General features: G+C 44.1%; 1 protein-coding gene across 1 annotated transcript; it reads left to right on the top strand.

Moving 5' to 3' along the window:
• Positions 1-54,467: 54,467 nt before the first annotated feature.
• Positions 54,468-56,817, top strand: TMEM271 (transmembrane protein 271). The gene has a single exon (XM_064438398.1). It carries the CDS (start codon positions 54,644-54,646, stop codon positions 55,730-55,732), a length of 1,089 nt encoding a protein of 362 aa, XP_064294468.1. The 5' UTR covers positions 54,468-54,643; the 3' UTR covers positions 55,733-56,817.
• Positions 56,818-72,089: the final 15,272 nt, after the last annotated feature.

The raw sequence follows: 72,089 nt of genomic DNA, 5'->3' as shown, positions 1-72,089 counted from the left end.
CCCATTGAGAGGCTGGTACATAAGGGGCCCGTATACAGTGTGCAGTCACCCGAGACTTCAGAAGGCAGCTCTCTGGAAGGCAGGGGCTTGTGTCCACAGTGCCAACAGGGGCCTGGCAGCACATCCAGAGCCTGGTCCACCCTCCCTCTGCACAGAGGCATCCGCACCATCCCCCCCTCATCTGCCCCATCCCACAAGGAAGAGACACCAGCCCCTTCCCTCTCCTGCATCCCTCCTTCCATCCACCAGCCCTCTGGAATGTCTCACAGCTGAAGAGCTCAGGCAGGGCTGTTAATAAAGCTAGCTGAAAATTACCTTTGGGTGGCAATCTCTAAAGCTTGGGGTTTAATAGTTCTCATGATTTACTTTTTTTTATATGAAAACTCCAAATCTTAAATAAATTAGTAAAATGTCAGTGGAAACCATTCCTGTAAAGGGCTTTGGCCCTTGGTTGACTTTTTTAGTATCTAAAACTGGAGTATTTTTTAAATATTTTATCTCTTTTTTGAATCAAAACTGCTTACCCAACGTTGGAAGGGACTTCTGTTTCATAAGAAATGAAGGTACCATGGCAACCATAACAGTTGTTTGCATTTTGGCTAAGAAACTAATTTTCTACTGAACAGAGCAAGTCCTGGTGGAGGGTTTTCATCTCATTTTGAACAGGAAAAGCCTTCCTACCTAGGGCCATGTGAAGCACATTGCACATTTAATTATATGTCCCAGCCAAATAGATGGACAGATAACCATCATAACTAGAGAACAGTAAAACTTAAACAAAAACAAGTGTGGGATTTCTTTGCCCCCTGGATGTTGGAGGATGAAAGAGCAAGGTGCCCACTAAACCATAGCTGTTACTCAGCCTCTTCTCTAAACAGTAGTCATTTCTTATGGTTTGTATTATGAATGGAAAATAATAAAATAGGGCTTGTTGTATGCAGCTGCTGGGTGGTATTTATTTATAGCTCTACTGGGGATAGTGTGACTGGCTGGGCAATGCAATATTAATAATCTTTCCAGTGAGGAGCTGAAAAGTATTCTCAGAATAAGAATTAGGCATTAAGAACCATATTGTATCTATTTGGGAAAATTGTACAGGGTGGAGCAGAGGGACAAGTGTGCCTAGCACATCCTAGAGGGAGCATGTGCTGCAGAGGAGGATATGCATTCCTCTCAGCTAGCTAGCTCTGTAGGGTGCTGCAGAGGGCACAGCAGCACAGGAAGAACTGAGCATTGCTTTCTTCCCATGCCCTGCCTTCCTCTGATGGAAACGGCCACAGACTAAAGGCAAAGCAGCATCCCTGCCTTCCAGGAAACAGAGGAGACCACCACTCCACTGAAAGGCCAGGTGTGGTGTTGGCTGAGCCGCTGGGGTTGTATGGTCACCTGGGGCTAGAAGGTATTACAGCTATGAAATGGGAGCTAAAGCACTGAACAAACCCATAAAAGGGTCTTGAAGCACTAGTAACTCTGCAGCATGAAAATAAAAATCCAAAGTCATCACATAAACAGAAAAACGAGCAGCCTAGACTCAGCTAAAATCGACAAAAGCTGGCCAGGGAAACGCAGCAGGTCAAATTGCAGCCTGGGGAGTCCAGTACTCTGCAACCACAAAGCCCAGAGCCAGGAAAGAACAGAGCAATGCAGCAGTGATGCCTGAAACCAGGTGTGAGAAGCAGTGGCAGCCAGAAGGTGAGGCGCAGCCATAGCAGGGAGAGGAAAATGCTGCAGCTCCCACCAGGAAACCCTGCCCCTCCTGAAAGCAGGGATGCTGGCGGGAGCTGGTGGCTCTACACAGTTCTTTGGGGATGGAGACCTAGGGATACTAGCAACTTTGAAAACCATGGGGACTGGTATTCCAGCAGCACCTGGCTGTGCTACAAGACGTCCACTAATGTTGCAAAAATGCCTTTATTACCACTATAGGCTGATCAAACCAGTAAGACCAAAGAGAGATGGTGGAAATGAGGGTCGGGCACATACAACAGATCAGAACCACAGTGGTTGATATCCTATTCCCTAGCCATTGTCCCTGTAAATAGAAGTGCTAGTATTTAGCTGCCAAAATGTTAATTAAGCTGACTAACTTTCAAACTCTGCAACAGCACGTTTTGGGCTGGTATTTCTTTGAAGTGACTATATTTCCAGGCTAGCTTTTCATCACGGTATCTTAGCACCACTGAAAGAAAAACCAATTGTGCATGTCTCATTTTTCTTTAGGAACTACAAAGCAAATAGGGTGCCGGCTGAGTGCACCTCCACAAAGTAAACCAGTGTTACATCTCAGCTCTTCCTTGCATCAAGCCAGCCCCAGTGCCAGATTTCCAAAAACAGATACTGCTCACTCTCCCACAAGACATTCCCCTGTGCGAAAACAGAATTATGATTTAACTAATATTACATACTCACGGTGGAGTGAGACGTGCCTGGAATACAAAGAGGTGGGAGATGCCACCTCCATAGAAGCCAAAAGGGACAACACATATGGCTTACATGTCAAAACTGCACACAGGCATGGCTCCATTAAACATCCTAAGAGAAATACTGCACGTGGAAATGCAGAGCAGCCACTGTACCTCCTAGTCGCTCTTTTGTACCACTATGGCTATATCAACTCACGTGCTGATGTGCAAACAGCTGCTGGGCAGACTCTCCAAGTGTGACGGTCTGCAAACTACCATCCCAAAATTTTGTAAGTGAACGGTATCTGTTATAGAAACAGGTCGGTCTTCTTAATTGGTTAAATGGGCTTATAGTGTGGATACCTAGGCCATCAACTTGAAATAAAATCTGAAGAAAAGAGAGCTCAAAGAACAGAGATGGGTTACAACACACTCACAGACAGGCTGAGGCAGTAATGAAAGCACTGAGAAACAGGAGAGGTCACCAGTAAGGTGTGACTGCAACTTTTACTCCACATAAAACAGATTATAATTGTACTCCGCAGGCTGTATAGAGCTGTGTGTTTCAGCTTGGCATCTGGGAGGTTTAAAGGAAGACACGGGAACAGCACCCAGCCGCTCTAGGCTCCTGACGTGCTTGGCGTCCCTCTGAGCTTCAACCCAAGAAACTCACTGGCAGAGAAGGAAGCTGAGGACCAAGTCTACCCGGTCAGGCCTACGACTCCATGAGGGTCCAGCCTGGTTTCTTAATTTGTTATTTAATCTTGATCAGCAGATCTTAAGGAATACTTGTGTCAAGCCTTCAAAGACTTCAGCTCTGCCCTGCTCCCCACGCTACGCACATGGCTGTCCTCTTGTGGTGCACCACAAGAGCCAGCTCCCACCCCAGCAACCACAGCAGCATGTCTGCAGAAAATGCAGTGTAAGCCTGAAGCCTACCTTGGCTGCCTCCCTGGCCTCACCCCATTACAGGAGACTGCAGTATAACCACAGCCCTGCAATCCACTATTGCGCTTGAAAGTCAGTGCCACCCTGGCTCGTGCCTCCCTGTGCACAGCTGAAACAGACAGACAAACTCTTCTCTTGCCTCAGACACCAGCTCAAAACCACAACGTGGCCAGGAGCCTAAAGCAGGGTTCAATTTTTTTAAGGTAAATTACAGGACAGCGTATTTGCAAAGCTGTGCTAAGTCTACCCTCTAGGACTGTGACATGGGCTGCAGGCCCTCAGGTGTCCCCTAGACTGCTGCTGAAGGTCTTCCCTGGGGTTGATGAACCCCAGCAAAGGACCAGGCCCCAAATGTTAGACTTGATTGATAAGTGAGCATGAAAGAAGCTGAAAGGGTGAGCCAACAGAGGATATATGCAATAGGAATATGATTATGCAGTGATTTGTCTTGGGCATGCTTGCACATTGGGAGGAGTGGGGCAGAAAAATGAGATGAATTGAGCCTTTTTTTTTTTAGACAGGAGTGGAATACTGCAGAAGAAAATTTGAAGGAGTGATTCTAAGGAGACATAGGTGGATATACTGCAATGATCAAGGAAAGTGAAACAACCCTTTGATTCTGCATAAGCGATACAGAGCTGTGCTTCTATAGAGTGCAGTGAAAGCATCACTGAGATCACAGATTAAGGGGGTTAGCAGGCATTTACAATCCTATCCTGAGCAGCTGCTTTTCTCTCTTTGTAGCATTAACCTTCATGAAACACAGAAGCACTCACCAACCTGAAGGAAAAACTGTGGGATGAGAATTTTCATAGGCAACCCACCAGTAGCCTATAAATACATTTGAGTAGTGGCAGAGGCAGATTTTAAGCACATACAAAAGATTGCATTTGGGAGATCTTTAAAGAATTGCAGAGCAGGTGAGCTGCTTTGAAACCTTAAATTGTCATTTTGAATTAAATGCTCATACCTACTGTATTTATCAAGGCAAATTACAGGCAGTTGTTACTGGCAGCTGGGGAAAGCGATACAGAGAACACTCCCTGTGACCTCTGTGTGATCAGCCCAGTGAAGCATGAGTTATCAGGGCTCAGGAGCAGTGTGGTTTTTCTACAAGTCCATCACTCAGCTCCAGCAACAGGACTGCCAATGGGCAAAGCAGCAGGTTTGCCTTCTCTCCAAAAGCCCCACGCTCACTTCTCTGGCCATCCTTCTCTCATGACCTCCTGCTCCACCCAGTACAGATCACACTCAGTAGCTTGCAGGGGATGCAGAGATGTCCTCAAAACAACAGCCTTCCCCATTCAGTTCCAACCAGTAGGGCCATACGACACACTGGGGGAAGTCACACCGGCCAACACTTCAGCAGCCCTGCACAGGCACTCACCAGGATGGCTGGTGGTCCTCACATCTGTACAGGTGGCCTAAGAGTACAGCCCCTTTTTGGAAAATGCAGATAAAATTTGCAGCCAGATCTGATGGCAACATGTCTGGAACCCTGCGCATGTCAGTCAGTTGCCTAGTGTATGGCTCTTCTATTTTTAAGCTTTCTAAAAAACAGTCACATTGAATAGATGGCAGATGAATAAAGGTTGATTTTTTATGCCTGTGCCAAATTAATTATAAATGAGCGGTAAAATAAATCCAAAGGGCTATCATCCCATCTACCAATCAATAAGTTGAAAATATAAATATACTAGAATGATATAAAGTGCCTGTGGCACACACACAAACCTAGTGAGCTAAAAAAAGAGGGAAAACATTTCCAGTCTTCATCTGGAGAGGTGCCACAGATTTCATCAGGCTAAGCTGAAGGGGAGGAGGTTTTTCTAACTACATGATTTTTACAGACAGTGCCCCTCCATCTTGTGTTTTGTCAGCAATCTACCTAGGGGGAAGTATTTTTCTTATAGCCACTAAGCAACATTCCTAGTCATGTGTATGCATACATATATCAAAACTAATGACCCAAGCAGTCTGAAAGACTTCAGCAAGGGCAGGAGGCTTATCTTCAAATACAAAGTAAAATTTTTGCTTAGATAAGAGCCTAACTTAACAGAGACAGGCAAGCCCAAAGATGAGACATTGTATACATCAGTTTACAGCAAAATCCTAATGTAAGGTGGTTAAAACAGGTTGTGCAGAAAGACACAACCAGGTAAACATGTTTTGCACAGCAATACAGCAAGAGCTGCAGTCTGCAAACAAATTTTTTTGTCTCATAACCCAGTCCAAGAAACATTTGAGAGATGTGAAAGAAATGGTATCAAGACAGCAACACGATTCCTGCTCAGTGCCAAACTACCACATTTCTTTCTTGGTAGAAAAGAATGCCAGATCAGGAACAATCTCCAGCTGTTGCAGAATGAATTCCTGTGGCACTCACCTCCCTCTGAAATGTCTGGGCAGCTTTCAAATGCACTCCCACATGCACTCCCCACAGAGTCCGTGCTGCTCAGGCCAGTCTCCTTGAGACCCAGTGGCTGGCAGCTCCTTATAAAATCTTCTGACAATTTACCACCATGCTTGTTTCGTAGATGGAAACAGCCAGCAGAGATTTCATACTGTGCCTGCATTGGCTAATGAGCTGTACAGATTAAGCAGACAGACATACCATATCATCCACTGCAGTCCCTTGCAAAATACAAGGCTTGAGGATATTTTCAATAGTCCCAGAAGACTTAGCTTTGCTTTGCTTTAAATTTTTGTCTCTTTATTCTATACTTCACCTCTAAGGTTTATTCTATACTCCACCTCTTTATTTATGGATCAGTTTTTCCTTCTGAAAGTCCAGCAGGGCTTTAGCAGACCAAGTGTGAACATACATTTTACGGTTCTCCATAATAAATGCAGAAAACTCATGAGCTGAGAGGTGTCTGTGTTAGACCTGAAGTCTGTAACTCAGCCACAGGCTCCTCCACCTCTGCCTTGAAGACAGGCAAGCTATAATCCCATCCCTGTATTTAGCCAGGTTCTCAGCCTTTACAATTTCATAGGTTCCACATCAGCCAGTCCCCACAGACCTTCATCACGTGGCTGTTACCTCCAGCCTTTTAATAGCTTTTTACAAGTTCGTGGTCAAGCCCTGAATGCAACTGCTGAACTGCAGTAGGTACAGACAGTGTCTACTTTCTCATCTTTCCAAGACACAGTGCTTTTGCTCAGGTATTGCAGGGAATACAGCATAGTCTCTTCTAATTCAGCATTAACAATAGTGCCTTGCTCACTCCTCCAGCTCCATGCATCCCACATTGTTCTCACTCACAGAGAATGTGTGTGTGCCCCATTTTGGATTACTTTATATTACCCCTATTTCAATGTCACTCTGTAACTTTTTGCTCCTTTTTTTTTTCCAGATTTTACAATTATCCACATGATGTTATTTCCATGTCCTCATTACTCTTCACATCTTTGCTCTAGACTGGACCAGCCATAGAGACCATCCACATAAAGATTTGTGCTCCCTTTCCAGGTCACCAGTAAGGACAGCAGCATCAACTATTGAACACATGAGGTAGCCCCATCATATAGGTGCACTTGAACTGCTCATTTAATAGCCAGAGTTTGGTCAATGCTGCATTAAACAGAAAGGCATTTGTGCAAGGGAACCCAAAGCCACCTTCCTCCCTCCCTCACTTTCTCCTCTCCTCTCTTCCTTCCTCTTTCTTACTCCTTCCTCCCCTCTCTCCATATCCATGCCATATTTTTAAGTCTTCATACATCATTGCATTGCTGCAATGGGATCACATTTGTACTTCCCTTCCTACACACAGCGTTGACCTCATTTGTTACGCTTATTTCATCTGCGTCAGTCTACTGGTGTTTCCCAGAACGGGGCTTTCATCTCAGTGGTGCCAAACGAGTAAACAAATAAATAAATAACAGGACAGATCTTCATCTGCTGCAACTCAGCCAGAAGTCCTTTAACCTCACTGGAGCTGTGCTGATTTATGGCAGCTGAGAGTCTGACTTACTGCTACTCATTTCATGGAGGCATTTTCTGTCACTCCACAGTGACCCCCTGGATCAATCTCCCTGATAGACTGCTATCACCACACAACTAGTTGATCATACCAATCAACCTGCATTCATTTTAGTGGGTCAGAAATCCCAAATAGACATGCTGTCCTTCGGATTCTTTAAGGGCTGTAGTCCAGCCATTTCCAGCCGTCATCTTCAGCACCTCTGTGAAGGCAGGAAACTGGAGTCGGCTGGGGACTTTAAATCCATGTGAAGGGGCAATAGGACCATTATATAACCATAACACTAAAAAGCAAAAGCAGAAATAATATGCTTGTTGGGGAAAACATTCTTATATATAAAATTCTATGCTGCAAGAGGAAAAAAAAAGTAATTCTTATGTGTGTTTGTGCTGGCTGGTATGTACATGTATATTCACATAAACATTTTTGCACACTCCCCGGAGCTTAATACTCACAAATTTTGCTCAAGAAAGGCACCCAGCAAGAACAGTTGCATACAAATTTCTCTTTCATATGAAACAGTGATTTATGAAGTTAGCCATCTAATAGGACGCATAAGAAATAAGTGATAATACAGAAAAGAAAGCATTTATCCGTTGTCCTTGGCTGGACACTGGGGTAAATCAGCTGTCACCCCATCTCCCAGAGGACACTGAAAGAATAAAAAGAAAGATTCAAGACACTGACAAGACTAGATTCCCTTGGTAAGGTGGGAGCGGGGAAAAATGTGTTAAAAAATGAGCAGGGAAAATAAGTCAGCAGTATGCCATTCTGCTGCTCTCAGGGCAGAAGATCAAAAGGACATTCAATGAAATTCTTTTAAATTCAAAACCAAAAAGGATAAAATATTTGTTCACTCCCTGTGCAACTGTGGGGCAGAACTCAGGATGAAAGAGCACTTCTCAGGCTAGCTAGGCTAGTCTGGTTTAGCACAATTAAGGTAGCGTCTTAATTGAGGGGAGGCAGAGAAAAACATCTTTATTAGTGAGCTGGAGAAGGTGATGGAGCAGACTTTTGTCAAGTTTTCAGGTGACATGAAATTGCAGGGAGCAGTTAGTACACCAAAGCCTAACAGCACCCCAGTACCTATGGGGAAGGCATCAAAGAGAAGACAAGGCGCTTCTCATCTTGGGGCATGAGGAACAATGGTCGAAAGCTGAAAAAGGGCACTTCAGACTAGGTATAAGCAGAAGCTTTTCCCTATGTGGACAGCCCAGCAGTGGAGCTAGGACCCAAAGAGGATGTGCAGTCTCCATCACTGGAGTTTTTCAAGACCTCACTGGACAAAGGGTGGGTATCTTCCAAACTGAAGTGTCTTTCTGTCCTATTATTCTTAAGGATTTTAAGTCATGTGTGTAAAGACAATTCAGCCTGGTTACAGGGAGGCTTAAGACCTGGATATCTGCAGGGCCAGTGGCATCCTCGCCCCTCTGCTGCTGAGGGCACACTCCAAAAGGCAAGCACCCTGACAGACCTCACTTGGCTACACCTTTTCTCCTATTATAATGTTGGGTACCCACCACTGGACCCTGAGGGTGGGAAGGCATTGCCAATGCCCCTTCTGTGTCCTGAGACCTTAAGCACCATTAGTGCCATGCGACATCCTGGAGCAAGACATACACAAAGCCTTCTGAACACAGCAGTCACATTCCTGAATTCAGGAAGAAAGTGCTATGTTTCTTCATTCCGTAATTAAGCCACAGTCATATGCTCTATTGCCTGGTAGTTGCCAGAAATTGTGGTTGCTGGGCTGAAAACCACAAAGAATAATGGGTGACAAGGTCAATTTCCAGGTAAGAGACCTCATCACATACATGAACAAAAAATGTCACCCTTGCTTTTACAGCCTGTTTGTTCACTGCGCATGAGAGTAGGTGATTTAAAATAATAGCTGTGTTCCAAAGCGCATTCAGTGTTCCAAGAGAAGGAATGCACCTGAAATGGGAAAATAGCAGTCAAGAGACAAAGAGGAATAGACCAAGCATCTGCAAACACAAAGGAACGCTGTTTGAGTATGGACCTGATGGGTTCCAGGAGTAGAAATGTTTTCTCACATCATAATCCTGCAAGTCCATCCCCAGCATTCTTTGCCATTGCCACAAAACATTAGAATTTTTTATTTTTTTTTCGTTTTAACATATCTAGCATGTTGTAAGGGAAGTGTTTTTGCATAGAGAGTATAGTGTTTTAAAGAAGCTGCTTTAGTAAAGCCTTGCTGTCCCCTTGCACTGGGGCTTGTCTCAAGTTCAGGGATCACTCACATAGATCTAAAACATTAAAATAGTATCGGGTACTTTTGTTCGACATGGGAAGGCTTCAAAAGGCTCTCTGCAAGGCCTTTGCCACGAAACAAACATTGCCCTGAGGTTCAGGTGAACTTGCGTTCCCAAACCACAGAGCAGCCTTGGCCAAACTCCTTGGGATTACAGTGCCTAGCTGGATGCTTTGGTCTGTCTTCCATTACACATGTCACAGGCTGGATCTGGGCCTCCTGTTCTCATCAAGTTTATTCCACCCATATTTGTCTTTTGGAGAACAGAAATGCTATCTTATTGGGAAATCAAACCTATGAAAACTAAGTGTAGTCACAATGTTAATCATGGTTTTTACTAATTCCTGGTCCTGCAGAGCTGAAGCAACTATGGAAGACTTATCCAGGTTCTGTTCAGCTCAGCATAAAGTATAATGTTTCTCCTTCCTGGAAACAGTCTCCTTCCCTGGAAACATTCAAAACCTGCCTGGATGCGTTCCTGTGCCCCCTGCTCTAGGTGTCCCTGCTCAAGCAGGGGGGTTGGACAAGATGATTTTCAGAGGTCCCTTCCAACCCCTGCCATTCTGTGATTCTGTAATGAAGTACAAGCTGCAGGGCTAATCCCAGCAGAAGTAACTGCAAAAACACAAGAAAACTGTGCATGGTGTTTAACACACAGAGCCTTTTACTGCAAAATGAAATACAAAACTGAATTGTGGTTTGACTTACAGATCCACCTTGCATTTGACTGGCTCAGGGGAGCACTTTCTCTTTGCTAGCTAAACTCATTTGCTCTGACAGTCACGGAGTAAAGTCAGGGCATTGCTTACCATTCTCCCCAAATGTTTCTGTAGTTTCAATATTACTTACACTTTAGACAACCCTTTGTGCTCTAATAGAATCTGTCACAGTGTTTCCTTGTTATCTGAATTAGTATGAACCATATTAAGAAGAATGAGAGGTTGACAAGCAAAGTTTAGGCAGCAAATGAGCTGGATCTGCGTACAGTTAAGGTGAGTTAAAGACCATGGCAGTTCTGTACCCATTTTGCATCTGGCTGTAACACTGAACCTTTCTTCAATGACAAAAACCCCAAATGGTTGAGGTTGGAAGGGGCCTTTGGACTTATCTTGTCCAAAACACCTGCTCAGAGCAGGCTTACCTACAGAAGTTGCTCCAGTCAAATTTTGAATATGTGCAAGGATGGAGACTCCACAACCTCTCTGGCCACCCTGTGCCAGTGTTCAACCACCGTAACAGTAAAACAAACAACAACAAACCCACCAACAGAAAAAACCCTTTGTGCCCATTACCACTTGTCCTTTCATTGGGCAGAGCTATAAAGATTTTGGCTCCATCTTCTTTATTCCTTCCCAGCAGGTATTCATATACAGCGATGAGATTCCCCCTGATCCTTCTCTTTTGCAGGCTAAGGAGTCCCAGCTGCCTCAGCCTCTTCCTGTCAGATGCTCCAACTTCTCCAGCCTCTTTGTGGTCCTTTGCTAGATTCTATCCAGTATGCTCATGTCTCTCTTGTACAGGGGAACCCAGAGTTGGAGCTAGGACTGTAGATATGACTCACCAGTGTTGAGCTGAGTGGAAGGACCACCTGCCTTGATCTGCTGGCAACATTCTTCCTAATTCAGCCCAGGATGCTGTTGACCTACTTTGTCACAAGACCACATTGCAGACTGGTAACAGAGGATTAGAGCTCCACTTGGCACTTATTTCAACTTCATGCCAGTGTTAACTCCAGTGTTTTCAAAGAAACTAGGCCAGCCTAATCCTGGAGATATGCACTGGTAAACTGCAGTCTTTAAGCCCAACTATCTAGTTCATTAAGTTCAGCTTTCCAACGCAAGCAGTCACTACTCTTCAAACTTGTGCCAGACTGCTGGAAAAGGAGCATTCCAGATGGGAATATATCCTGGCATTTCTTGTGGATGGCTACATCAGTGCTCAAGAAGCTAAAAAACAGGACAGGCCAACTGGTGTTTGTGCATGCTTATGCCCATCACAGAGCTGGCCTTCAACCTTCTCCAGCACCAACACCTGAGGGGTAGACTCACCTTAGGTCTCTTTCTCATCTTCCTAGATTGTGGCAGGGTAGCATGGCAAAGTGATGGGTGCTTAATACTTCTATTAAGCAGACCTGTTAGGTCTGACGTTTTTTGTAGGAGAAAGCTTCAACAATTTGTACTGGTCGTTTAGCTCCTGGGTGGATATTTCTATTTCACTGTAAGATCTTTTTCCATTCAGATAATCAATTCACCAAAACTAAATCAGTTTAAATTCACTCCACCTGTTGAAAACAGAGCACTTATACCTAACAGATGACTCCTTCATTAGTGATATAAATTATCCCATGTAAGAAGGAAAAAGTGCCTTCTCAGTGCCAGTTGATTGAGGGATGCCTAACATTTATGTGCTGAGATAGAGTATGAGGCTTCTGAAGTGTAACAGTCACAGAACTGATGGCTCTCCAGCCACAGCAGAGTCACCCTGAGGAGTGGTGGTGTGGGAGAAGCTCCCTTCTTTTGAAAGCTTTCCACTGCAGCAAGAGATGCACCTGCATTTCTCTCTTCAAACAAGTGTAAATCAGAGCTGTACCAGATGCTTTTGTTGAATAGGTTGCAAGAGCTGCACTGAGTCAGTAGTCCCAGCACACCCCACCCAAATGTCCCTGAAAGTTTTAGCTGGATGCTCAGAAATAAAACACATGTAACCACTTAGCAAGAAGAAGAATAGGTCATTGGGGATTTGGCTTGGCTTCTATTCCTTTTGTTGAACATGCTTTTCCACTTTCTTCTGCAAATAAGTACAATGAAGTTCTGCCAGACTGCCCCCCTATGGCACACCTATGACTATTCCAGTAACAAGACAACCATTATAATTGTCTTGTGGCTAAGGCTACCTTTAGCACTTCTCTTGTGCCTGGCTGTGGTCAAGAATGAGACCTACCTACTCATGGGGTTCTGGCACTATCTAGTGTGACGGCAGACCCCTCCATAGCAAGCAGGTGAGCAGCCGCATCCAGCAAGCAGAGAGGAGCCACTGTCTCCTCAACACTGCAAAACTACATCAGTCCTGAAATAATGGATGGGGAGGTGTCTTGCAGAACACACTGAAAGTCACCCCCTGCCCTGAAGTTCCAGCCTAAATAAACAGGAGAAAGAATGCATATCTGGCTTCCATCTCGATATTAAAGGAACCAAACTCCGTCCAAGGTCATACAATCTACAGCAAAGCCAGGAAGGAAAGCCAGACCTATTGAGTTCCACTCTAGTTCCTCAGCCACTGAAGTTTTACTAATTTACTTTATATGCAAGCATTCAGAACAGCAGGGCACTGTCTGCCAGTGCGCCGGCTCTACATGGTGTACTACCAATGCTAACCATGGTGTGAGGCCCACGGTAGTGTAGCAGTCTGCCTCATAATAGCACAGAAAGGATGAGACCTGTCCTCCTCAAGGCCTTATGAACAGGAATAAAGGGACATAGGGACATAAAAGTCATTAAAGTTTTTTTGGCTTTTACATCCAGCACATCTTACCCAGCTGTTAATTATCAGCAACTTGCACAGTTTAAACTGGTCTACTTCAAGAATTCAGATTGACAGTATTCCTTTTAGGACAGCAAAGGAGAAAACATCCTGCAGATTATTGGTCTTATACCCATGAGAAAAGAGCTTCTGCATGACTGCTCAGCAGCTCCAGGAATGCTCCCTGATCTATTGCTTAGTCTATCTGATTTTGCCAACACCTAAATGGACACAGATGGATTCTGTTGGCTCTTAGAACTATATCCTTTAGGTCTGGCTTCTGCAAAGGCTTTGCCATGGAGCAAGAAAGCAAAAGGAGAGCAAGTATTACATCACAGTTGAAAATATTTAGGCAAGAACAAGTGCCCTGAAAAAGATAAGAAAAAATCATCTTTCACAATTCCTACCGCTACATCTGGGACACATCTCTCACACTGCTAGTATTAAACATCAATCAATCAAGATGTGTATGTTGCCTCAATTGTCTGAAAAGCCCTTTACCTATAGAAACAGAATGCCTCAGATTTTGCAAACCTGAATGTCTTCCAAATAAATTCCTTTTCCTAGTATCAAGTTACATATTCTCATTGTAGGAAGTTTTTAATTTAAGAGCTTTAATTTACTGCCTTTAATAACTTTTGTATCACTAAAAATCTCCTGCTTCCTAATAAGCATATTTATTTCTAGATAATGCAAATTCAGGAAAAAATTATTTTAGTTAGTGAAAGAAAAGTTGATAATTAAAATGACATTCTGCAAAACACAGTTCTAATATTTCACTGCCAAGATATTCAACCTGTCCTTTAAAACATGGGAAAGTGTTGATATTGCCAGTTGCCAGTGCAGGATATGTGCTATGGAGACAGCTGGGTTTTTAGTAAGTAAAGTAGCTTTGTGATTTGCCAAGGCTAAACTCAAAGCGATTATTCCTTTTTTTCACTAACAAAAAAACCCCAAACGAACCAACCCCAAATAAACCCAAAACAACAAAAACTCCTTACATTTACTGAATAAAAAATACTTCTCCCATTTCCTTGTAATGAAATTGTTGTCAAAGTGACTCTTAAAAGACTGCCAGATCCTGAGAGATTAGAAAATGTAATGAACATTCTGTGTTTTTAAACCCAGCTGCATTTCTAATGATATCTTAAAATCCAGCATACATGATCACATTTCCCTTGTGTGCTGACATCCTCCTTCTGCACCTGAAAAAAATTCTGCTCTCAACCAATTTCAACAACACTTGACAGTAGGCAAAAGATGGCACAAATTATAATTTTTTGAGAAGTTTCAGAAATATCAGACAGACAGAAGAGAGAGATCCTATCAGTACCTCACTAAACAGGAAAATAAAATATAAGCTTGGTGCTTGCTAGACATTGAAGAATCCAGGCAGAAAAGACAGCCCATGCCCCACCAGACACTACAAAGTACCACCCTCTCTCCACCTCCTTTGTAATGCAGATTCTGTGATGGCAAATAAGGCAGAAAGGAAACCTAACCTTTTCAATATGTGGGGCAGCCGAAATCACCCACTTAAATCTGGCTTCCTCCCTCTGCAGTAAGGAGTGTCCCTGCTCAAGCAGGGGGGTTAGACAAGATGATCTCCAGAGGTCCCTTCCAACCCCTGTTATTCTGTGAGTCTGTGAGTGAGCCTGACCTTATACCTAGTATGATTTAGATTTTTTTTAAAAAGTCAACTGATCACTCAACTGTGGTGAACCACATGAACCACTTATCATTCACTTCACCACTCTTTTGTTTTTTCTTTTCTTTTTTTCTCACAGTATCATAAAATGATTTGGCTTGGAAGGGACCTTTAGAGGTCATCTAGTCCAACCCCTCTGCAGTGAGCAGGGACATCTTCAACTAGATCAGGTTGCTCAGAGCCCCGTCCAGCCTGACCTTGAATGTTTCCAGGGATGGGGCATCTACCACCTCTCTGGGCAACCTGTGCCAGCCTTTCACCACCTTCCTTGTAAAAAATGTCTCCCTTATATCTAGTCTGTTTCTACCCTCTTTTAGTATAAAACTATGACCCCTTGTCATGTCACTACAGGCCCTGTTAGAAAGTCTGGCCCCATCTTTCTTATAAGTCCTCTTTAAATACTGAAAGGCCAGAAGAAAGTCTCCCTGGAGCCTTCTCTTCTCTGGGCTAAACAACCCCAAATCTCAGCCTTTCTTCATAGAAGAACTGTTCCATCCCTCTGATCATTTTTGTGGCCCTCCTCTGGACCTGCTCCAGCAGGTCTGTGTCTTTCTTCTACTGAGGACTCCAGACTTAGGTGGGGTCTCACTAGAGCAGAGTAGAGAGACAGAATCACCTCCTTTGACCTGGTGGCCATGCTTCTTTTTATGCAGCCCAGGATATATATGGTTGGCTTTCTGGGCTGCAAATGCACATTGCCAGCCCATGTCCAGCTTTTCACCCACCAGTATCCCCAAGTCCTCCTCCCTTGTACCCCTTGGAGCCAGCTGCAACAAACTATACTATAGGAAAAGTTATAAAATTATTCTACTAATTGCTTAGATTTTGAGATATCTTTTTTTTTTTTTTTTTTGACTATAGGCAAAGCCTTTTGCAAGCCAGTGGCTTGTGCATGCTAAGCACTTAGCCATAGGTATGCATCTGTAGTGACTGCAGTCTCACCTACTTCTTCCCTGGCTACAAATTTTCCCTCTAAGATTTCAACACATTGCTCCTGTACTTTTATCAGCCCCTGGCTGACAGTGCTCCCTACCACAGTGAATTTACATCCCCCAGTGTTTCTGAGGAAGAGATGGAAAACTGCCACCTTCCTGATTAGACTCAAGGCTTCAGCAGCAAAATGGTCACTTCCACAGAGGACTGAAACAATTATGGACCATGCTGCCCCGGGCAACACTGCTTCATTTCAGTTGTCAGTGACTATCTGTGTGGGTGGTGTGCTGCTGGGACAAGCATCTAGACCCTCACATCCACATGGATTGGCTAAGGTGATGTGACACTATGCGGCACCAGCCTTTAATAGGAATATAAGTTATGCTGGTCAAATAGGTGGTGTGCGTCACATAGCAGCTGCTTAGCAGTGTTATATAACTTAAACAATATCCAAGTTGTTGTTTCTAAGTTTAGGTTTTAGTCTTCTCCCCTGGCTTCTGGAAATGCAGGGTATGGCAAAGAGATGTCTTAATGCATGGAGATGTGGCTTTTTTGCAAGACACACTACAGCCACACTGTTGAAGTGACACTGCACAGCAAGCACTGGACAGCTTAGCATCCCTGCTACCATTACACACCGCATCCTCTGAGTCACAGTGGCACAGCTACTGCCTGACTCATGGACCCACAACCACCTTCACGCAGCAGCTGGGGGAAGAAAAGGGGAGAGAGGGGCATATGTTTCCTTCCATCCTGAAAGAACACCCAGGGACAAGGGGATGCTCCTGCTGCATGAATGAAGAACTCCAGGAGTAAAACAGCTGGTGGTGTGAGCGGGCAGAGAGCCTCTTTGGGCCTTCCCAGATACAACTGAGCACACACAATAGGAAGATGAAGGCTTTTAACCCTGAAGCATTCACACACAGGTTGCAGTGGCTGAGGTGTCTTTTAAATGTAAGAAAACTCCCAAGGGGTAGGTGCTGGGCAGGGAATAGTGGGAAGGGAGCTGAATGTGTCTCTGGCAGGCCAGCCTCATTGGTTTTGGGGAGCTGGCTCTGAAGTTCTTTGACTACAGATTTGAGGGTACACAGAGGTCAATAAATCCAGACAGAAAGCAGGTTCAGTGACCTTGACCCCTTCAGGGAGGTGGTTTCTTCTGACCAACAGACATCAAACAGAAAGAAGAACAGTTTAAAGGAACTATGCACCCCCAAACAAGAAGCTTCCTGGTTAAAAAACCCAGGATTATGGAAAGGCTAAGAAAAGGCAGGATGAGTTTTTGAGTCTTAGAGGGTATTTCAGTGAAATTTTTGTTACCTTCTGAACCTAATGAAGTTTTACCACCTTCTGACATTCTTGTGCTGATGTGTCTTGGGTTGTGAAAAGCCCCTTCCCACCCCACAGGCATGCAAAATGGCATGAGCCAATGATCTTGGCTCTTCAGAGAACAGATCGGCAAGATAGACATGCTCTAGCAATGGGAAGAGGGGACCAGATCCCTGCAGAAATCAGCAGAGTGCCTGACACCACCAGTGGTTGGAACCCCATGGTAAGTGTCCTGAGCTCACCTGGGAAACATTCTCAGCCCAGAAGATAGCAGCCATTTTTAAATAGGCAGTCTTGTGCAGACCACCTTCATGGATCCTAGTCTCCAAGCCCAAAAAACATATGCATCTTGACAGCGTCACTGAGTGGCCATGGGGAGGCAAGACAATTTAAGGGAGGGTGCTGGAAGATGAGGCTTTGTATTTTGGATGAGCTGACTGAAACTCCCCACACACCTGCACATCCAGAAATGATGTGCAGTCATGAGGAGAGCTTGGCCAAGTGTTCTCTGACGCTGTGTCCTTCCCTGTGGTGTGACAGGCCCATTTTTCCAAAGGGTGAACTCAGCTGACACCAATTTTCTGGCGTTAAAACAGCTTCTTTTTGGATGGCTATGCTTTTACTGCAGTCAAAGGGCAAAAAATGGACACAACAGCCTAAATTTTAGTTAAGATATTTTAGGACACAGAGTGGCATTACAGAAGATAAGTAAGAAGTGACTAATCAAGGACTTTGCAATAGTCCCTCAAGTTTTCAGCCTGTGATAGACCTTTAAAACCTGAGTTTTGGAAAAAACAGACAATGAAGCAATCTTTCTTCATCAAAAATCATTTCTTGTTCCCAAAAAGCCTGCAGTGGAGTAGTAAACGAAAAGTTTTTTTCAAAGTAGAAAAATAAAACTGTTCAGTCAGTCTTTTATTGAAAATGCTTATAAAAACTGATTAAAAAAACAGATGAAAGAGAAATGAAGAGTCTTTTGGGTACTAGTTTTTGGATTACACCAGTGACTCCTAATACAAGCTGGGCAAATTTTTTAAGTTTTAGGATAAACTCCTTCCAAAATAGTCCACCCTGATGAATCCTGTACTTAAAGGATAATGGTTAGAGCACGTAAAAAAAAAAGATTCCATTATTATCCACTTGGAAAAATGCAGCTAAATAATAAAAAAAAAATCTGCCACCTCTATAGTTTGGATTTACAACATGAGCTAGTTCCCTAAAATTGCTCCCTAAAATGCAAGTTTATGCATGAAAAGGTGGTTTTCAAAATCTTTAACCATATGTCAATACATGCATAAAATACCTAAGTATGAGTTAGTGCATCCAAAAGAACTACCTAAGAATTAGCACTTAAAATTGAGGCAGTGGTCTGAGTAAGACTGCCAAGTAACTGACAGAGGGGATTTTTAATTAAACCAATTACTAGTATATAACAGAATGATGTTAAATACAGGGCTTAAATCCAGGAAAATATCTGGATGCTGAAATGACAAGACACATTTCAGGGATGGACCATTCAGGTTCCAAGTTGTGAAGATTCACACTCATGCACTGAATTTTAAGTAATTTAGTTAAAAGAACTCTTGTTCAAGTTGTACAGATTAGAGACACAATTCATGCTAGAATTTTCTGAGAAAAATAGAAGACAAACAGAAATACATTTGAAGGAATCAAAGGGTAATAAAATTAACCCAAATCACTAAAGACCACTTCTTTACCTCTGCAAATAGGCAGAGCTATATGCATTTCCAAAACTCATGGTTATCCTGCAGAAGATTTCTGCTAGCTTAGCTTTTCTCAAAGTCACTTCCTAGGGAGGGTAAGGAGCTAATTTATGGGCATAGTATGGAAAAGTTTATTTGAAGTGAAATCTCACACATTAAATTAGTCACTGTAAAAAAGTCACACTAAAAAAGGAAGAAATGGGGAACTATTTATCAATAAGTAAACACAGCAAATGCTTTTCTTTTTCATTACTTTTGTGGTTCAGATTCAAAATTCCATTGCTTTCAGGAAGTAGAGATTAAAATTGACCTTTGTGCCCCTTCCTCCTCCTGCTGTGCCTAAAGTAGCTGGATATTTCATGAAAGGCCACCACGCACAACCTCTCTCCATTGTTGCTCCAGCTCTCAGATGCCAGTTGTTAGTCAGATTACTTGATTGCCAAAGCAGAAGAAAGATCATTGTCGTTTTTCCAACAGTAGTTATACAAAATTCTTTTTCAGATCTAATATGCACAAGGGAACTGTAGTTATATGTATATACTTAGCAGGTGCAAATCAGGCACATTCATAACTTCTGTTACCATAGGCCAAATCCCACTGGATGAACGGGAACCTTTCCACCAAACACAGTGGAAGTGGGCTGAGCTCATAGATCATTGAACCATATATATAGGATATGTTGAATTGTATTCCAGAAATTAGCTTTGCAGAAATCACTCAAAAATCTCTTATCCCTTCTGTTCTGAACTATATTTTATATTAAACCCATTTTTGGTAAATATAAATCTTTACCTTGTAAAGGTCCATTTGTAGATTGCATCTATAGTAGCAACATTTGGTATGGAAGAACAGTTCTTTAATGTCAATATCAATCTCCATAAGAACCTGAGCTTTCAAGTCTGGTAAAAGAGGTAGTTCTTCAAGAAAATATTTCTTCAGAGAAGTGTCTTATGTCCCTTTTTCATCAGAAATATATTAAAACAAAATAAAACAAAACAAAAAAACCCCATAACTTATTAGACAAGTAGAATGCAGCTCCAGAGGCAATCTCATTCAGCCTCCATGCAGTACCCAGAAGTAAAAATTTCTTACACTTTGCTTATGTTCACTCCCTCCTCTACAGGGAATAAGGGAGACATTTAATTTCATCCCAGAGAAAACACACACTTCTTGACTACAGCAGCTACACTTTATAATAGTCTCTAGTTCTCAACACTATAATTTTTCCTAATAGAAGACAGCAACAAAAAAAAAAAAAAAAAGAGAAAAATCCATCAATTCATCTAGAGGCATGCAAATTGTGAACATATCCTCAAGACAAATAAAAGCGGGACAATACATTGGGCATTAATAATTTATTTCTTTCTGAATAATTCTAGTTATTTATTTCAGTCTATAGATAAAAACAAGAGCTAGAATATTTTTCTCCTCTAGGAGAACACAAAATAATATTACAGACAGATGACAGAAGAGCATTGCCTAAATCACTTACATAAAATATTATGTACAAATATTCATTGCTATTAAGGTGACATTGAACTACCAGCCCCATGTCAGTCCAAATAATATAACGGGAAATGGCACTAAACAATTATGCAGAAATCTGATTGGAAGTGCATCATGAAAGACCAAGCTCCTTTCCATATCATGCAGGTGATTACTTACAAGCACAAAGCAAATAGGAAAAGTAAATCTTTACATCGTTTTTTCATCCTTTTGCACAGATTTAAATAATATCACAATGAGAAAAGCAGGGAAGAATGAGCTCCTATCCATGCGTATAGACTAGTGGCTCTTTTGGGCTAATCAGCTAAGGACAGTAAGAAACACAGGAAAGTATTTTAAGGCTTCTGTTTAGCAAACTCAGCACACCTTATTTGTCAAGCTGTATCATGCTGTCACACAACATGCAACACTGCCTAGTAAGATCACACCTCTGAATTTCTCCATTGTCAAGTCATTTCCTAAAACAAGTGCACTCTTCTGAAATCAAATAATTTAGCTTGGTCATCTTTAATAACTGTGCATATTTTATTAAACCCTTTAAAACTCCCCTATTCTGCAGGTTAGATAACAATAACGATCTCCTGAGGTTCATTTCAGGTGGCTGTGATCTTGTACATCAAGCACGCTGCAGATAGACAGCCTGCATAACACAGTCATTTAGCCACTCAAGTGTGCAAAACACAGATTTTTGAAATTTGGAAACTTTGGCTATAGAGTTCTGCATTCATTTCAACACCTAAGTGGCAGAAGAACCTAATTTGTTTTCATAAATGTATTTACATGCTTTACTAATGTTCTTTATAAGGTTTGAGAAAGTGCTTAATAAGGCAGCAGAATCCCATTTCTTTCTCTTTTTGTGTGTGTGTGAAAAAATAATTTTGTACCTATATCATCTTTTCCTCCACACTGACACCAGCAGCAACATAATCCTTAAGCCTTTCTGTGAGCACTGAGAAGGCAGGACTGTAGAACTTCGCTACACTGCCGGACTTTGCAGCCCATGCTGTAGTTAGGTAACACAAGAACTACAAAGGCAGAGAAAAGTTGGTCAGAACCCTCTGTAAAACATCAAAGAGAGAGGTGAGCTTTGGTGTGCAGGTAAAACCTGAGTGCTCCCCTCAGTATCCCTGAAAAGAACTGTTCCTGTCTTTAATATTTTGCAGACTGTTCTTCAAAGTATTAGCCTTAACTAGCTCACGTGAATTACAAACTTCTTACAGATCTCTTGAGAAAAGAGAAGTCTTCCATGTAAACTTTGTCTTCTTATCTACAAACTCTTGCTTAACTTTAAGGACTATATTACATTTCTTTTCTCAAATCTTGTCTCATAAACTCCCTTTTTTTTTTTTTGACATGGTAAGATTTCTTAATATACTGAGATCTCATATTTTATCTGCTTATCCCTCCAGTAAATGCTCCACTTTGCAGTTGATAATGCAGTGACCCACTCAGTCAGTCACTATTTACCTAACCAACTAAATTATTTTGTTTAAATTATTATACTTTCTGGCCCAGCTGATTCTCATGATCTTCCAGGAGATCTTGTGAGCCACCATAAGCCCCGCTCCCCAAAGCTCCAGTGTTCTCTGGTGAATCATTTCACATGCTTCTGCCAAGCCACTGTGACCACAAACTGTGACTTCTTCAACCACAGTTGTTTAAAAAACAACCTTCTGCCTTCTCACTGACACTACAACAGATCTACAAAAAAGTCCCAAGACCTTCCTGAGAGAGAAGGTATGTTGCAGGCTTTTTATCACTTGCAACCTAATGAAGGTGGTGGTATCACTTTTGGTTACTGTTTTGAGGGAGTTTAAGAGATGTGACTAGAAAAGTCCACAGTTCATGCAAATAATTAATGATGCAAATGCAAATGCTGTGTCATGGAGTTGCCAGGCTTCAGAAAACCAATGGTGCAGCATTGTCCAAGGGTCTCTGTGCATGCCTATGCACATGTTATTTCTCTAAGCACCCATTCCTGATGCCCGTTGGAGTCAAGATACCAAGTTAGAAAGACCCCAGATGGACCTTTGTGCTTAAAAGTCAGCAGCTAACTAAAAACAATTCTGCCTTTCAGGATTTGTGACTACAATCCACAGAGCTCTAAGTCCTTGACACGTAACTGCAATTACTACAGCTTCCTAATAGCCACCAGTTTTTGAAACATTTGTGCAGGGTATCCCCCTCCTTCTGCCTCATTATAACACAACCTGTCCCTTAGCCTGTCTGGCACAACAGTTGCAGGTTATAACTGGGACGTGTATGATGCCTTCAGAAGAAGACTGGACAAGAAGCAACAGCTTTCCTTCTTTTGCATGCTCAAGAAAATATGAAAAGATCTTCTTGAGGCTGGATCTACAAGTTTCTTTGTCATATAAGGCTGCAGAAGAAAAACTAACTCCCAAAAATGAGAGCAGAGTGGTCAGCCTCCCGTAACTGTACGGCACCCAGGAAGCACACTGAAGAGACAACACTCCTCTCCAAAACATGGGGGGAGAAAGCATTGCCTGAAAGAGTAGGAGGGATCCTTCTGCCCTTATGCTTGGAAGGCACGGGCTATGCTACCGATACACACAGCACACCCTCAGCAGGGAACCTGTTTGTTTCTAAGTGAGACTGCCATTCCCCTGGAGTCCCACACAGCTGGCACTGTCCCTGAAATATTTGCTTTTGCTAGACAATTCTTTGGAGGAACTTCATTCAAGGATGTTTCTCCTCATTGATTTCCATAGTGAGGAGACCAGTGCCATGGACAAGGCAGTGGATGCTGTGTACCAGCTTGTACATTAGTCTCTCTAACAGAGGATACAAAACAAAGCAGACCAAAACTTTCACACCAATTAGGGGTTCATATTAGAAGTATAAATGGTCTCTCAGATTGTCAGGGGAACTCACATTAGACTGAAGAAGTGCAAATACATTTCTGGATAACAATTTAAGGAGGTATTACTACCCACATGCAGTTTCTAATGCATTCAAAATGACAAATTAAAGCATGTCCTAGAGAGCACGGCTCCTGGGTACAAAGTAAACACATACAAACACTACAGCATCGTACCAGTCCATCCACCCAGACCAGGACTCATCTGTCTGCACCTGCCCATATGCACCCCTGGGAAGGAACAGGTTTTGATGAGAATGGTATTAACAGAAAGCTTTTGACCTTCAGGATCAATCACTTAAGAGTCCTCCCAGAGTCTTACTTTGGCTCCACCAAGGTAAGGAACATGTGGATTAGTTCTGCATACTAAAGGCAATCCTGGCCAAATGAAGTACTAAGGCGGTCCAACTTATCTGACTGAGAATCCCCTTTCTGCAGAATTCTGCGCACAGGATCTGACATGAGATAACCAGTATTTGAAACTATATGCTACTTGGCAGTACTTTTAGCATGGAGCCTCAAAATGGCAATTGGTTCAGGAGACTTTCTGCTGCCCTTGCAAAGGTCACCTTCCAGGTGACCAGGCAGCTCCGGTGTTAACTTACATGACACCACAGTAACACTCCTCTGTCTGAGAGAAGAAATAGTTCAACAGATGATCGTGACACTGTTTTCCCTGGGCTACAACCATGAGTCCACTGCTTTGAGTGTCCAGGACCCAGTACCTCCTGAGCCTTTCTGTGGATCTGTGGGGCACAGGTCTGACACTATTTGTAACCACACAGAGTATGCTGCCTGCCAACCCTTCCCACCTAACATCCCCTTGATCATCTGAAGCCATAATATAGTGCTGGGCAATGGGTCTCAAGCTTTATTTCCAGGTGTTCACTTCTGAGAGCGGTCATCTTCATTAAAAGCCAAGATGCAATTCGTTGACCAGCCCTGCGCTGACCAGGCTTTGCTGCGACCTAACTCAGTTCTCTCATGAACTGCAACGGTTCTTCCTGAATAGACATTTAAGATTTATATGATTCTGTCTGCTTGTGTGACCTTCTTAATAAACAGGGAGGTCCCCCTTTTCCACTCATAAATTATCCATCAGATGTTTTAACTATTCAGTAACCCTAATATGTGAATGATAAAATAATAATGCTTTGAATAATAATGATAAATATGCATGTATGATAACAATATTTTTAAAATATTTTGGAGAACATTCTCCTCCACAAATACAAACTTTTTCATATTGTGATTTTCAATAACCAATCTTATGAATAAAATAATCTTTTACTTAGGTGTCAGGCAATACAGAGGTGGAAGCAGTGATGGAGATAAAAGAGACTGATTCCATCAACCACATCCACTTTTTCCAGTTTTGCTCTATTCTGTTTTAGAACTGAGGAAGAGCTATTGCACACATGTAATACAGAAGAATTACATGGAATGCCGTTACTATTAATAGAAAGCTACAGTCTATATCAATAGAAACTGTATTGCTTAAGTCTTGCATCTGGTGTCTAATTCAGCCCACAGTTACAGCTCTATCTTCAATGAAGTTCAGGTGCTGTGTCCTGAGCAGAGATCGGCTCAAATCTTTCAGTTGTCTTTTATTTCCACTTCATGACTCAATAATAAATTATAACGTGTTGTCTCATGTCGTGACTTCCATTCATGTAAGAAATTATTTGAAGGTTACTGGGTTTTTTGTTTTCTCACCAGAAATAAAATTATATTTCACCTTTGGTTTTATACACTAAAGATTTTGTGATTTGATTCCAATAATTTAGGGGTGGGGCTTGGATACACTTATTTCTGTGTATATAATGACATTTTTAATACTCCACCCATCTTTTTAAAGTGTCTGACAGCCTTCCTTTTTCTCTTTACATAGTTCAGATTCAAAATTTCCCCCTGTACTGTTCTTAAAAGATTTTTCGACTTCAAGAGAATGCATCAGACAGGAAAGTTGAAAGAAAATCTGCAATGCATTTGTTATTTGCCCTCTCCTTAAAAACTATTCACAGGCTTCTGATTTTTGACCTTGTTTCTTTTGTTCTCAAATGGAATAATTTATTAACAGAGTTGTCGTCATTGTAACATATGCATACTCACTCTGAAAAAAGATGTTGTAGTTTCTGTTGAGAAAAATTAGGTGTTAGAAACCTTTCAGATTTTCATATCTATAGGCAGCTATGTCCACATCATTTCCAAGGGGTCTTTTTTGAATCTTTGTAAGGAAGAATTTGGGAGAAAATAATTCTGTTAAGGCTAATTCCATAGTGGCATAGCAGAACTGACAATTTAAGACAGACGGCACAATGTGGACCTTTGCATTAAATTTATCCCAGCAATGCAGGGGAAAATTTATTAATGGACAAAAAATAGGCAGTTTGCAGCAGGCTCAAGCAGTGTTAGCTATTCTTGTAGAATTGTGTGAGCAGACGGCAGGAAAAATGCTTAGCCTTCTCTGGAAACAATTTCAGACCTTTTCCAGTGTAGTAGCCTTACTCTGATCTCCTGTGATATAGTGACCCTCTGAGAAAAATCTCTTGAGTGCCACTTGGCAAATAGTTCTTGCTGTTCATCCATAGACAGTTCTTACTGGATCCTGTTTCACAGAGCACAATCTTATTTTACTGTTTTCTTCTGAGGGTTTAGGGGTGTTATTTGTCTGGTTTTGTCTGACCACTGTTAAGACTCTCAACTCGGTTTTTCAGCACAGATATGTATGCATGATATTTCATTCATACCTGGGCTACATACATGATGCTATTCAAGACATCCACAAGAACACCAAAAGGGTGAGCCTCACCAGGGTGCCCACCCTAACATGGTTCAAAGCAAGGGCACACTCGTCCCACTGAGGCATGCTTTAGGATGGGAAGCTCGAGGATGCTTCGCTGCCCCACCACCAAGTAACCACGAAGGAGCCAGCGCTTCTTGCAGGCATAGTGGGACAAACAGACAGGAACACACGTTACTAAATAAACACAGGAAGAAGCACTGGGAAGTGCTGTGGAGCTGAGCAGTGCCCCAGTCTTTCTCTCAGCTGGCCTGTGCCGGGGACAAACTCAAAGTGTAACATCAGTTTGGACTAGCAAGAAGGCACGTCTAGGCAAATCAGGCAAATCCATCGAATAAAATGCAGCTTCTAACTTCAGGGATTCCCCAGGCTCAGGAAGACCCTGTGCTGGCAGCTGGAGACTATGCTAAGAACGTTCACTGTATATTTGCCTTTCCCCTAGGTGTTCACCAGTGGCCCACTGATGGGTTGGAGGCATTTTTAGTACCTTTCAGTGTTGTGTTCCTCTGAGTATATGTTTTAGGTTTTAGGCAGTAAAACCTCCCATTTCCATCCTAATATGAGCAGTGTGGGACAGAGAACAGAAGTTGGTTGCACTGGGGCAAGGAGTCTGAAATGTTTCCTTCCCAACACACAGCACGGTCCCAGAACACCAGCACAAGGCTCTTCCCCATGACATGTATTTCAGTGCAGTGAATATTTTGGGGCATGATTTGTACTTGTAATGTGAGTGAAAACACCAGGAGGATTGACCTGTTTTGAAAGGAAGAATGGACAATAGTGCCTTTTGACCACAGTTCTCATTTTGTCAGCACTCTCCTTTGGCAGACAAGCTGACATGATTGCATGAAATATTTTGGTTTTCACTGAAGTGGACAAACTGCAAATATGAGACACCTCTTCACTTGTATTCTTCTCAGAGCTTTTGATGCTTATCTTGCATCAGGTCCTCACAAAAGCTAGCCTGAGAGGTCCACGAGGGACAGAAACAGCTGGAGCAGTACAGAGCACAAAGACACAAGACTTTTAGGGTTCCAATGGAGCTCCAAGAAGATCAACACTTGGTTGTATCTGGAGATGCAAAAGCAGCCAGAAAGGAACATTTTCTCAGTCAGGGAAAAGGGAAAAACAATGCAACCACTCATTTATTTATTCAGTATGAAAATTATTTCTAACTCAAGAATAAACCTGCGGACCATAACAAAGGTCCTGAGTACCCTGCCATGAGCTGTGACCACAAGCATATGAAGACAACAAGCATGTTGTGATATTCTCATAGTAGCTTCTCAAGCCAGAGATGGTGAGCCGTTGTACAGTCAGTGGACATTTCTTCCATTACTTTATCCAGCTGTTTTATGAGACTGTATAAAACTTACAGTATGCACAACACCCTGTGACAAAGACTTCCATAGGTGTGAGCTCCTTGGAGAGATATATTTTCCTGTTTGTTCTGAGCCACTACTAGTTAGTATGCAAGTGTAAGCCCTCTAGTCTTTGGATCAGAAGAAAGAGTGAGTTTCCTTTTCTCTCTCCTGTATGCCATTTATTGTTTTGTAGATGTTTGTATACTTTCCACGTTTTCAACTCTGAAGAAGGCAAGCCAGTAGAAGCTATTCCTTATTTCCTCCATACCACCACCTTCTGTACCTTTTCTTCTTTGGCCATAAACCCTGTATGATTTGGGCAACCATCAATGGCATGAAATTTAACAAAAATAAATGCTGGATTCTGCACCTGGGACAGAGTAATGCTGAACACAATCACAAATTAGGAGAGGAGTGGCTGGAGAGCTGAGTTGCACAAAGGGATCTGGGGGTGCTGGTGAACAGCAGGCTGAATATGAGTCAGCCGTGCATCCTGGCAGCCAAGACAGCAAACCACATCCTGGAGTGTATCAAATAGAGCATAACCAGCCGGTCAGAAGAGGTGATTATCCCACTGTATTTAGTGTTGGTGCAGCCTCACCTTGAGCGTAGTGTGTGCTTCCGGTCCCCACAGCGTAAGAAGGAAGTTAAGGCACCTGAGTGTGTCCACAGGAGGGCAACAAAGCTGGTGAAAAGGCTGAAAGGCATGTCCTGTGAGGAGCAGCTGAGGACATGGGGTTTGTCTAATTTGGAGAAAAGGAGGCTGAGGGGCGACCTCATTGCTCTCTACAGCTTCCCAAGGAGGGGAAGTAGAGAGGGAGGTGCTGATCTCTTCTTCCTGGGGATCCAGCGACAGGGTGCATGGGAGTGGTTCAAAGTTGCATCAGGGGACATTCACACTTTACATTAGGAAACACTTCTTTACCAAGAGGATCATCCATCACTGGAACAGGCTTTCTAGAGAGGTGGTTGATGTCCCAAGCCTGTCAGGGTTTAAGAGGCATTTAGACAATGCCCTTAATAGCATGCTTTAATTTCTGGTCAACCCTGAAGTGGTCAGGCAGTTGGACTTGATGGTTGTTGTAGGTCTCTTCCACTGAACTATTCTATCACTAATCAGGACTGTGCATGTTAGGGACTACCCAGGGAGCGTCACAGTATTCTGCAGTGGAATAACAATGTTCATTTAGTTTCCTGCTCCCTTCCTAGTATTACCCAGAGCTATGTTGTTCTCTGACCCTGCTTATTTGCTTACTGCTACTGTGCATTGAGCTCACATTTCCATAGCTCCACTGTAACCCCAAGATCCCACACCTCTGTAGAAACAGTCAGCTCAGAGCCCTTTATGTGTAAAGCTAGGGTTGTCTTTCCTATGTGTATTCCTTTACATTTGCCTACACAGAATTTCAGCTGCCTGTTTATTCTCCACTCAGTTTCATGAAATCCTTCTTTGATACAGTCCTTATCTTTAAAACTTTGAATAAGGTTAGTATTATCAGCAAACTTTTCTCCTCACTATTCATTCCCTTTGCCATAACAGTTATAAATATGTTTAACAGCACAGGCCCTTGTCTGACTCCACTGGTGACCTCTTTCTGCACTGAAATCCCAAAATCAACCATTTATTTTTCTCCTCCATTACCCTGTGCAGTTGCTGACAGATCCATAGAGCACATTAGAAAAAAAGTAAAAGTGCTACACTCTTATCACTTACGCTATGAAATTTACCACTCCCCTGCTGACTTACAATCCCATTTTGCTTCTTACTACAAATTATATTAAAGCAAAGAGATGCCTAAATGTAGTCACTAGCGAAGATGGTGGTTGGGTTAGGAGGCATTGACTCAGGTTAAAACGTGACCAACTTCACAACTTCAGCTCTGGCAGCTGAAGTAAATGTTGTCACTTTATGTTGTCCTCTGGAAAATATTCAGTATTACTAAAGGCTTCTTAATGCCTGAGCTGGCAGAATTGCTGCAGTCACTTAAATGAACAACATGCATTTTTCTATATAAAAATAACCTTGGTGGTTTTTTTTTCAAAATGAAATGCCAGAGTTGAATACAAATACCTAAATAAAAACCATCAGACTTCATCCCATGTGCCTCCCACTGTAAAACAGAAAACTCATTTAAATAAAATTGCAGAGGCCTGCTCAAGAAAGCAGAGCAATCACATAAGTACATTTTAAAGTAGAGTTTGAAAAATGATTCAGGCACCGAGAAGAATGACTGTCCATGACACTTAGTGACACTTCTGTCACTCATATCTTGTGTGCATACGTTCACACAGAGTACAACTTGCCTGTCATGAACTTACTCTCTTGTCTAGGACTAAGACTTCTAGCAAAGATAAACTCAGAAGGGAAACTAGCAAAAAAAAAAAAAAATCCCCAGCCCCCAGGAAAGGCACAGAAGCCAAACAAAACAAAAAATTGCAGAAAAGAGGTGGAACAGTTTCTAGCCATTAGCAATCAAGTCTGGAAAACATAGACTAATATCTAGAGCGGACCTGAAGAAAAATCCTGTGTCTGAAGGCTTGCATGGTACCCAGATATGTACATTGCTTTATCCATTACACTGGCTAATTGAGTAAAACTTAGTATTCATGCACAAAATCTTGCCCTGTGTTCTCATACCATCACAGCTACAAGAACACTAGGAAGACAGAAACTGCCCATCCGGTGTTTTTAGCCCAGTGAAACAGGATGTTGCAAGGCAGCCTCCTTTCCTGAGAAGCAGGACCAGATGAGTCTGTGGCAAGTCCAAAGAATTAAAATTGCACTGCTAGAAATTGAGAGCTTACTGCATTAAACTTTTTCTTAAACCAATGAAGATCACCTTGATTACCAGATAGGCAAATACAGTTTCCAGTAAGCAAGGGAAAACATCCCTCTAGCTAATCTGTGTCACAAGCTGTGCTGAACTCTGGCCAGACTTGCTTTAACTAACAAGGCTTTTTAGAGCATTAGTTTATCATCCTCTTAGTGTACGTCTGAACCAATTCCCCCAACTACTGGCATCAAGAACTTTGCACACCACCTAGTCCTACTAAGAAAACTTCCAAAATGGAAGAAGGTGAACTTTTCGTCTCATAGGACACCACAACACAGCCTCCACCAGCAACACCAGTTGTCACCAGTCTGCACCTAACCTCTTCCTGTCTCACCCCTCCTGGACAACCCTCATTAGCAATCTAGCACTCTAGCAAGGACCGTCACCACCCACATAGTCTTCTGACACTGGTGACCTAGCTTTGCAGAACTAGGGTTGGGTCCTCAGCAGTTTTAAAGAGACAACTTAAGGAAAAACAGCAGAATTGCCAGAGGCTCACATCTCTCCTGAATCCTATGCACCACCTGAGAAATCCTGTTTGCAAACATCTTCCACAGTGACCCAGTCATTCCCTGGAGCATGTTCCTCCCCAGCCTTGCACCAGCACAGACTATCTGGCACTTTCCATTTTAATTACTTTAATTGGCAAGGGACTACTTGGGCAGTAAGACACCAGAGGGATGCCACCACAGAGCAGCAGCCCTTCTGCCATACACTCTGTCCTCTGGTGTGCTTGTTAGCTGGCAAGTGATTTTTCATACCAATGAGTCCACAGGAATTAACATAGTGTGGACACCAGCATCCCACACAAACAGTGACTATAGGCTGGAGTCCTGGCCTTTCATCTCCAGCCTGTGTTCCCTTGCACAGGGCAGTATTTCAGCCAGGGTGGCCAGACTCAGAACAGTTATTCCCAAGAACTGCATTCAGCATCCAAACATGATCTTCACTTCATCTCTACCTCCCTTAAATTCACTGCAGATCTAGAAGTGGCAGGATTTTTCTCACATCTTAAAAAACCTGAGGTCTACAGGCTCAAAATCTACTATGCAGCACAAGTGAAAATGACTGATGTGATACAAGGTCTTATATATGGCTAAACTAAAACAAACAGGGTAAGGGCCTTACCTAGGAGAAATCTAATTGATTATATGGTGACTTAGTAATTCAAAGACCAGCACAGATTTATTCTCCTCCTGTCACTTATTTCCCATGGGTCTTTGGACAAATAACCTTTCTAGCTGTCACACTGGTGAAATGGATGGTGTTTACAAGCCCAAGTACTCAGGTTGCTCTAGTGTAGAAAGACAAGTTTCTGGTGGTGCTTCATAAAAATGGCAGTGTCACAAGCTGTGAAACCAAAGAGCATGATATTACAGAAACGACCACAATCCACTGGGAAAGGAACCCCAGGTAGAGACAAACCAATATGTTCCTTAACCTCTCCTTCCAGTAAAATAAATGAATAAATAGAGAAAGCATAAACCCTTCTCCCCACTGCACTACCAGGAATTACATGCGGGGGTGTGTGGGGGTGGGGGTGGGGGTGTGTGCAGAATTGCTCCCTGCCTTGTAGTTCATGCCCCAGCAACATGGCCCTGCAAGCAAAGTGGCTGCTGTCGGCCTCTACTCTTCCTGTGCCTGCTTCCCTCCACCCACCAGGACCACTGCAACCTTCAGGTGAACTTAGCCAAGGGTTGCACCTCAGGCGCCACATTCCCCTTGGGGCTCCATGCCCCAAAACATAGTGCTCCCCCATGAACCTCCCTTCAGGTGTTGCAAACAACTGTCTTTCTCCCTAACTCTGACAATGTGCTTCATACAAGGTCTTAGGACTGTTGCTGGCTTCGTCCTCACATCCCTTCTCTTCATGCACACACAGGCACGCTGATGTTTTGCTCATCCCTGCCAGTTGCTTTAGGAAAAGTCATAGAAACTTTTCCCTGTTTTTATTAATTCAGGTGTCTGCCTACAACAATGAGTGAAAGATGTTTGCTGGGATCGTGGGAAGTTGCCAGCTTGACAGGAAAGGCTATGGGAAGGGGGGAGGGAGGATTTCCCTAAAAGCAGCCTCTCAGAGCAAAGCAACCTAATAAAACCTATCAAAAAGAATGTGAACATTACCCTGATTTGGAAGTGAAGTTCATCACTAAACAAATAAATAAAGTGGAATATAATTGGAAGGTGCCAGGCAGGAAAAATAAGCCCTGCTGTCCAAAAGCACACATTCCTCTTAAGCCCTCAGCCTTTTCTGTTAGAGCGTTGTGTTTTCCCCTGCACCTTCATGATCTTGTCCCCCCACAGGGTTTAAAAAAACAATAGAACTGATCCTCCAGAGTAGCACAAACACACAAATGGGTGTTACCAGCTTAGGGGCTGTACTGCAAACCAAGGCTATGAGCAGTGCTCTTCTACCCAAACTGAACAGGAAGGCAACAAGTTGGCATCCTGTTGAATTCCCAAAATCTCATGTGCCCCTGCATTTCCTGCAAGAATGTCTCAGAGTGAATCTGGTGAGGAACAAACCTGCCTACTCCCCCGCTTCATGGCATTAATGGAATAGGTGAAGAAAAACTGACTGGAGAGTGTGGACACAAAAATACACACCGGAGAAGCAATGCAGTAAACCAAGGTGGCAGCAAAAGCCATCATGAATAGCTGCATCAGAAGGACTGCCAGTGAAATACATCTGATTTCTTTCAGTGGCTCTGATAGTTGCGCTTCATAAAACCCCATGAAACGAAATCCTGCAGTCCCTGTTTAGCTTTTGTGGAAGCAAACTTCCCATTGACGTCAAAGACCACGTTACCTCATAAAGGACTGCAGGGCTACTTGCAGAGACATCACTCATTATTCACTGCGACTGCACACTTTCTGTTGGACTAACGCATCTTCATTCTCTCCTCACGTTCTCCTGTGGAAATTAAGAACAGGCTCTGGTGATGTAAGCCCAACTGCAAAATTAGTCCAGAGGTCGGGCTGCTGCACAATGCTATGTTAGGTTATACAGACACATACAAATAAATACTGCTTACCCTGTGATGTAGGGAGAATATGTGTAATTTCCAGTTGCTGTGACAGTTTCTCTTCTATATGCAATAAGGTTTCCTGCAAATTCAGTAAACTATCCTCAAGTGGGCGGCAGGCTCTGCTCACGTTACCAGTCCAGTCAGTGTGGGATGACTACAGTGGCTGCAGGTTGCAGGTTTCTGTTCCTTTCCCTCTGCCAGCTGACAAGGATGGCTGAATGGGATGTGTGCATGCTCTCCAGCTGCCACAGTATACAGCCAGCATTAAGAAAGAAGTACCCACAGGGTGTCTGCAGGAGGCATGCCTTCCACACAGCATCCTTACGCTGGGACAAAATCTGCTGCCAGAGAAGGGAGGCAGAAAGCAAGGGGGAAAATAACCTTGGACCAGATGAAAATATGAAGCTTAATGCTAAAGAATTACTGCATGCCAGATTCAGTGAATTAGTTGCCAACAGAGTATTGCAAGAGGCCACACCAGAAAGAAATTTCAAGCACTAGATCAAGTGCTTGATCAAATAAACAAAGCCCCTGTGGAAATGTTCTTATGTATCTGATTTGACATGTCAGCAGGGCTAACACAATATTCAAGAATAAATTACAATGCTTGCCAAAAATGGAGATGGGGCCAGAGTTAGGTACAAAAAAAACCCAGGCTATAATTTTTCCATAACATTTGGCCAGACCTTTATAATCTGTCTCTTAGCAAGCAAATGGATTTACATATGCCAAAAAGTTATTATTGAATATAAGCAAGAATGACAGAATCTAGTTTGAAATTGTACTCGTCAGAGATAGGAAATGCTAAATAGCATCATAGTCCTGGTTTAATATTCCAGCATTTTTGTCACAGACCATTCAGCAGAAGTTACTAAGATAAATAAATAGGTGAGGATTAATTGGATCTTTCATTTAGATTTACCACTTACAAATTGCTCTTACTGCTGACTTTCTCTGGCTGGAATTTGCATTCATACAGCTGGAGTCAACCCAGTTCATCCAGAGGTGTTACATCCTGGTTTGGCAATTCAGGTAAATTTGCCTTCAGAAGTTTTGCACCATTATTTCATTTTATTCACACCAGAGTGGGAGAAGGAAGGAGGTGCACACACGGCACCCTGGTGGACCCTGAAGCCTGATGCTGCAATCCAAGACGTTAATCCACTACCATTCCCCTACATGCTTTGGCATTTCTGAGGAAGTATAGGCCAAGTGAAAATGTTCTTCAGGCAACTCCCTTTCCACATTTCATACTGTTTGACTCATCTGCACTATACCACAGTGATATGCATAGAGCAAATCCACATCAAATGACAAGGTGTAGCTACTGTATTTGTAAAACTGGATTAAAGTACATACCACCACATTCTCTATCAATTAGTACCCAATCACAAAAATAAAAGGAAACCTGACTTCTCCTTCCCCTTCTGTAACTGCAGCAACTGTACCTTCTGCTGGAAAGGCAGGGGCTGAGATTTGGGGCTCTGCCAGGATCTACATGAGGAAAGCATTCCTTTATGCAGTGGTGTATTTCAGCTCTTCCCTGCAAGCTCTCTAATCTGAAAAGTGGGCTCACTGGCTATTTCACAGCTGGCCTTGGTTGTCAGCTGTATTCTTGGTTACACTGCTGATCCCATGCCCACTGAAATCCTTTCCTTCTGCTTCAAGAAAACTAAAACTTGGCAGGTTACAAGTTTCACTGGAGTATTTAAATGATTTTCTTTGCTGGCCCTCAAAATCCATTTTCTTTGAATAGCCTTGCCAATGACTGAAAATAATTGGTCTAACTCTTTTATCTTTGAAGCAGCCTTTTATGTATATGTAAGCATGGTTGTCTTGTCTTTCTCCCCTGACTGAGCACATCTGACTGCCCAAGCTCTTATTTCACAGACTCCTCTCATTTTCACAGCTTCCCTCTGAAGCACATCCAGCTTTCTCCTCTCTACAATGATCAGTGACCTGCCTGTCTTTCCCCACCTCATCCCCCCTCTGCATCCCCAGTTCCCCTCAGTACAGTTTTTTTCCTCTTTTTATCACATCCTGTGCTTATGTCTTATTTCTGTTCTTAATCCCACTTGGATTCCTACTAGGGAACAAAATCTGAGATGGAAAAAGTCATAGTACATCACTCATACAGATGCCTTTGCCTGGCCAGTGCCCAGCATTGTTGCTCTAAACTGTGCTGGAAACTCCCCAGTCCATGACACATGTGACACAGACGTGGGATCCGGGCAAAAAGGACCAATTGGCTCATTGCAAAAAATCCTAGTATTATTCCTCCATATTTGCACTGGCCTCCAAATGGACAACAATCCCCCTGCAAGTTGAGCACACCTATCTGTCAGAGGGTTTATCTCAGTGACTGCTATCACTGTGTCTGTGTAAATGAGTAAAATGAATTTAAAAAGAAGGGAGCTTCACAGGGCTGCTAGTATATCCTTTTACTGAAAGGGAAACAACACTGAAAATGTTCCTGGGGAATGCCTGCTCTGCTCCATAAAGTTGCTCATTTGCCCCAGCTTTTGAGGAGAGGCAGTTCTGGAGCTGAGAGATCATGCTCCGCACATCATTGTTACTGCAGCAGGAAGGCTCTTGCAACACAGAGGGAGCAAGTGTGAGGTTTTGACATTTGTGTGACTGCAGGATTTCATCTAAAGGAAATAACAGCACATCTGTAGAGCCTGTCAATGCTAAATACTTACAAATGGGCACAGTGTGAGACAAACAACAGGGGAAAAGATGCTATCTGTTTTATAAACTCCATCTCCACTGCTGGAGTTCACTGGAGTGGAAACAGCATATCAGCTATTTAATAAACCACCACAGAAATCTCCCCACCAGGGAACAGAGAAGGGGAAGATCCACACACAACAGATATTAGCCCTGTTCTTTGCTTGTGGCAAAGACCTGATGCTGCTGTGATGGACTAACAGGACAGAAATAGACATCCTGCTGTGGGAACAAACACAAGTCTCAAGATCTGCACCCAGCAAAAGCATCAGCACCCAACAGCCACCCTATAACCTTTTTGAAAGGTAAAAAGGAAATACACAACCAGCCTCTATTTGCCCTGTGGAGCTCATACACTCACCTGCAGGAGAACTATGTGCTTTCTTCACCCAGATACAGATGGGGCATCTCCAGCTGTCTCTGAACTGCTGGTCTACATTAGTGGGATGGGAACAAGACACTAATGGGTCACTAGCATCCAAGCCAGTCATGATAGTTTTGCTGGCTCAGTTACTGTGGCAACTTCAGCAGTGAGGCAGACCCCTGGTGGCTATTGCCTTCTTTGCCCCAGTAATACTACGACTTATGTCCTTCATTCTCCTTCCTCAGCCCCCAGAATTACCCTGACAGACACACCCCACCTCTGCAGCCCCTGCAACACCAACCCAGGAGGATGCTAGGTATTTGCCAGGTGCAGAACACCAACAGAGGAAGCTACCAGCTTTCCCACAGCCTCAACAGAGCTGGGAGCGCACAGACCTTCAGTCTAGCAGCAGTGTCTGTTGTCAACTACAAGCACTTCACTGTTAGGAAACCCAGACTCAGAGTTTTACTGACTCTGAGTCAAAACTCTGAGTGAAAACTCTGCTTGGCCCAGCTGGAGACACAGGGAGCAGAGACCACTGCAACTTTCTTCTTCTTCCAGCCACCCAAGCTATGGGGACTTTCCTCCAGCATAAAGGTGCATATCTAAAAGGCTGCTCCAAACTCTGCAACAGAGATTCCCTGAGTGAAGCCCCAGGTTAGCTTCCTTGTTGAACACACACGTCTCTAAAACCAGGTATGCTTCAGCATTTAGGGAGTCCCACCTGGAAGCCATTTAGTGCCACTTTGACCTAACCTCATTCCAGGCCATGCATGGTCTGATTTAGGTACTCCTCATATGAAGGGACTCTGTTAAATCCTTTTACCTTCTGCCTATGCATGCAGCATGCGAGGACATTCATACATCATGCACCAATACCGAATGCCACCAAAGTAAATTAAAACAATAACTATGGTATGATGGAAGGGCTAATTTCAAGACTTCTGTTACAGTGCATTATGTTAATCTTGAGTCCTCTTTTTTGAAACCTTTTTTCCTCTCCTCTACTTCAAGTGCATGATGTCCCTGACACAGCCACAGGAGAAATTATTTGACTTCTGCAGATGGCATTGCTAATGAGAAAATTGTTCGGTTTTATTGCAACTTCATGTATATAAATATTCACAGCAGGATAAAACTTGTGAAAAAAAGTCTCATTTTAAAGCTGTCCTGGGACACAGCAGGGAGCAACAAACAAATTAATTCATGAAAAACTTGACATCTGGAAAATATTTTTACAAGAAGGCATCTCTAGTAACAATTCCAGTGTAACACACAAAAAAATTTTTTTTTAAATCATACACCATGCAGGCATTCCCGTTTTTCTTCTGAGGGAGTTAAGTCATAGAAAAAATAACAGCATGTGCAAATTTCCCTCCCAACATAGAAAGATGGTTCCTATAATCAGAATATTGCACTTTAAGAAGAGAGGTTATGGAAGGGAAAGAAGAAATATTTCAAGCACCCAGCAGCCCTAATGAAATAAGTATGTCCAGAGGCCTGGCAGATGGGTTAAGGGAGACTGAATCAGGTTTAGGAGTTTTCAGGGAAAAAGACACAGAGGTGACTCTTTGAGGAACTGGCAAAACAGACTCAGGAATCAACGCACAGTGAAATGGACAACAGCATGAAGTGGAGTAGAGGATAAACAGGAAAAGGCAGAGATATGTACACCTTTAGTTCTGTATAATAGCAAAGATAAGACTGAATGCACTCACATCATGAGGGTTTTAATGACTGCAATCTATAAGGATCTACCCTAGTCTATTTCAATACACTCTAAATCTGAGCAGTACTTCCTGAGTTAGACTTTTTCCATATTTTTGGTAACTTTTAGAAAGTGGGAATTATGCCATGCACAAATTATCAGTTTTCGCCCTGAGTTTTCGATGCACAAGCAATATGGCTGTGTTCACAGAGCACTCTGTACCACTGCAGTCCCTAAGCGTTTCAGAGGGATTTTGATACCCTCTCACTGAATGTAGCAAAGTGCTGGATTTGGCAAACGGAGTGTGCATGAAGTTTAGCTGGTCTAAAAATGTACAGCAATCCACTTGAACAAAAATAGTTCAAACTTTTATGTAAGCTGAAAGACTGCAAGTGAACTTTTATGTTCCACCAAGGGAAAGCCCTCTGAGTCACTACACGTAACTCAACACGGTCAGATGCCCTGAAGCAGGTGAAGCAGCTGCAGTGTGCACATATGCTACAAACCATGCCACCAAAATGATCCTAGGCAACGGGGTATTTTTCTTCTAGGTGTAATGAACAACAGTCTGGGGGCAATGCTTGGAGGCAGTCCCCCATACAGCTTCTCCCTTCATAGGCCAATGTGGAGCTTTTCCAGGAGAAGCTGGAGCAGCAATTAGTTTTTCAGCTCTTCACATGGAGAGACAATGCACTGAAAATTGCAATAACCTGCAGGCTCAGAAAACACTCTGCTCCAAATGCTGTTGCTTTCATGCTGCCTTCAAAAGCAGGGCAGGGAGTGGGGAAGGAAGGGATCATATTTTAGTGCTCTTTTCTGAAAGCCTACATACAATAGGAAAGGGGTGAGGCTGCAGAAATGCAGAGCACCTTGTGAGATTCCTGCTTTGACACCTACAAATTGCTCAGGTATGGACTTTCTGCGTGTCCTCCAGTGACCTGTCCCCCAAGGCTGTGTTTGGTGGCCAATGAGATGAATGGGTAGAGAGGAATGAGGGGTCATATATTGGAGACATGTGCATTCATGGATCAGGACAGCCTTTCTAGTGCAAAGCTATAAGGTGGGACTACTTCCAGCACAGGGAGTCATGGGAGAGACACCCTTTAATAACAGCACAGCTCAGACACCTCTGTTCCCTTCCCCATCCTGTACCAGCCAGAGCACACCACATATTTTGCTGTCTGCAGCATGGAACTTCCTCAGGCAGGCCAAAGATCACAGTGTCTTGAATGAGGGAGTTGCAGGTGAGCCTCAAAGGAAGCATGAAATAGCACTCAAACAGCCAAGTCTTGTGCAGACCACGATGCACAAGAGATCTGAAGAAAATGTTCCAGAAATGCCTGCCCAGAGCTGTTCCTGAGCTTGCCCATGCAGTTGTGCCTTTAACATGCAGTTTAGCAGTCCACCTGTGCAACTTATTGTCTCTGCCTCTTTCGAAGCTCAAATGCTTTTAAAACTGCCTTTGTTTTTAAACAAACAAGTTTTGCTGCCCTACAAGACTAACAGCATCTTTCAACACAATGAACCCCTGCAGTTTGCAAGGTACAAACATCCTTCTGATCTGTCTTCCTTGCTTGCTTCCCTTCTTGCTGAACGGTCAGCCTAAAGAAGACACAGCCTGCACAATCCCCATTACCTCCAATTTAAATCTAGCAGCTATTTCAGGCACTTCACTTTTTCTGCCACTTTGCCTAAGCTATTAGTGACATTTGTAGCCACACATATCTAAGTAATTAGAGAGCTTTTAAACTTCACATCTCAAGCGCTGCACAAGGGGCAAGCTCTTGCACCCTCCCTCCCAGTTTCTACAGGGTGCTATTTTAAGCACCTTGTGAAGGTTCCCAGGTGATAAAACATCCCAGAGGCCTGAGGATGCCCATGCTCAGCACAATTCCTCTTCCATCCACATCAGGCCCATGGCAGAGCAGAGCAGGGATTTTTCATTCCTTAAAATACCAAACACCAGCTATAATGAATAAGTACAGCAGTCTACCAGCCTCTCAGAAAATCAGGCTAAGGAGGCACCTCAGCAGGACCAGCTCTACCTGAACCGCCCGTAACAGATACTTGCCTAATCTGTTCTTAGACACTTCCAATAATGTCATCTCCATATCCTGTGAAGCTACCTGTTCCCCAGTTCAGTATCCAGGGATTTAGAAAGTTTTACCTTAAACCTGTGACTACTAATCTTGCCAGCAGATATGACAACAGGTTACTCATTTCTTCACCACTTACAGTGCAAATCCCTGTGCGTCTTCAAGCCGTTTCTCTAAAACAGATGGAAATTTCAGCAGACTAAGATCGACACATCTCATGGAAGTCAGGCTATCTTTCAGTCTGTGGGCTATGCCAAGCACAAGGTCAGCATGGGAACTGACCCCTCTTCCCACCATTTCATCAACTCTTTCAGGCCAGGCAAAGGCAAACTTACTGCTGTGATAAGAGCAACGAATTCCTCAAACTTTCCGTAAGCTGTTATTTCAACTGCTCTAAATGATATTCCTTTAAAAGCCATGAAAACAATCTGTTGTCCGAAAAGCGGATTTGTCGCCCAGTGCACAATGAGTCAATAATCACACATTCAGGGGAGACATTGCTGTTTTATTTCAGGGTTGCGCAAGCCTGAGTGCTCAGTGGTTTTCCACAAACCAAGCACACCGAAGCTGGCTACTTCATTATATTTATACAATAAGTCCATACATATTCTGCCTAATACATATTCATTCTCATACAGGTTGCATAATGGCATTAAGTCACAATCCTTGGCTCTGCTTCAGATTCTTCTGCGCGTGTCTTCCTCTCTTCAGGGGTCTTGGTGGTCTTTACAGATGAGGTACCCTAACCCTTTTTACCCATATATGGTTGTGTGTTACACAAGGACAATTTAAGGCTATTTTCTTTTTCCAGCTTTCCATAATTTTCTTCTAAAAGGAACGCTTGCCCTTGATTAAATGGATAATTGCTGATGGTGAATATATCCTGTCCCGAAGCTTAGGTTATATATCAAAGGAGTCAAGATTCATGGTAATTAAACATATACAATACCTGTTCTTTCCAAGAAGGGGTTGTTCTCTTACAATTCCCTACCTGCCCTCACACACACACATACCCACACTCACACAGAGGCTAATTCTGCCTGTTTCTTGTTTCAGCACTTTTGAAAAAAAAGTTGTGGGAAATAACACTGCTGCTAGCATTACCAAGTGACGGGGTTTTCTGACGTTCAGTGTTGGCTCTTGCAGACATCAGTCTTGCCTTCAGGAAGAATACAGGTAGGCCAGTACGAAGGTTGGTTGAAAACCCCATGTTACAAAATCAATATTTAACACATTGGATTTCCTAGTGAGTCTTCAGAGACAAGTGTCTGACATTTGAGTAGTCCTGGGTCAATATTAATTGCACGTAACTTCTCATCTGCATTTACTGCCACGTTTCCACAATTAAATTATAAAAACTAAATGAAATCTCTAAGCTTCATAGCTAAATCTGCATGCTAAGTTAATTAACACTGTAATGGAAACCATATAAAAACTAAGGCCTGTCTGATCCAAGGCCCATTAAAATCAGTGACAGCTTGATTATAACCTGAACCAAATTAATACCCATGCAGCCTTGAAAAACTGGGAAGTGATTAACTGTTTCATAGATGTCAAGAAACTGAGTTGTATGGAGGCCAACTGAGAGACCCTTTTGTGCCAATGTCAGCATTTCTGGTGTCTACTGGGCAAGCACTTTGTTCTTCATGAACTGGACACAGGGTGGACCTTGCAATATATACTAGCAGTCTTGCTGTTTCCAGCTGTTCTTTAGGAGGCACTATGCTAAGAAATGTGTTAGCCAGCAGCTAGAGGACCAAGAGCCACCCTCAAATACTAGACTGAGCTGCAAAGGAAAGCGACGATTTTCCTTCATTGGAGATGGAGGGTGCTGGGCACCACAGGTGCCACAATACACGACGGTATGGTCCTCACACATTAACTGCATTAGCATCTTTCTCTTATTGCCAAACTGCATTTGTCTTTCAATCAATCACCTGCTTTATATAACTTCTTAATGCATGACAATTCAGAGCACTTTCCAACGAGAACAAGAAAAGCAACAACAAAATTAATACTGAAAGGAAAAAGTAGGGGGAAGCAGACTTTAAAAATAATAAAAGCCAAAATTTTGGTTCGGTGTTTAAATAAGCAAGGTGAAGCGTTATTCACCATATGTGGTACTTAGGTCTTTGTCACACATAGCATGTACTCATCTAACTAGCTTTGGCAAGGTAAGAGGTTTGTAAACTGGGCACTGAGACACCATCATGATCAGCAGCTGCCCAGAAGTGTCATGTGAAGAGCATCAAAGATGCACTATGAGGATTCAGAACTCAGAGGGAAAGAGTCCTCCAGGCTGCAAGTTAATTATGCAGACAACTGAACAACAAATTATTAGATTCAAAGGCACAGTACTGAAATGAAAAAAGGAACACCTGGAATATGAATGAGTTTGTGTAACTTGAACCTGCAAATGTGGGTTTGTTAGTCACAAAACCTATTAAAGCTGGCTTCAGAATATGGCAGGAAAAGTGTTGCAAAACTTAATATGGTTAATTGGAGTTAATTATACCTAATTATGTATGTGCCATATTGCAGAGACTTATCTCAAAACAAGTATGTTTAACAGCTACAAACAGCACGTATAATACAGAGCACTATGATGAAGATTTAAAGAAAAAACATATTAGATATGCACGAAAGCAAAAGTGGATAGTGCCAACTGCTGAACAGCAGCAACTGCTTGCACCATCCCTCTGAGAGCACCTGCAGTGGACTGCCTTCTGCCCCAACTCACTGAAAGACACCTGCCACCTTCCTCCTTCCAGCTGTGTCCCACAGAGAGCACATGGGACCAACCACCTGGCTGTCCCCCCACAGGCATAAACCCTCTTCACAGACAGGCACTCTGGGATCTGCAGTCCTCACAAGCTAACAGAAAATGTCACTGCCAGTGAGATCAAGTGGGCAAGGAGGCCAAGAAACACTATCCTCTCTCTGTCGGCACGTTGGTCCTGCTCTAGGTCACCAAGAGAGATGTAACCGGTGACCTGATGGTCTAGGCCCAGAAACCTCAAAAAGCTTGATGTGCTCTATCATGAAAATGATGTATTTGAGCACAGCCACCTAACCTGGGACTGCCAAGGAGGCTGTCTCAGGCTCAGAAGAGGTGAAAGAAGAGAAAAAGAAAAAATCAAACCCATGACCCAAAGGCATTGTCAAAATGGTAATGGTGGGATACAGAATAGGATTCTAATTTAGTGAGAGCCTAATCAAGGGAAAGGGGAATCTGCCCACTCCCCCAGTAAACAGTTGGAGATAACTGAGTGTTTTCAGGATTTTCAGCCCACTTTGCTGTGTCTTGAGATCTTGCTCAAGACAAATGAGCTCAGCACCTCCCCAAGAAGCTGGTAAGGGCTGGAGGCTGCTTCAGAGCCCCTTACAGCATTCTATATCAATGTAATACCAACATCTCCTATGTTTAAGTGTTCAGCCACCTGTCACTCCAATAGAAAATGGGTTTCATGATGGGTTTCATGGGCTTAAAAACATTCCTTCTTCTCCAAGGCATAGTCAGTGTACATAACGGATTTGTATCAGTTGGTCTTCCCTGGCTGTCAGCTCCAAGACTGCAGCTGGGTTTTCTCCTGCACAAGAAAGAAGAATTCTCTGTACATCATTCCAGTTTTGAAACATGTAACTTTGTCCAGGGTTATTGCCATCAGAGAGGACCACTGCCTATCCAATGATAGCAAGGGTAGCTCACTTACAACACAGACTGATGCTAAAAGACTGTAGGATTAGATCTAGAAGAAGAACTGAAATTCAAGCAGATTGAGGTATTGCCTAATGAGTTTCTATTGATCTGTATGAGCTTGTCTCCCGATTCTAGTTCAAAGTTTAATATCACTATCTTACCAAGAATAGACACAAACAGCTTGAACATCCTTCAAGTAATAGGAAACAGCAAATCCAAATCTTTCTAAGGGCTGACAGCATAGAGCTACAAAGCTTTTGTCATAAAGGTTGATATCCTGAGCTCTGGCACAAGGTGGAACCCAGTGGTAATACAAAAAAAAGAAAAAAAAGGCAAGATTTTTACGTGTTTTTCACATTCTTCTGTTCTCTATAAGAGGTCTGGGACATGAGATATCACAATGAGATAACACTGAAGCAAAAAAAAAATTACCTTGACAACTAAGTGAAGAATTTAAATAGTCAATAAGCAGGAATGAGGGATCGAGCAAACAGAAAATAAGTTGTAAGTGCAATGGGAGTTTCTTCCATACTTTTGAAGATGAAGGCAGGAAAGAAAAGTCTGAAATTATGACAGTGATGGGAAGACCTGAAAAAAATTGTAGACATCAACAGCAGATGAGAAGGATGAGGCATGCCGAGCGTCCTTTACACCTTTCTTGTGGAAAAAAAAAGGTACCTAAGAAAAGCACCTTCAAATGGGACTATGTAGACATATGTCCTGGTTTCAGCTGGGATAGAGTTAAATTTCTTTGTAGTAGCTAGTATGGGACTATGTTTTGGATTTTTGCTGGAAACAGCGGTGATAATGTGGAGATGTTTTAGTTGTTGCTAAGTAGCGCTTACACTGGTCAAGGACTTCAGCTCCCCATGCTCTGCCGGGTGCACAAGAAGCTGGGAGGGGACACAGCCGGGACAGCTGAGCCCAACTGACCCAAGGGATAGTCCATACCATATGACGTCAGGCTCAGTATATAAAGCTGGGGAAGAAGAAGGAAGTGGGGGACATTGGGAGTGATGGCGTTTGTCTTCCCAAGTAACCACTACGCGTGATGGAGCCCTGCTGTCCTGGAGACAGCTGAACACCTGCCTGCCCATGGGAAGTAGTGAATGAATTCCTGGTTTTGCTTTGCTTCTGTGCGCAGCTTTTGCTTTGCCTATTAAACTGTCTTTATCTCAAACCATGAGTTACCTCACTTTTACTCTTCCAATTCTCTCCCCTGTCCCTCCAGGGGAGAGTGAGCAAGCGGCTGCATGGTGCTGGGTTGCTGACTGGGGCTGAACCACGACACCATAGCAGAAGAAAGCAAAGGAGAAAATGCATTAAGATATACAGAACAAGACAGATCTTTAGCTCTGATCAATGCACAGGGCAAAAAAAGATGCAGCAAAGAAAGACTCCCACTAGGGGAATAAAACTAGAGTTAATGTACTGTTTGCACCCAGATAATGGGGAGGAGAACTAAGCAGAAGGAAGTTGAATGGCCAGGAAGAAATGAGCAGCAAGCCTAATAGGAGAAAGAAGGAGAAAGGGAGGCTTTATGAAGGAAAAAAAAAGCAATATAGAAGAGACAGAAGAATGATAAGGGAGAGAACTGGATACCCACCTCTAAACCAGGGAGGGGCAGATTTACATGACTGAGGACTCTGTTAAAAAAAAAATAAAAAGGAAGATCTATCACCAGAGAAAAAAAATCCTGAAGGCAAGAGTGCTGGCAGTCAGCCAGGAACAAGCCACGATGCAGAGGATGCAGAGAAGAGGGTGAAATGAAGCATATGGAAACAGAAGAGCAAGAATGGAAGAAAACCCCACCTGCAAATATGGTCGAGAGTTGGAGGGCAAAGTGAGAATTACCAAAAGTCAAGCAGATCTAAGCTGCACAAAAAATTAACAAGAAAAAGAGCTTGCCAGTTATGTAAATATGAAGATAAGGAAATGAAATCTTGAGCTTCTAGGCAGTAACCAGAAGAGAGAGGAAAGAAAAAAAAATAGTTTCAAGCATCCTGCATGAATGCCTTGCCAAGTCTTTGATAAAGGTGGTACCAAGTCTAGAGCAAAGGCAGGGCAGACCATGGCAATGAAAGTACTGAAGACAAGGAAGCTATCTCACTAAACGCGGCAACTAAACTCAAGCTTCAGAAGCTCAAACTGAGATGGATGGACAGCTCCAACCTAGTGTTAAAGGAGGACCAGCAGATGCAAACCTGCAGGGTGGGGATAATCATCATATGACAAAAATTTGGAATATGGTAGAGAAAACAAATTTAAACATACATTTTCCCCTTCTGAAATACAGTAAGACGAAGTCTCAGTACATTCTTTACACCCATATCAGGCACCAGAACAAATCTGGGGGCGTGGAGGTGACAGGGTTAATAAAGATACATTTTAAAATACGCACAAATAAAACACTGCACAGGCCTCCCAGAGTTTGAACACGGCATTCTCCTTTGCAGTTTGGTATCCCTAACTGTCTCTCCCTCCAGACTTCAATGAAGCATGTGAAACGGCATTATGTGAGAAGCTAACTGTTAAGCTGGCAGAAATGGGTAAAATGCTGAAAAGTGAGGAAGGAGCTTGCTATGAGGGAGAAGACAGCAGGTTGTAGAGTGAACAGAGTGAAGGTAACAAATAGGGTTCATTGAAAAGCAGAAGGCATAACAGTATTGTCAACACAGAAGACATTCAAAATATCAGAAAAGCAAAAGCTGAATTACCTTGAGGACTGGAATAACAGAAATTGGGGGAAAAACTCAGTCAAACAAGGGGAAAGGTCATCAGTGCCACCAACTGGCAGCCCTACAGCTGGGAACAACAGAGAAGAACAAAGAATGAGATGCACTAGGTACAGATATAGCCTCCTATGGAAAGGACCTGGGTAAAAAGCAATCACAAATTCTAGCATAACTGAGCAATGACTTTCCACTAGAGATGAGGAAGTTCTAATACCATCATCCAAGGCCTTGGTAAGACCATGAAACATGCAGCATACTGTCCTGGTTATGTGCTTAAAGATGACCTCAAAACTGCAGAGTATAAAGAGTTTTTAATACCAAAAAAAAAAAAAAAAAAGGAAGCTCAGAGGTGGTATGTTTGCTGTCTATAAATACATCCAGAGAGTAAACATCAGAGAGGAGAAGAGCCATTTAAGTTAAAGGACAATGGTGGCACAGAACAAATGTGTGCAAACTGGCTATAAAATATATTTAGCACTGAGACAGTAGGGAGGTTTCTAGCCATCAGAGCCATCAGGCTCAGCACAGCCTTCCAAAAGGCAGCAAAAGATTTCAAGAGAAAAGTAGAAGCTGTTCCTGAGTGCCACAGTAGGGTTATGACATGGGCAGGACAAATAGCCTTCATGTGCTGAGTTAGGAAGTCCCTTGTGTTGCGTTATGGCTAACAATTTCCACCCTTTTTTAACCTTAAAATATTTCCAGTGGTGCTGCAGACTTTTACACAGTGAATTTAAGTCACCTGAGAAAAGCTTACCTTTCACGAATCCCTTAAAAACAGTCTGCAAATGTCCCAGGGACTCAAGAAAAGTCCAGTGCTGCCCCATCATCACCCCACAATACTTCTAACACAGAGACCACCAAGTCAGGATCTGAAACACGAGATGGCAGGCTACAACGCTGGCTTCTCAAGGGAGTAAGGAACACAGCTCTGGGAGGAGCTGAATTAAAAGACTACACCCAAAACGGCCCCGCAATGCACACATAGAGGTGCAGGGCTGCTGGAGCCATGCTGGCTTGGCCGGTGTATAGCATACTGCATTTGGCTCACCATAAGGACCCTGGTAGCCAGGCAGGGGGTTGAGAAGGAGGCAATCTAGTAGCCAACAAGAAACGCCAAAGGCAGTGCTGTGTCTTCAATGAACCTGGCCCTCCTTGGAGAGTCAACTTGTCCCAGCAGCTGCTGCAATTGGCAGAAACGACAGTGCGTCCCCGGCCCACCAACTGCTGCTCCTTCAGCTCTGATGGCTTCATTACTCACCTCTCACTAACCAACACCTCTAAGTGATCTCAACTGACGTGAAAAAGGATGCACTTTGATGGGGATCACTTGCAATAACAGGCTAGGAAAAGATCACACAAGCAGCTGAGCTAGGGAGAGAGACCTCTCAGAGGGACAAGCTGTGACAGGCAGCTAGGAAAGCAGTTTTGTTACCAAGCCAGAACAGGAACAACAACTCATCATTCGGAGCCCTCAAGCAGAAGGGAGGTACTTCCCAGTCTGCAAATCTATGTAGGAGAAATCTCCCACCATGAAGGCAGGCTTACCATGGCCTTTGCTTTCAAGGACCAAGCCAGGTCCTGGCTTACCCAAGATTATTCCTTGTCCCAACATACAGCCAAAGGAAGAAGTCATGATGCATGTGAGCTACACCTAGCCACCACATCTTTTCTGCTACAGGCCAGCCCTGGACAGGGGAATGATTCACTTACTATTAGGATCAGAGGGTATCTCAAGATACACTTTCCCAGTACCACAACTCTGGCATGAGTTGGGACCTCCTCTCCCCTTCCATTCCTGCCTTCCAATTTCTTCCTGTAGCAAATTCAAGGCTAAAAAAGAAGCACCCAAAAAGGGACCACAGTTTAGCAGGACACTCACTAGAAGGTGACTTTCAGTCCTTCCTTCAAGAGCAGGTTATGCCTTTGACATGAAACAGTCATTGGATAACATACAAATTAGGTGGGTGGAAAACTTTAAAATTCAGAAGTAAGGCATATTCTGAGGATAGACTCCTCTAAGACAAAGTAGGATCAATGTAGGGAGTTTTAAAGATCCCTGTGTCAAGTTCAGTACCGAAATTTGGGTCTGGGCACACGAGACTGACAAGACACCTCATTCAATAACTGAACAAGAAAGATTATGGCTGACCCGTCTCAACTCACCTGGGACACCATTCTTCCTCCCCTCATATGAAAACATGTTCTGTGTCCCAGCTCAATGGAGGGTACAATGTCAAATAACAGGAGACACAGCTATGCTATCCTCTTTCTCCCAAGTAAGAAGTTAGCTCCCCTTCCCCTGAATGTGGAACAGGGCCTGCTGACCTCTTGAAGTTCTTGGTATCTTTCTGCAGCATGTTCATTGTTCAGCAGAAGACAAAGCACAAGTGTATGATTGCTGCTCACGTCCTGTGCTGAAAGCCCCACTAGAAGCTAAGAAATGCGTCAGCCTTAAGCCTTTACACAGCACTGATTTCAAATATGCAGACTAAACTGAAACGCACTTCAAAATAATCTACGAGCCCAAAGAAAAGGATTTTGAGAGTCCTTTTGGCTGGCAAAGTGTTCAGCAATCTTTTATCATTAACTTCACAGTTTCCTAGAACCGATGCAATAAAGTACCATCCAGGTCCCACCATTAGGGCAGCAGTTAGGAAAACATCACATACATTTTCTGAAAATTGGTCATAATTGTACAATTACGTGAAATAAGAAAAGGAAAGGTGTCCTTGTTTAAGTAATTTATCAAATAATATCAAATAACTGGTTTTACAAATGCCACAGCAAACATCTGACCTCTCCTCAGAATACCCTGTGCTCTATTCTATAGCCCTGTAAACAAAGAATGTTCCTCACATAATTACCACTTGACTGAAAAGATTAAATCCTACTGCAAAGAGAAACCACTCTTTTTCATTCATATCCTGGAGCATTCAAACTAAAATGGTAATAAAGACTCTTCACAGGGCCCTGAGCTGGTCTTCTCAGGTGCCCCAGTGTCACCTGAAGCCAGGACAAGGGAACAGAGCCAAGAAACAAACAAATTCTGAAAAACAGTTTTAAGTGCTCAGATTAACCAAACACTGGCAAATACTGCTGATACAGGATACATGGACTGAACAAATCCCTGAGCAACCCAGTCTGACCCCAGAGACGTCCCTGCTTTAAGAAGATCAGACTAGGTACCTCCCAGGGTCCCTTCCAACCTAAATCATCCCATGATCTTACAGTGCAAATGATGTTGTTGTGTCAATACCCGATTTCTCAAATCCTTCTTCCCTTAATCCAAAACTCCTAAGGCTAACAGCTGCCAAGACAACTACGCACCTCCGGTTTCTGGCATAGGGTTTGCTTTCTCTATCTTAATTTCTTACATTTTCTTCCCATTCTCTCTGCTTCCTATTTTAAATGTCACTCACTGAAGAAGCACCTCTAGAGACTGGTTCTTCATCAGTATCCAGCCACAAGTTAGCTCCAAACCTGTAGCCTGATGTAGGGCCTTTCCCAACATGTATTCCCTTAAAGTACTTCCTATCCCTGCAAAGATGAGCCCTCCATGTAAAATATTGTGAAAGTAGGAGGAGAACAAGCCTCAAGAACACAGAAACATCCTGGTGGACCATGCAAATGGAAGAGAAGAAGGACCAGAAAGAACCATGATAGGTTCCATATTCAGAGTTTCAAATTTCTAATTTATAATGTATTCTTAATTACCTTGTGTAAAGCAATTTTTGTACAAAGATTTTATAGTCCATAACATCCCTTATAGAAACAGGAAAAAAAATGCAGTAGCAGGCAACGGAATAAGTTATGGGAGGTTACACAGCCATCATGACTGAATAGTCAAAGCTATGACACCCATTTATCAAACTGGCATTGAAATAACAACACATATATCTTACCATAAATGCAGTGTGGGAGGAGAGGCAGACAATAAAATAATGCAATGCTTTGCACTTTGGTGGCATAAGCTGAAGATCTCCATCTATTTTACAAACACACAGTTTAGCTTCCAGCCTGAAGAGCAAATAATTAATAGCTCTGTCATCCTTTGTGCCACTGAATCACCACAAAAAGTTAAGAGGCTGATCTGCACCTTGCTGCAAACTTGCAGCTCTGTGCAGACTGAGCAAAGCAAGCCTGCATCGCTGGTCATGACTGGCATCCAGCAAGCACAGCCCCTCAGCTTCCCTGTGAGCTAAACAAAACCTTGGACCAAAGCTCACTATCCCTCTTTGGAGGCAGGATCTGGCCATAAATTACTTGCCCTGTAAGACACACAAAGCTCACTGTATAGTAATGAAGATAGTGTTGGGAGCACATGTCCCACGCTGGTGTTGTCCCACAAAACCTTGCATGCCTGTTCTGAAGTTCACCAAAATAACCCCTGAAAACAACTGTGATAATTTTTGATATGGGCAAATAAAAAGGAAGATCTGACTAACAAAGCTTGAAGATAAATCTAACACCCAGAAACTCAAAAGATGTGGCACCTGCCATACTTCATAGTCAGCAGCTGTAGTACAGTTCCATCAGGTCTTGGCTTTGCTGTTAACTGAGGCTGACAGACGAACTTGCCTGCAGCGACCCATTAGGTGATGGACTAATGTGGCCAAGTGGCTTACAGTTCTGTCATCTTTTGTTGCACACAGGTACTCTTTTTTCAGCAAGCAGACCTGGCTGACCGATCAAACACACACATAATAGCTGTGAATGTGCAGATAAGCATCCTAACCTTGATCTGAAGGGGCTACCAGCTAGGACTGAGATGATGCACAGTACCCTTTGGGATCCAGCAAACTCTCCAGTGACCTTTATTTAGGCTGGTAGGTCAGTCATTTTTTTACAGTAATTCCAATTCAATCATCAATGAATTATTCAATGTAAGGCATAAATGTGATAGAGTATTTTATAGAGGCTTATGTTTATTATTATTAATGTAACAACCTCATTAATTTGTTTTCAGACATTTTATCCAAAGACAGCTGAATTTCAACATGGAGGATATGCTAAAGACCTTACTCTGTGTGTATGTCTGCATCTGTATTTACAAAGTATCCTCTTACTGAAAATGTGCCACAGTGCAAAGCTGTAAATAACCATATGAAAAACTGTGCTAACTCAGACTGACACTGAAACACGGGAGGTTTATGAATAATAAATAACACATGGGGAAGCACATTGGTAGTGAAACTTCTGGCCTTGCATATTGAACATGGTGCTTGGAAGCCAGAAAGTAATTTTAGGGAGGAGCAGGTAAGATTTGGAAAAGGTTGACAGGAGCAAGTTGCTCCGCAAGAGGAATAAAAAGGTGTAGCAGAATTACTAATTACATTATTAAACCTGTGCGTCAGCCTGGCCTCTCACAATGAACAGCTTTTAGGGGTGCTATCCAAGATCAGTCCTCTGTCACAAACATGGGGAAGGAAGGGTCGTTTTCTTAGAAGATGACATTCACAATGAGGAAGACTGAACAGCTGAGACAACTGTAGGAACGAACATGTGAAAGACTATGCCAGAGAAGCCTTGCTGCCCAATTCTGGGAGCTGCCAAAACAGGAAATAGGAAAGAAACATCAAGAAACTTTGTACAGTAAAGGAACAATCTACCCCCAGTGGAAGGGTTTGCTTTTCCACCCTAATCATTGCCAGTTAAAGGCTGATAAATAATTTGATGCATAAGGGCTGAGATTCCTTCTTAATTTTGTAATTATTTAGTGTTAAGTGAATGTTCTCGCTATTCATAATAGTTAATACTTTTCTGAACCCCATTAAGCTCTTGACAGTAACAATGAAATGATACGAATCACACATTTCCCTCACATGTAAATACGTTTATGTTGTGTGTCAGGGAGTAAGGCACTTTGCCCATTCTACATATAATTGTTCATTAAGTGTTTACTTCTCACTAGCTACAGCTCCTTTCCCTCTACACCCACGCACTGAGTGCGTCTCCTGGGGCCCTCTGGATTGGCAGCTGGATTGAAAGTTTACATGTGCTTTCCAAGGGAATGTTTGGAGTTCAACAGAAACCTCAGGAGATGGGTGCTGTCATTTGTAAAATGCTGTGTGTCCTCTATGCATTTACTTTTCAGGAGTCATAAGGTGATTCTTCTCAAGACATCTGAAGATCTTCCCCAGCAGTCCAGGCACTCAGCACAAGCTGAGCCGAAGTCCCAGATCTTATATCAAAATCTTCACGTGGCCACAGACCAGCAGAACCCCACACCCCAATTCTCAGGAGCCAGGGACAGACTGGGAAAGGGAAGAGCTGATGACAGCTGTGGGTGGCATGCCTGGCCACCCTCTCGTGGAGGAACACAAGAAGGTCAGTCCTACTGCCACAGCCAGGACTGCCACCCAGCAACAGGTACAGGTCAGCCAGCCCTGGACTACCAGGATTGCTGTTTCTTCACAGAAAGTGCTCCATGGGCCCTTTGAGAACAGGAGGGAGAGGGCAAAATTCCCTTGTCTGCGTGCCAGGATGCCATGTCCTGCTGGACCCCCTGATACTTTTGGCCGATGCCACTGGGGAGGGTTAGACTACAGGCAGGGCAGCCTCTCACCAAGGGTCCTTGGAGGGCTACTGTCCTATGCCAGGCCCAGAAACCTTTCTGAGGGAGGAGCTGCTCCTGGAGCAGAGCCCTGTGCTCATCTACCCAGCCCAGCCTGGGACTGCAGTGGGTGCTGGTGCTGCCCAGGGAGGTGCCGACAGGGTCTGCCCTGACGGGACAGAGGGAGCAGGGCTGCATCCCTGGAGAAAGCTAAACAGCAGATCATGCCCCACACACATCTCCAGCCGCCAACAGGTGCATTGGCCCTGTTGGAAACGGAAGAGAAAACGGCTTGGAAAACGGCTTTCTCTCGCTCGCTTGCTCCCCTGAATGCTAATCAGCAGCTCCAGCTAAAAATACCCAGCAAGGCTGGCGTGCACACAGAAGTGGAAAATGGGGGAGCTGGAAGCTCCAGCTTCTCAGAAGGAAAAGGGACAGGCCGGCCCTGGCATGGTCCCTCTACTCCCCCACTCCGAGGCTGATGTTCCCACCTCTCCCTCGGGAGGCCACCCCGGGTGCTCCCCGCGGGCCGCCAGGACACCCAGTGCCGGGGCAGGTGACAGTGCACCGCCAAACGCCGGCTTCCACCCACCGGCGCTGCAGGCTCTCCCGGACGGGGCGTCCCGGGGGCGTCGCTGCGAGCAGTCGGCTCCCGAGCCCCGCCGCCCACGGACCAGCGTGCGCGGCCCGGCGGGGAGCAATCCCACCGGGGTTCGCCAGCAGAGCACGAAACAAAGTGGGGTGCGTGGACCGCCGCCTCCACGGGCGCGGAGGGTTTGCGCCGGGCAGCACGGCGCAGGGGGCTCGGTCCGCTGCATCAGTGCCGCCGGCACACGGCGACGCAGTCACGGGGAGGCAGGGCGGCCCGCCGGCCCCCTGCAAGAGCAAGCGTTAAAAAAATTAAATAAATAAAATTAAGAGAGATCGTGAGGACGCGAGTTCGGACACACCCGGCGGCCCTCCGCATCTTAAAGCGGGGACGGGGGGTTGGGGTGGGGTGCAATCCCCGCCGCCACCTGCCCTAGCTGCGCGTCACTCGCCGTGCCCCCCGGCGGGGAGCCGGCCGGAGGGCGGCCTGAGGCCCCCCGAGCCCCCCGTGCCAGGTGGGGGGAGCGCGGCGAGGCCGGCCTCGCCGCCCAAGGGCCAAGGAGGGCCGAGTTGGGGGTCCCTCCCGCCAACCGCGGGGGGCCGGCGGGCCGCCCCCCCGTCCCCCCGCCCGCCGCGGCTCCCATCCATAATTAATCGCCTCCCCGCAGCCGCCGCGATAAGAGAGGGCGGGCGGGGACGAGGAGGCGGCGGCGGCCGGGAGGCGGGGGGGGGGAGCGTGTGCGCTCGCCGCGCCCGGCTCACTGCGGCCGGCGGCTGCCTGCCGTGCGGAGCGGAGCGGAGGCCAGCCGCCCCGTCGGGGAGCGCCGCGCTCGCATGGCCGCGCCGCGCCGCGCCGCCGCCGCCGCGGGGCCGGGGGGGGCCGCGGGAGGAGGATGAGGCGGGCGGCGGGGCGGCGGCGGCGGCGGCGGCGCGGAGGATGAAGTGGAGCGTGCGGGGAGCCTGCGCCGCGCTCTCCAGCTGCCTCCTGCTCGCCTGCGCCCTCAGCGCCGCCGCCGTGGGCCTCAAGTGCTTCTCGCTGGGCTCCGAGCTCAAGGGCGAGCCCTTCCGCCTGGGCACCGCCGCCGGCGCCTTCTACTCGGGGCTGCTGCTGGCCGCCGGCCTCTCGCTGCTCGCCGCTGCGCTGCTCTGCTGCCGCCCGCCCGACGAGGCGCCCGCGGCGCCGGCGCTGGCCCCGGCCCCGGCCCCGGCCTCGGCCCTGGCCCCGGCCGGGGACCCGGACCCGGCGGGCGGCGGCCCCGGCGCGGGGGAGGCGGCGGCCACGCCGTCGGGGCCGGTGGAGAAGACGCCGCCCGGGGGGCGGCAGAACTTCCTGCTGCTGGGGGTGCTGGTGTTCATGCTGGGCGTGCTGAGCGCCTTCGCCGGCGCCGTCATCGACGGCGACACCGTGTCGCTGGTGGAGAGGAAGTACTCGCACTACTGCCTACTGCAGCCCGGCGGCGCGGCCCGCCCGCGGAGCGGCCCCGCGGCCCCCGACGGCTCCGCCGCGGCGCTCCGCTGCCAGAAGCTGCGGGACTACCAGCGCGGCTTGGTGCTCTCCACCGTCTTCAACGCGTTGGAGTGCCTCCTGGGCCTGCTCAACCTGCTCCTCGTCAAGAACTACAAGGCCTCGCAGCAGCGCGGGCGGCGGCGGCGGCGGAGGCGAGCGGCCCCGGCGGCGGCGGCGGCAGCGGGCGGGAGGCGGCGGCGGCGGCGGGGCGGCGGCGGCGGGCGACGGGCGCCGCGCCACAGCCAGGGCTCCCTCTTCTCCGGTGGCGAGCCCGAGCTCAGCCCCGGGGATTGCCCCTTCCAGGCCGTCTCCTACATCAACGTGGGCGTCTTCCACGTCTTCGACGAGGCCGGCGTGGAGGTGCACTGCGGCGGGCATCCCTCCGTCGAGCTGCCCGGCTACTCGCCAATGGACCCCGAGCTCAATGCCTCATACCCCTACTGCTACCCGCTGCCCAGCGAGCAGCCCCCAGCCTACGAGGAGATCTACCCCGGGGAGCCCTGCGCTCACGGGACCTAGCGCCGACCGCCGGGGGGGCGCCTGGCTCCCCGCTCGGCCCCCGGCTCGCCGGGACAGCGGGACGGGGACCGGCGGCGGGAGCGGAACCGGCCGCCGGAGCGGGAGCGGGACCGGCAGCGCCTGGCGGCCGCGGGGCTCGGGAACAGCCCTCGGACCACCGGTGGGATGGCCCCGCAGCCGCTGGCCGCGGGCAGGGTGCCGCCGTGCCTCTGGCTCTGCGGAAGCTTCTCGTCCCTCCCTCCCTACCTCCTTTCCTGCTTTCCCCTTCCTTCCCTCCCTTCCCTCCCTCACACCGACCCTCCGTCCGTCTGTCCGTCCCTCCGCCGGCGGCTGAAATTTCCAAAGGCTGCGCAAGAAACGCCTAAGGGTTGGTTCCTCCCGCCGCCTTTCCTTCGTAGCCAAGTTTAGTTCCCTTCAAGTGATTCATCAGTCTCCAGCTTTAGCAGTCCAGAGTTACCCATTTATGATAACCAGCCAGTGTAAGGAAAAGGTGTCATGAAGCTTCTTTACCTCTCAAAAGAGCTAAATTTCTAAACAACGCAGAGACATTTGTGTCACGTTTACTAGAGGTGTTATTGGGGATCTTTAACGTTTACACTACTCCTTGGGAGAATTGAGTTGTTTTAAGATTTAGTGAGTTAAAACATTCGTTGGTCTTGTAAGATGCACATTGAGAAAAACCTGCACTTTGAAAAAGAAACAGGAAAAAAAAATCAACAACGTTTTTGTACACTAACGTGCCTGCTTTTGTTGATAACTTCTTACTGTAAAAGCTTTCAGAAGTCTATAGTGAAAATGTTTGGTAAATTCACTGCAGTTTAAAATTGATTAGTTCCTTTACTAAAACAACTGAGATGTTGCTAGGATATGGCAGTTAAAAGGAAGTCCAAATGTCATACACATTCCTTTTTGTAAACAGGTTCTGTGTTTTTAATGCAAGGCAGGATTTCTTTTTGTTTTACACAGGTGAAGGGTTTAATTCTATTTTGTACAACTTCATAGTTTACTTTGTAAAGAGTTCCATTTTACCTGTTACAATTCATCAATCTGGTAAGCTTGAATATTAAAGTTTTATTTGAAATATATATCTATTGTAAAACAGCCTTAACTGGTGCAGTGGTCACAGTTTTAAAGGAGAAAAAAAAAAAGAAGATAAACCATCTTGGAAGACATCTTCCAAATGTGTTTTCAAAGCAGTATTTATACTCCTATTACAAAGTAAGAATTTTCTTTTTTGTTAAAAAACCACAAAAAAGAGGCCACTTTAATTCCTGAAGGGGGGAGGGGAGGGAAGAAATAATGGGATTGTATGCTGTTAAATCTTTCTGAACTTAGAGGTATTAAAAAGGCTTTCTGCAAAGAGAAAAACTGCTGAATCCTCCTTTTGGATTCTGCTGTGGAATGCCAGTACCAGATAGTGTAAGAAAGTGCTAATTAAAGAGAAGCAGGTATGGCGTATTTTATTACATCATTTGAGAACAGATAAAGGGTTAATTTCATGTTGCACAAAGAACCAAAAAGCAACTCTTCAGACTGCATTTGGTTCAGTACCCCCTCCCCCAGTTATGGTATACTGAAATGAAATATTACAAAATAACCTTTCTGTTAATCCTGTGGTTGGAGCCTGCTGCATAATGCCAGTGTATCAGCTACCCAGAGAGAGAGAGAGAGAGAGAGAGAGACTTAAGGGAGCGCAAAGTTACAGTGCATTTCTGTGGTTGATGGAAAATTATTTTTGAATTTTTAGCTGCAGAGAGGCTGACGTAATTTACAGACTTAGAATTGGAGAGAGAAGATTTTAGCCTAAAAATACTCAAATCTCTCTGCACTGTTTTGTTTTCTAAAGTGTTTTGACTTGCACACTTTGTATAATCTAAAATGCAGAATGCCTTAGAAGTCTTAAAATTGCAAACTGATGTCTGTGAAGCTCACAATTAAAGCTCTAATCTAGAGAAGACAGTTAAAAGCAGCAGTTGCCAATTTGCCAAGTAGTTCTAAATAGCAGAAATTTAAATTACAGCTCTTTTTGGCCAGCAGATTTCATTGTGTGGAACGCCAGCCTAAAACATATGCCCTAGCTAAGTCCCATTTTAGTACTGAAGATTGCTTTTATGCTGGCTCTCTGCAGATGCACCTCCTTAACCCCTTACGGGGAAATGACTGGGAAGTCCTGTAGTCTCTACCTATTATACTCATTTAGGCACAGAACCAAACCCAGAACATACTGTATTGCTCATACAACTGAAATTTTGCGAAATGAGTAACTAAAGCAAGGAGGCAAATCCTTATGTAGGTCTCCAATCGGATGAGTTTATGAGACTGCATAGTACCCTGTACTGAATTAAATGGGAACTGCTAGGCTGCAGGGTGATTTTGGAAAACAGACCAGCTAGGTGCCTAATACAGACACAGAAGTGTAATAGCAGTTGTTGGCTTTTAAAAAAATTGGCTATATACATTATAGTTCATGCAAGTTATATCTTAGTTTTACTTAAGGAATTGATTTGTGACATAAAAAGATGGTATTTTACTTAAGATAACTATTTTAGGATTTATGAACTAGACAATTCTGAAACTCCAGATGTTCCAAAGATCAGTGCTCAGGGAAATAAATGGAAAGTCAAGAAAGCTACCTATTATACTCAATTGTTTAAATGTAAACAATTTTAAACTATGAATTTTTAAGATTGTTAAATTCATAACTTTTTTTTTGTGTGTGTGTATGTGTACATGCATGTGTAAGTGTGTTTGCGTTTTATTTAAGTCTGTTCAGAATGCCATTGAATTAGGATATTTATTTGTGGCTCAGTTTTAGTTCCCAAATTTCTGCTTTTCTTCATTTGGGCTTTTATCCCCTGTAATAGTTTAATTTATTGGTGGACAGATTGCCAGATAATGTCCAAGTCGGAATCCCACAGAAGCCAGTAGGCGTCATTTCATTGACTTCAGTGGGTCTGGGCACAAATGATATGTAACACCTACTCTAAATAATCTTTAAAGTAATATTGATCTTCTGGCATGACAGGATGCAGCAGTGGCATATTATTTCTCAGTTATTTATTATCTGTATGGACAGCAGTAGTAAGAGAGGTCACCTATGGTATCATATATGTTTTTTTAAAAAGAGGAAAAAAATTGGCAGGCAAATTGACCAAACAAGCCATGTTTTCTTAAAGATGGTATACAGGTGTTTCAGGTATCTGGTGACTAACTTTTCTGATAAAACACCACACGTATTTATTTCTCAGTGAGAAGAAACTTATAAGTACAGGATACAAGATGAAGCTTCACAAGCATGATTGCAGTATTGTGAAGCCATTTTTAGTAAATCTGAATCATCACTCTATCTTCTGAGCAATAATGTTAGAGTGTATAAACTGTACTGTGCCGAAATTGAAAATAGGCTGGTGTGGGAAGCATTGGAGCGTAGGTTAATTACCTGAGAGGACTCATACTGTCCTTCTATCTTCCATTCCCTGTCACATGATTGTTGAGGTGAATGCAAGCCTGATCGATTCATGTCACTGGAGGATGTTAACTGCAAGGCTTTTTGCCTTAAGTAGCAAAACCACTGAGAATGGAAGAGAAACATTGTGTATGTGCTATCAAATCTCCATTTTGCTTAGCTGAAGTAATGACAAGACTGCGTTTTGCCCCATGGCTTGTTGCTTTAATTTGCTCACAGCTTTACTCGCGTCTGTTCAAAGGGAGGGAGGAATAGACATAATACTGCTGTTTTGGTCACAGTGGAGTACAGATTTGGTAGCAGACTGCTCCCAGCTTTCCTGTCCCTTTTGCAGGTAATAGCAGCTAGTCAAGGGATGCAACAGTGGAAAATCAAGTGTGCTGTCTTTGATGCGACAGGATTTGCCTTCATGTGGAAAAAATGTATTCCCACCAGCCTATTAGCAATTCACATGAATTATTTTCACACTCCAACATCCTTGCTTAAATCTGTTACTTATACTTTGCATTGTAATTGACAGACAGAATATACGTGAATCTAAAAACAGGAAAAAATTATGTTAGAGGGTAATTGTATTAAAGTAGTACAGATTTTACTCAAAAGTTTGATTTCACTGTAGGATATCTTTGGTTCACCAAAAAGTGCTATGGTGGCTGGTATAACTTAGATATATTTCAGACATACTGTTTAATCATCAGAAAAGGTTTCTGAATGTTCACATGAGAACGGCAATCTGTTTCTGCTTTTGGACATAGTACATATGAAAACCTTTTCTTCATTTTGCCATTTAATCCAAGATTGATCCTCAAGAAAATGTCAGTAATTGATCTTGTAATTTTAGGATCAATAAAATACGTTTTAAAGCACAGCATATCCTATAAGAAAAGCCTAATGCTCTTCATTTAATATGCTTCATTGTCTTAGATGGATGTCTAATATTACAACTGAAACTAGGGATTTAATTACCACTTTCATTACAAAAGCATGTTTTTCAGGGACTTAGAACTTGTACAAGTGGAACCCTGACATAAAATTTCAGGTTTTACCATGAAGTCAAGTCTGTTTCCATAAGTTAAATATTTCTCAGTTACAGGATGTTCTGATATTTTAGATAAATTTCACTGGTAAAAATCTAGAACTGTTAATTTCGTATCATGGCACTCTTTAAGTGTGCTAAAGTTACCTCTCTTTAATACAGGCTCATATTTCCAATTAAAATGCGTAAGGGTGAGTAAGATTGAATTCCTCATGGTCACTGTCCGGTTTTTAAATTTCTTAATTATCTCTCAGTACTTAATGGCTTGTGACTAGTGCTTAGTATCTGTTCCAGAATCAGTAATAGCTGATCTAATTACAGTTTAGCAGATAAAAGATGGTCCCTAGGAAGCCCACAGGCTAATGTAATGCTGGGGGAAAATCTTCAAATATATGTTGCAACAATTACATGTACTGCACATCCTGCCCAAAAGGAGGCACTGCCCAAAAAAAGCAACTAGAAGAAATCTGAGAGTTTAGGTTAGGTGCAGGTGATTTGTATGTTCTTTCTATTACAATATCCGTTCCAAAACTCTTCCCCTGCATAGCTTTCTAAGAGTGAAATCCACAAATCGGTGTTCTCAAAATTCCATTCAAATAACTGCCTCGCTTTCCACTAGCCAACTGTGCTATGTACTTTCCACCCAATGTTCAGGCACTTGGTGAAGTTCTGCTGAAGTTTATGGGTGTGTCACCCTGAAGACGTCCGGTCATCGTAAACAATCTGAGACTGAAGACCAAGTCATTTAAGAAGCCGCAAGACTCTTTTAAGAAGAGTGTATTTTCCTTTACAGAGGAAAAAATCCTGATGTCCTCTTTCAGTCCTTCTTCAGACCCAGCTGCCTTAAACTTCAGTCAGCTTACCCTGAGGCAGGAGTGGAGCTGACATTGCAGACTGCTACTCCTTGTCTTGTTGAGTTTTAGATATCTGGAAGACCTCCATAAGCTTTATGGAAAGAAGCACTTCTAGTGAGACACGCATACAAAATGGCTGTGACTCATCACAAGATCACAGAAAATTCAATGTCCTGAGTGAAACTGGTAGATGTGTCCCAGTAGCAATACAATCTAGCAGAAGTTCCCAGTGTTTCACTTCTGGATTTCTACCGCTGGCATGGTTCTGTCTAATGGGGATGTTAAGAAGTTCATTGTATGATCTTTGCAAATGAATCATTTGTGTCACTACAGCACTAGGGATTAAACACCTGCTAAAAACCACAAGCTGGAGACCAATTACCAGTTGGTCTCTGCAGCCATTGTTAGCAGAGGATAAAGTGAAATGTGGGAGGAGAGAAAGGTTATCAAGGGTTCAGAGGACTAAACGTTCCAAAGCATTCATTTTATATATTGGTTTTATATTAAGACACTGGATTTGGGGATGGAAGAATACCTATAATATCTAAAAGGATTATTTTCCAGGGATATATTTTTGGAAATCTAATACTTGGGTTTAGAGAAAGTTCGTTCAGAATTTGCTTCTTTCTCCCAGGTTCTACATTTTAAATGAAAGCTCATCTCCCTAAAATACTCTGTGAAATCTCCAGGCATTTAAATTATTAAATTTAGGGAGATTGAGTAGAGCTGTCCTACAAATTACTGAGTGCCACCCGTTCCTGCAGAGGTCATATAAGGAATTTGACACATGGTGCAGATGGGGCCTTATATACCAACATCCAAATTTTGGCATTTCCTTACAAATTAAGGAGGTAACAGCACAAAGCTGTGCTACAGAAAGGAAAGCTCCAGATGATAACATCCAGTCCCAGGCAACCAGGCAGTCATGGGTTTTGGATAAGATACATGGAGTCTCAAAGTGTATGAATTACTGCATTCATGATGAAAACAAATGCCCTCATGAAGATATTCACAAGGGATTGTCAGTGATGGATCTGAGCAGAGGCTCATCTTGCTAGCTCTAGGCTAAATGGCTCCTAGAAACATCAAAAGTCCTACCACAAGAAGTTCATGCTTGCATTGAAAAGGAGAAAGCCACTGAGAAATTTCTTTGTTGCATTTTGAAATATCTGCCTCTTCCTGAATGACCCAGAAGCTACCAGTGTCTGCAGATCATGTAAATTAGGCTCCTGGGAGGACAGTGGAAACAGCAATGCAAATGTTGAAAACTCACAATCCGTCCAGATTTCTTTGTGGTATAATCAAGAGCTGTGTTAATTCCAGTAGCAGTACCTCCTGACCTGAGCAGTCAAAATTATTACTAACTGAAAAAATTACAACCACCAAAATAAGACTGGGAGATTGAGAAAATCACGTACTCCTTTCTGACTCGTCCCTCACTCTAAATCAAAAGGAAAGAAATTCAGATAGTGCTTTTTGTGAAACTGTTGCTAAGAAATATGGGTTGTTATGCTGAATGGAACAGAAGGGTGCTTCTCTCAACAAATTGGGAGCAGATAGCTGCACAGAAGCGCATTTGGCTGGCAGAGAGACTTCCTTTTCAGTAAAGTCCTTGGAGAGCTACCAGAAAATATTGAAAGGCACCATCATCATCCAGGCTTACCTGTACCATTGTTTAGTGCATTGCGCTTCATGTTCCCATATGCAGTGGACCACACACTGTCTTGTCTTGCCAGTGGGAACAAGCAGCTGTCTGTTGTGACACCACTAAGCCAGAACCTACCGGATATGTGCTGGGAGCTTCTGGACCCTTGAAAATGGGTGTGTTGTGGCACAGTTCTGTGCCTGTGTTGAGAGAGAAGGTAAGGCAGGACATGCTGCAGCCCAGGTGGAATGCTGTCCGGTGTTACAGGATGAGGAAGGCAGGTTGCTGTTACAATGCCAAGGCTCCAGACTTGTTACATAGTGGTCTTGGGTGCAGAGGGGCCTAGGCTGCATGTGGGGAGTTGCTTCTGGATCACGGTCACAAAAGCAAAATGCCCAAGTCAAGTGGAATGGGGAGAGGACTGTCTTTGTTCTCTCCCCTGAACAAAATCAAAGTGATCAAATTGCAGGCCTTCACAACAGAGGTCTTGGGTTCAGTTTTCAACCTCTGTTCCCCCTAGCAACTTTTCCAAAAGAAAAGCATGCACACAGGCTCAGGATGGCGAAGTGCATGCTCTCTACTGCCTCTGTGCTAAGGGGGAGAGTCTGCCAATGGTGTACTGAATTATTTAATCAGCTAGTGAGGCAATAAATAAACATGAGCAACAATACATGAAAAACCTTTGCCTGTGTCCTGTTTGGCACATCACCAAAGCTGTATGATGGTCTGGGCTGTCCTTTGAAGAAGGCTGTGGCAGTTCATATCTGCTTAAGGTCTGCAAGATCCAGAGCCCTAAGAATGAGGGTTCCTGTTGGAAGTTTCCCTGGACCGATTTATCTCAAAACTCTAAAAGCAACCCTGGCCCCATTTCAGTAAATGCATCTCAGCATCCAAGCATGAAAAGAAAAAAGCATAAACAGAGCAGAACTGTTCATTCATTCATAGTTCATTAATTTTTCATCAAGGGCAGCAAAAAGACAAACATTAACGTTAACATCTCAGATCCAGAGAATTGCTTCATTGTAAGAGGTTTTGAAGCTGACTGATAAGGAAGCAGCAGAAGGTATTTACATTAAATGAAATTGGATATTTCACAATTCTGCTGTCACACTGTTCATAACATGCAGCAAAGGCTAACAATAACAGGAATTTCAATTTGCCTTACACATGCAGCTGGAAATGCTTGAAATCTCCAGATGACTAGTCAAAAACTGTTTTATACATGACTAGACTAGACTTTCAGTCCAGTACCTCCTGTGTTCATAGCTACATATTGGGAGTTTTCAGTCTTGTGTGTGTCTTCATCAGCCGGGTCACTGCCACTGGTGAAGCAAGCTCACCCATTCTATTTGGCACGGCAGTGAAGCAGGAGAGCACCCCACTCAGCCACCAAATCTCAGCAGAAGTGCAGGCACTTCCAGCATGGAGACACACCTGACTTATCCCCAGTCACAGTCCATGGGAGGCTGCAGTGAAACCTGCAGGTCTGTGGACAGTAAGGTATGACCACACTTCTGCACAGGTCTCACATGGAAGAGAGGCAAGAGGGGACAGTTGTGATCTTCAGCTGCTTGCCTTATCCTCAAGACCAGTGAGATATTGAATAGCACAGGGCCTCAGCACACCATGGGGTGCAGCACACCAGGAGGTCAGGTGCCACAAGAAATACCTTTCTTCCCTGAACAAGTTATCAGTGTTGCAAGACCACACAGAAAAGAAAATAAAACACTGATGTCCCTAACTTGCAGAGCTAAATAGTTTGAGACAGAGAGGGCCATGGTGTTGTGCTGTGAGCCCCAGCCTCAGCATCAGCGGATGCACACTCATACATGAGGAAGTGGAGGGGGGCATGGAGTGACAATCGTGCGTAAACACTGATGGACTAGCCAAGGGGCAGAGATGGAGTTAAAACACTAAAGAGGCAACCTCATCCCCACCCTGCCCTGGGCACATACCAGGAGAACTTCAATAGGTGGGGACCTTGTGGGTAGAAGCTTTAATTGCATCAGGTGGAAAGAAAATGCCTCTTTATAGTGGAAATGTCCAGGCATTTTCAGAAAAAAAATGGTCAACTTATTACACAGCAAAATGGAAACCCACAAGAACTTCCCAAGAAAGGTAGTTCAAGTGGCAAAATCCAAATAAACCCGACACAAACAGAGTAGAAGCTGATCTCTTAAAATTTCACACCTCTTCTTTCTTTCAAAACAGTCATGTCAATTTGTTCTTTACATTTTCAGCTTCAGCTCTCAGGCAAGATGGAAGCTGGTAGGAGGCAGACTCTGATAAAGGCTCTACTGGCAAAGTGTCAGGTAAAGGGAAACCATTTTTACATTTCTGCTCTGACAAGAGAGGACAATATATTCTAGCCTGGAAGCTTAGATGGCAGAAACAGAAGTGATTAATTGCTCTAATTAGGGCTCCAAATAGGAAAGAGCAAGTTTCCTGAGCTATTGCATGCTAAATTTCATCACTTCTATGAATAACTGTATTATTCAGAGGAGATGGGCATCAAAGTGGATCTCCAGAACAAACATTTACCCACTTCAACTTAGAAATACCACTAGAACCTCAACACAAATAATTAATGCAAAGAGACAATAGGCTATTTCAGCACCTGGGAGGCAGCAAAATAACCCAGTTTGGCTGCTTCCCTAAGGAGTTCAATAAATCCTTGCATGAGCAACTGCAGTGAAAATGGGTGTGTTGCTGGTCTACCACACTGCCACTTGATGGTTTCAGTGAAACACCGATTTCTGCTGGCCACTTCAGCACTAACAAGAGACTTCTCACAGCAGGGCTGGTACCTTGATTCTTTTGTGTTCTTCACTGAGGCTGTTCCCTTCCACCTCCACCTTTCAGCCAGCACTGACCTTTCTGCCACCAACAGATAAATGTCAGTCCTGGTTCTGACCTTTCTGGTGAGGACAAATGGAAATAAGACCACTGCAGTCAATGGAAATATGACCAAATACTGCCTATTTTCACCAGAAGGAGAACAGAGCATGTAAAGTTCTGACTGTCAGCTTTGCCAAATGCCTTATAGGAAAATCTGAATGCATTTCTAAAAAAAAAAAAAAATAAAAATCTGGAAGATGTTTAGAATTTAAAAAAAAGTAAAAAAAAAACCACCCAAAATATTCCAGTTGGAATATATCCTACACAGTCCGGGAGTCAGCCAACTTTAGCAACACTCTTCTGTCATATGCAGAAAAAGCTTTTGCTTCAGCTGAGTCAAGCTGCCTCTTATTGACAATCAGATGTTCTGGCACAGAGCATCTAATCTGGGTTGTGGCCATCTACCAGTAGCTAAAAGCACACAAATAATAAGGGTTCATCACAGCACGCTGATTTATATGAGGAGGGCAGTAAGCTACATATGTCCTTTTTTTTTCTTTTTTTCTGGTGTTTGTTTGAACTCCTCACTTGCCTGGCTCATAGAAAGCACTAATAGTGGCCACCACGAGAGCAGGTGCTTAGCATAGGTGCACGCAAGCAGCACTTCACATTCAGTAAGTAAAAGATTCCTTTCACTGCCTGTGTATGTCAGAGGCATCCCTACAGTGCTACATTGCCCAAGAGCAGGCCGTCAGGGCTGCAGAGTGTTGCAGGCTGGTCTTAGAAATGTTCTTGCTGGTGAAGCAAAGTAGAGCAGAAATACGCAAAACAAGCTCCACTGCTGATTGTATCCTCTCATTTGTATGCCTAACACTCTTCCAGTAATGAATCATCAACCCAAGTTCTGCTCAGCTCATCATGGCTGCAAATGCTGCAATAGCACTGAACTGGGGGGGGACATGTATTCATCCCCAAATGACCAAGCACAGAGGATGCTGGATGCCCATGAAGCTGGCAAAATTTTACCCTGAAGATGTGGAAAGTTGCATAGTACACAGATATCCAAGCAGTGTTGAATAAAGGAGAGATACTAGTACCATGAGAAGGTGTCTGCAGTGCAATGTGCATCAGTGGTAAAGCAAATTTTATTCCCCTTTAGTCAGAGTGCTCTACAGAACAGCAAAATTACCCAGCTGTGGCTATGCCTCCTTTAGTCAGGAAAACTCTTCATGCCAAACAGGGGAAGGCAATGCATCCCATGGGGGAAGGGAGTGCTCCATCCCTTTCCAGTCATCAGAACAATCTAGGGAAAAACCTAATAGTTTGGACTAAATGTCTCATACATTCTCCAAGCAGGAAGGCAAACTGTTCCAGGTGTCTGCAGCTCTTACCTGAACAGGATGCCTGGAAGTTACACCCTGGTGAGCAATAGAAAGAAGCTACCAGTCCCACGGACACCTGGGACCAGCCATGAACCCTTTCCCAGCAATCCCATTTCTGGAAGAAGACAAGCCTGTGCCTGCCAAGAACAGAGCTTACATGTGGAGGGGACAGCACAACATGGTGTCTTTTCAAGATTTTATGAGGAAAGAGGTATATTTTTTGTTAACACTCAGTTTTGATTGCAGATGTTTATGTGCCAGTCCAGCCAAGTAAACCAAAGCACAGCACTGGAAGAACTGGAGGGGCACAACCAACTCTCAGATAATGCCTTCATCTGAAGTTGAACTCATGCAAAGTGCACCCTGCCATGGTGCCTTTCAGGGGAACAGCATCAGGTGAACATGTCACAGATGCAGAAATTAAAGATGCACTGATGGCCTATATAATAAAGGGAGGATGTACCTAAGCATAATTTTAAAATTAAAAATCTAAAATCAGCCTTGTAAGGTGACATTTACACATGGAGCCACTTGTCTCCAGTGTCAATGGTCTTTCAGTTCCCAAAGGATCTTAGCATCTGCTTGTTGCAGAGGACTGCATTTTGGTTTTGAAAGCTTTGCCATTGTGGAAATTTGGGATTCTTTATAAAGACAATCCTGAGGGAACAGAGAGGGTACAATTTCCCATTTTCTCATAATGATCCACTTATAGAAGAGCAGTAAGAGAAGCAATAGCAAGAACAGGTATGCCTTCTTCAGAAAAAAGGAAACATCAGATTTGCATGAAGGAATGATTAAATGGGGATAGAAAAGGAGGAAAGGAACTTGAAAAGGTGGAATTTTTATGAGAGCAGGGGGAATGGAGATGTCACAACAGCTTTACTCTGTAAGATATAAAGAATAGCCGTGCATGTCAGCTAATGACTAGAGAAGAATTTCCTCTTGGAGCAACCACATGGTCCTTCAGACCATGACTACTCTTTTTCCACTTTCTCTGTTCCAGAAATTGCAGCCTTTGCCATTTTTGCTGCCTGGCACTACTGTGGAAGAGGGTAGCATCTCTCCATTCCATTACAACCAGGACAGATAGCACCCATGGGCCAATAGCCCTGCACAAATTCACTAGCTCCAGGAACTAAGGCACTTCCTTTTCCTGCTGCATTGTTGCTAGGGAGCGCCTGAGGTTCCCCTGGATACTGCAAGGGATAATAAAATGCTCTCATCTGCTTGAACTGAACAGTACCTGCTATCAGCAATTCCTCTTGCCTCCTCTCCTTCTGATTTTGTTTGAGTTAGCCCTGATACATTTCAAAAACAAGGGTATTGCCTAGGGTTGGCATAAGCAAAAGAGCATTAAGCCCATGGCCATTAAGCTGTACTGAACTGAAGCTGTTGTGCATGTCAGCAGCTTAGTCTTAGCCTGCTGGGAGAAGCAGGGATGTGTTCAAGGCTACTATCAAACACTTATATCAAGCCCAGGTCATCCATAGCAGTGTTTCCAGGGTGTAACCACAGCCCATCCTTGCCTCTTAGTTACCCTCCTTGCTTGCCTGAGGTATTTGCTGCCATGCACCTCAAAATGTGCATAGTGAATTAGTGTTTGAGATGAAGCCAAACAGCTAAATATCTTCTTGTGAACCACCATGACCCATGTGCAGCCTGTGAGGACTCAGGCTGAAATAGGCTCTGGGGAACCGCAGGCATCAACCAGCAGAGGAAAGGACAAATTGGCTGGAATTATGAAGTACTGCCAGAAAAGATAAAGTGCTCCAGAATTATCTGTGATTTCTCTGCCAGCAAAATTTGAAGAAGATGGTTTCATCTGTTGGATTTCCAAATGAGCCAAGACTCAAACACACTGCATCACTGAAGTCTTGCTCATGTACATTTCAGCTTCCTGGAAAACTCAGTGTTTTTCTGTACCTCCAATACCTCACATTCAAATCACACCACAGATCTTATCTGCAAAAACTGCATAATAGAACAAGCTTCAAGACTAGAACAGCAGGTACAGCCAGCCACTGTATCAGATCTAGCTGAGATCAGGTATCAACAGGGCTTCATCATGTCATCTTAAACAATAATAAAAAGATGTCTCCCAAGGCTCTCAGTGTCCTAACACATCACATGTATACTAAAATCTCAGCAATATTAAAATAATTGTACCAGCCAGCTCCAAAAACTCCTTCACACTCTTCTATTGCCCCTGGGGCCACCCATAGCCCTTTCCTGAAGGTAGATAAGTGTATATCCAGTCGTTCAACAGGAGGCATACCGCTTACCCTCAAAGCCTGGCTTTCCCGGTAAAAAATTATTTCCTGGCTCCCTTCCAGGAGAACTGAACTTCCTTGGAGTCCCCAAGATCAGCCTGAGGGTGGATAAGGACCAGAGCAGTACGACCTCTCACTCAACACATTTTTCTGAGCAAGTGACAGAGATGCTGAATGACTGATACTTGAGCATCTGTTTTCCTTTAGTGAAAACCTGTGGTAGGAGCGCCTGTGGTTCTTCTTTTGCAGCAACTTATCCTGGAGAAGAATGACACCAGCCCCCACCTTGGGACTGCACTGGAGCACAGAGCCTCGACCTCAGAGCAGAGACAGGGTGCAGCAGTATGCTGTGTGCCCAGCTTCTGCCTATTTATTAACTGTTGGTCATAACACCCACTGAGCTCCTGCTCAGTGCTCCAGACGGAGCTGGCTGGTTTGTCTCTGTGCAGAAGGGAAGGGAGAGCCAGGTCCCAGCAGGTCCTGAGCCATGAGATAACGCCTGAAGCCTAGTGGTGTCTCTCAGCAATAAAAGGCAGCAGCTACAGCAAGCTTACACTTCAGTCAAGTTCAGCAGGGAGCATGGGGTGCTACCCTTTCTCCTCTGGGGCCAGCAGGCAGTCAGCAGCTCTGAGCTCAGCAGGAGCCCTCTGCCCACTACACTCAGGTCCAGTTCAGGATCTGGCAGTGCATTCCACAGCTGAAAGACTCAGAGCAGCAACTGGGCTAAATTGCCCAAATCCAATCCAACAGAGTTATTCAAAACCAAAGCCTGTCTGAATTGCCTTTTCCAGCAGCCACTGTAAAAACTGGGCATATGCACAGAAAGGCAATTTCTTTGCTTCCAAGCTTTCCTCATTTCCTAACAAACATTTCATCCAGATCAGCAAGCAGGGCAGTAACAGCAGCATGAAGGGAGACATGACTCCAGGCCCATGTGCAAATGAATTGAGAGAAACATACCAAGAAGTGCCCAGAAGCATGCCAGAAATTGCCTAAGTGTGACTCTTCTCATTGCATCTTGCCTGCCTGACTTGTGACCTCACTCTCTGCTCAAACGACCCACAGCCCTGCCCTAAGCAAACTCAGAGAAAGCTGTGCAGACATTTTGGGGGGGAGGAGAACGTACCACCAGCAGCATCCCGTCTTGCTGGTATCTGCTGCAGGAGCTGGGGAAAAGCATGTGGTTCTCACACATGCTCTGTCCTGGGACAAGGACATGAGGAGCTGAGAGAAACCGAAGGATGAGACTGCGCATGGAGCTTAACACATGCTGATGACAACATTCATCAGCCACTCCAGGCCAAGGTAATTAATGGTGGAAAGCACTGTGCCATCAATACCTTGCTTCTGCAAGGCACCTGGGGCAGGAAAGGAGTCACCAGACCTCTGTCACAGTCAAACACGTCATTGCTGCCTCCTACATGTCAGAGAGAAACTAGCACTGAGTGCTTCCACTGTCCCCAGTTCCTCACCACACTAACCTGAGACACTTAGACAAACTGAAGACCCAAAGACACCAGCACACAATATCTTTGAAGTACCTAAACCATTTCCAGACCAGGCAGACTTAATGCTAATCTTTGCCAGAGCTTCCCACTTCCACACAGAAGTGGAAGGGAAGAAAGTTCTCCAGAGGATCGCTGCTGCTGCCTGTAACTCAGCACCAGCTCATTCAGCTTCCCTTCAGCCAGATTCTTCCCAGAGAATTTGTTCTCCTCACTGTAACTCATACATACTCACAAGTGTAAATGAAGCAAGTAGAACAGGACAAGATAGCTTATTTTGTGGCCACGGATGCCCTGTCATACTGATAGGGCCCTTTTTTGTTAGAGTCTGTCCCTTTAGGTTATACCCACCACACTCACGCCATTCTTAATCTGTAGGGTGTGAATCAGCTCTGCCTCTTCCTAGGGCACCACCAGCAACAGTGCGACAAGCCATGCAGTTGCCTGTATTTGGCAAACCACACAACCCCAGCAAAGCCCAGCTTTTCACCAGCCACAAGCTGAGCTGCAAGGGATTATCTCAATGGACAGATACGAGATCCCCATCCTTTGTCATGCCCTTGCACCCAACGTTTGTGGATAATAATTTAAAATCACAAAAACAAAATCTATATCTGATGGCAATTTTCTGCATAAAAGATACTATCCTGGCACTGGTGAATTAACTGCTACATTTCATCTCTTCTCTTCACAGACCCTTGGAGGACAAAAAGGTGATGTCAGTTCATCCATTTCTTCTTCAAACACCATCTTCAGTGTTGTGATGGCAGAAAAAAAGGTTATCGTGAAAATAAACATGTTAGTTAAAAAAAAAAATCTGCACAATGAACTGATTTTTTTACTTCCCCCAAAACAACCACTAATGAAAATGGATCCTGAGAATACATCACCCACATTTTCCTGTAGAGAAAGAAACCCAGGCAGGTCTTTGTAAGCATGACTAACATGCATGTCAGCACCGCCCTGACCCTCTCTCTTTCTTTATGACCCTCAGATTTACACAGCATCTCCCACCCTATCTGCTCCGCTAGACACACCCTTGATCTGCATTTCTGAGACAATGCTTTCCCACAAGGCCAGGAATACAGGGGTTAATTCCTGGACATGGATCAGGGGAAATCAGTGGTATATATACAGCATCACCTAACTTAAGCGTGAGAGCTGGAAGCAGGTACGCCGCAGTCATTAGACAGAGACAAAGGCTCTTTCAAAGCACAAAGCAAGGCAGGAACCTAATCTAGTGCACTGAATTGCCCTCTGGAAAAGCATAAGGTGCTTGCTGATAAATCAGGAAGATAATCTCCCTAGATAGCTGACAATTTACCAAAGATACCCAAAATGATGTGCCATGCAAGCTCACA

The sequence above is a fragment of the Phalacrocorax carbo genome, chromosome Z (genome assembly GCF_963921805.1).
Source record: "Phalacrocorax carbo chromosome Z, bPhaCar2.1, whole genome shotgun sequence".
NCBI classification, from domain to species: Eukaryota; Metazoa; Chordata; class Aves; order Suliformes; family Phalacrocoracidae; genus Phalacrocorax; species Phalacrocorax carbo.
Note: the sequence above shows the minus strand (reverse complement) of the source record. Positions and strands in the feature narration are given on the sequence as shown.

Excerpts from the sequence above, each read along its gene's own strand:
- TMEM271 (XM_064438398.1), top strand. The coding sequence starts at position 54,644 with ATGAAGTGGAGCGTGCGGGGAGCCTGCGCCGCGCTCTCCAGCTGCCTC.